The sequence below is a fragment of the Chenopodium album genome, chromosome 24 (genome assembly GCF_948465745.1).
Source record: "Chenopodium album chromosome 24, dcCheAlbu1.1, whole genome shotgun sequence".
Taxonomy (NCBI): domain Eukaryota; kingdom Viridiplantae; phylum Streptophyta; class Magnoliopsida; order Caryophyllales; family Amaranthaceae; genus Chenopodium; species Chenopodium album.
The window spans coordinates 9630546-9702634 of NC_137857.1; the positions used below are offsets into that span (position 1 = coordinate 9630546).

At 32.6% G+C, this 72089-nt stretch overlaps 5 protein-coding genes across 7 annotated transcripts; 1 reads left to right on the top strand and 4 right to left on the bottom strand.

The window, feature by feature from the left end:
* Positions 1 to 7964: 7964 nt before the first annotated feature.
* On the bottom strand, positions 7965 to 15435 carry LOC145611658 (transcription factor bHLH35-like). The gene is made up of 5 exons (XM_081667009.1): positions 15138 to 15435; positions 14786 to 14954; positions 14208 to 14468; positions 13715 to 13885; positions 7965 to 9008 (listed from the first exon to the last, which is right to left on the bottom strand). Exons 1-5 carry the CDS (start codon positions 15218 to 15220, stop codon positions 8940 to 8942), a joined length of 753 nt encoding a protein of 250 aa, XP_081523135.1. The 5' UTR covers positions 15221 to 15435; the 3' UTR covers positions 7965 to 8939.
* A 2668-nt stretch (positions 15436 to 18103) lies between these two features.
* Positions 18104 to 27484, bottom strand: LOC145612171 (phosphoribosylaminoimidazole carboxylase, chloroplastic-like). Of its 2 annotated transcripts, none has more exons than XM_081667550.1 (17): positions 27209 to 27484; positions 26140 to 26347; positions 25417 to 25638; positions 25206 to 25317; positions 24870 to 24932; positions 24621 to 24759; positions 23992 to 24047; positions 22768 to 22841; positions 22476 to 22623; positions 22149 to 22322; positions 21961 to 22048; positions 21757 to 21861; positions 19766 to 19863; positions 19560 to 19677; positions 19383 to 19477; positions 18899 to 19005; positions 18104 to 18749 (listed from the first exon to the last, which is right to left on the bottom strand). In XM_081667550.1, the coding sequence occupies exons 2-17, from the start codon at positions 26322 to 26324 to the stop codon at positions 18656 to 18658; spliced, it is 1878 nt and encodes a 625-aa protein (XP_081523676.1). In that variant the 5' UTR covers positions 26325 to 26347; positions 27209 to 27484; the 3' UTR covers positions 18104 to 18655. The 2 variants fall into 2 exon arrangements, with proteins under 2 accessions (XP_081523676.1, XP_081523675.1); XM_081667549.1 differs by having other exon boundaries at positions 19766 to 19869.
* Positions 27485 to 28419: 935 nt separating this feature from the next.
* Positions 28420 to 30861, bottom strand: LOC145610036 (BTB/POZ domain-containing protein At5g48130-like). The gene is made up of 4 exons (XM_081665279.1): positions 30767 to 30861; positions 30576 to 30645; positions 29277 to 30467; positions 28420 to 29115 (listed from the first exon to the last, which is right to left on the bottom strand). The coding sequence occupies exons 1-4, from the start codon at positions 30859 to 30861 to the stop codon at positions 28420 to 28422; spliced, it is 2052 nt and encodes a 683-aa protein (XP_081521405.1).
* Positions 30862 to 33253: 2392 nt separating this feature from the next.
* Positions 33254 to 51298, bottom strand: LOC145612611 (K(+) efflux antiporter 4-like). 2 transcript variants are annotated; one of them, XM_081667949.1, is made up of 20 exons: positions 50943 to 51298; positions 50649 to 50692; positions 46775 to 46833; positions 46303 to 46381; positions 46103 to 46164; positions 45935 to 46010; positions 43412 to 43486; positions 42918 to 42989; positions 42742 to 42825; positions 41436 to 41504; positions 40915 to 40992; positions 40626 to 40714; positions 38685 to 38781; positions 38543 to 38596; positions 36440 to 36535; positions 35188 to 35376; positions 35016 to 35093; positions 34753 to 34797; positions 33953 to 34042; positions 33254 to 33652 (listed from the first exon to the last, which is right to left on the bottom strand). In XM_081667949.1, the coding sequence occupies exons 1-20, from the start codon at positions 51166 to 51168 to the stop codon at positions 33623 to 33625; spliced, it is 1692 nt and encodes a 563-aa protein (XP_081524075.1). In that variant the 5' UTR covers positions 51169 to 51298; the 3' UTR covers positions 33254 to 33622. The 2 variants fall into 2 exon arrangements, with proteins under 2 accessions (XP_081524075.1, XP_081524073.1); XM_081667947.1 differs by having other exon boundaries at positions 33254 to 33809.
* An 836-nt stretch (positions 51299 to 52134) lies between these two features.
* On the top strand, positions 52135 to 59961 carry LOC145610531 (protein FAR1-RELATED SEQUENCE 5-like). The gene is made up of 5 exons (XM_081665852.1): positions 52135 to 52225; positions 53080 to 54074; positions 55605 to 56400; positions 58002 to 58303; positions 59941 to 59961. The coding sequence occupies exons 1-5, from the start codon at positions 52135 to 52137 to the stop codon at positions 59959 to 59961; spliced, it is 2205 nt and encodes a 734-aa protein (XP_081521978.1).
* Positions 59962 to 72089: the final 12128 nt, after the last annotated feature.

The following is a 72089-nucleotide window of genomic DNA, read 5'->3' on the forward strand; positions in this document are numbered from 1 at the left end:
TGTTCTTCTTAGTGAGATTGGAGTAGTGGCGTTATGGATAAGTTGCACAAAGAGGTTTTTCCAAAGCGATTTTTTATTTATAAATAGTCATTGATTTCAGATGGAAAAACTCACCCTTGCTAAAATAGATTTCATCTTTTACTTTCCTTAATCAAGTAAAGAGTCCAATTCCACATTAATTAAATAGAGTGTTCTTATGTTCTTATACTAGAGTTTATTCTTTCGAGTTGTATTTTGGGGAATTGGGAAGTTTGGGTGAACTTCTGATTAAGAGAAAGAGAAGTGAGAAAGAGAAGAGAGAGAGAAAGAGAAGAGAAGAGTAACAAGTTAGGTGTTGTTCCTTTAGGCTTAGGGTTTGTTGTGAAACTCAAAGTTAGAGTCGTTAGTTTGTAATAGGTCTTTTGCCCTGTTCTAGTGAAGATTCTTTTCCTAAAATCCCAAGTGGTCGTGGTTTTTCTCCTTGTTTAAGGCCAAGGATTTTTCCACGTAAAATCTCTCTTGCACTTTCAGTTCCTTTAGCTTACTTGTTATTATTTCCGCAAAAAGTTTGACAAATCTGTCATACTACAATTCAACCCCCCCTTCTTGTAGTATTTATTGAAACAACAATTGGTATTAGAGCCTAAATTCTAGGAAAATCAGGAAGCTCTGAGGAAGAAAGGTCTTGGAAAGGATGAATACGCATGAAAAGCTCGAGGAAGGATACTCAACTCATAGGCCTCCGATGTTCAACAGTAAGTTTAATACTTACTAGAAAACCCGAATGGAGATCTTTATCAAGGCAAAGAACTACCAAGTCTGGAGGGTCATTGAAGTTGGTAATTTCGAAGTTACCAAAACTAACGCTCAAAATGAGGTAATCCCTAATCCCATGTCTGAATATGAGAAAGAGGATTTTGATAAAATGGAAATCAATGCTATGGATGTGAAATTGCTCCACTGTGGACTTATTGGACCTCACGAACACAATCGTGTTATAGGGTGCAAGAGCGTAAAGTAAATTTGGGATTTGCTGTAGATTGCGCATGAAGGAATCAAGGAATAAATGAGGTTAAGCGCTTAAAAATCGACTTGCTTATGAAAGTATGAGAGATTTGAGATGCAACCTGAGGAAACCATTCAAGAGATGCTAACCCGTTTTACTAACATTATAAATGAGTTGGTTTCCCTTGGTAAACAGATTCCTACTGATGAGCAGGTCGGGAAGGTTCTTCGAAGCCTCCTATAGGATGAGAGATGGAGAGCTAAGGTGACAGCCCTTCAGGGTACAAAGGACTTTACCAAGTTCAATATCGAGCAACTGGCAAGTTCACTCATGACTCATGAGCTGCACCTTGGAGTCAACAATGAACCTGTGAGGAACAAGGGGCTGGCACTTAAAGTTGAAGAAAAAGAAGACTTAGAAGTAGACAAGGATGAGGCTGCCATGATTATGCAAAGATTCAAAAAGATGTTCAAAAAGTGCTGCCCTTCAAGGAACTTTGGGAAAAAGTCTTCAAATCCTAAGCCTGACTACAGCTGCCACAAGTGTGGATCCCATGATCACTTTATCAAAGAATGACCCCTCTAGTAAAATGATAAAGGTAAAGGAAAACCTAAGGAGAAAGGAAAAGACAAACTCAACAAAGCAAACTACTCTAAGTCAGATATGATAGCAGGGGTGATTCAGACAGTGAAGAATAAGAAGATGATCAACTAGATGAGGAGACAACAAATCTTTGTCTGATGGCTAAAACAGATGATGAAAAAGCTTACTTTAAGGAACTCCATAAAAAGGTATCACTTGATCCTAAACAACTTAAAACTCTCTTTAAAGAAGTCCTAATTGATATATGTTTAGAAGAAGAAGAATTCTTTAGAGAAATTTGTGTAAAGCTAAATAAATGTGAGAAGGCTTTTAATCTTTGCAAAGAACATGGCACATGGTTGGAAACAACCTATGCCAAGTTTCAAATAAAATTAAAAGAGCTAGACATTAAGTATAAACACATAACTGAGATAGCTTATAGAATTAAGAATGAAAGTATTATTCTGAATGTTTTATTAACTCAGTATAAGCTCATGAATTCTGATATCAAATCTAGTAGTTACTCAAGTGATCAACTGCTTAAGTTTAATGTTGATTTTGAAAATCTGAAAAATGAACTTTCGACTTTGAAAATTCAAAGAGATCAACTTGAAACGGAACTGAATGTTAGAAAGGATAGAAGTATAGATCCAAAAGTCATACCTAAGTGGATAGCGAAGTTCAAACAAAACAAATTGAAGGACTTGGTTATATGGCCAAGAGAAAGGGTAAGCTAAAGAAATATGTTGAGCTTCCTAGCATGAAGGTTTTTGTGGTAAGACTAGTCATCTCTATGAGCAATGTAGAAATAGAGAAGAAGCAAATAAAAGAAACTATAAGCAACTGTGGGTCAAGAAAACTGATATTACATCCACGCCTAAAGAACCCAAGGAAACCTGGGTTCTTGATCCTAATGCTTAGTTTTCTTACATTTTCTAGTGAGGAGGAACAACTCGTGGTATCTCGACAGTGAGTGTTCCAAGCACATGACAGGTGATAAATCAAAATTTCTATCACTAGAAGACTACCCTGGAGTAACAATAACCTTTGGGGATAGTAATAAAAAAAAAGGCGAGATAGTTGGAAAAGGAAAGATTGGAAAATCAAAGTCTCACTCAATAGATAATGTGTTCCTCGTCGAGGGCTTAATGCACAATCTGCTCACTATATCACAATTTTGTGATAGAGGAAATTCTGTAAGTTTTACTTCTAACTCCTGTCACATCATCAACAACAAGTGAGGAAAGGTTGTTCTAGAAGGAACAAGAAGAGGGAACACATATACTGTCAACCTCAACTTAATCCCAAGGAACAACCTTACATGTTTGAGTGTTGTTGAAGATGATCCCCTGCTATGGCATAAACGTTTTGGACATGCTAGCTTTTCACAACCCGACAAACTGAGGTCAAGGAAGTTGGTTGTAGACTCCATATAATTAAATTCCTACATCATAAAGTTTGTGATGCATGCGTGAAAGGAAAGCATGTTCGTTCATCTTTTAAATTGAAGAAAATGGTGAGCCCTACAAAGCCTCTGGAAGTAATCCATATGGATTTAATTTGTGTAGTCTAATGAGGATTCAAAGTAGGAGTGGCAGGAAATATATATGTATTGGTTATTGTTGGTGATTTTTCCAAATTCACTAGGGTTACTCTTCTTGCTAGCAAAGATGAGACTTTTGACGAGTTTGTTACATTTACTAAGAAAATAAAGAAAATCAGCGGTCACTCTATAATCCATCTCAGATCAGATGACAATATCACATAATTGAATTTGAGATCTTTAAGTTCGATGAGTTTTGCAGGGTAAATGGTATATGTGTTTTTCTTGGTTATTTGGTGTCTCAAAAAGGTTATAGAGCGTTAAATCTAGATTCAAACAGATCATTTGTTTCTAGAGATGTTCAATTTCATGAAAGTCACTTTCACTTTCACCTTTGCAATATATGAAAAAAGAATCAACCCACCTCAAGCTATATAAAATGCCATATTCTTACCTGTTTCTTCTTCAATTTCCTCCACATTTTGACATCCTAGATTTCACTTCTCCACATCAGTATTTTTCTTTTCATGATTCAATTTCTTTTGAATCTCAATCACCACCACCACCACCACCATCATATTCCTCCCCTCCTTCCATTTCTTCTCCTCGCCCTTTTCATGTTTCTCCTATTTTTCCTAAAATTTTCCCTACTCATTCTTCTTATTCTTTAGATTCCTTGGTTGACTTAAGTATTCATGTCACTGGTGAACTAATAAAATCTTCCAAAACTCACAAGTCATCTGCTTACTTGGAAAAATATCACTGCTATTTTGCAGAATCTAAAGATGTTATTATTTAATGATGATCATGTGGGACATTGGTATAATTTTGTTTCATATAATTCTTTTCCTTAAGATTTTAAAGCTTTTTTTTATCTCATTCCTGTGATATAAAAGAGCCCTTAAACTATATAGAAGCTTCTCATGATCCACTTGGGTAGAGGAAATGAACAAGGAGATTTTAGCACTAGAATAGAACATCACTTGGGAGTCAGTGGATTTTTCTTGCAGGATAGAAACCTATAGGTTGTAAATGGGTGTATAAAGTAAACCTAAAAGCTGATAGGAGTCTAGAAAGGTGCAAAGCTAGGCTAGTTGCTAAGGATTTCAATCAAAAAAAATGGAATAGCCTATGAAGAAACCTTTAGTCCAATTGTGAAGATGAGTACAATCAGATGCTTGATTGCAGTATCAGGAGTAGCAGCTAGCAATAGTTGGCCTTTGTTTCACTTGAATGTTAATAATGCATTCTTGCATGGAGACTTGAAATAAGAGGTCTATATGAGAATTCTAGGAGTTTCAAACCCATGGAACAAGGTTTGTAGGTTGATCAAGTCTATCTATGGTTTGAAACAAGCATCAAGACAGTGGCATGAAAAGTTGATGTAGTCACTGGAAAAGCAAGGTTTCATTCAATGCAAATATGATTATAATTTGTTCATATATAGACAAGGTTCTCATATTAACATTGCTACTGTTTATGTTGATGATGTGATACTCACTGGTACTGACATTAGTAATTTAGAGGGTTTAAAACAACATTTACACCAAGAATTCAGCATCAAAGACTAAGGCAAGCTTAATTATTTTCTAAGTATAGAAGTAAGATATATATAAAGTGGAGTTATCTTAACTAAGAAGAAATTTACTAAAGAACTTTTGCAAGACTGTGATTTTGATGTTAGCAAAAGAGTTGTCACACTATTGCCTACGAATTTGAAGTTATCTGCTACAGAAGGAGGAATTTATGCTGAGAAGTACGACACATACAAGACCAAATCTATCTTGTTTAGTGCAGACCTTGAGTCAATTCTTATAGCATCCAAGACATCCACATTTTGATGATCTTGTGCATACTTTGAGATATTTTGCTCACACTATTGGGAAAGGTATCCTACTTAAGGCTACAGATCAACTATATATGCTTACAGGTATTCTCAGATTTAGATTTGGCATCTTGCCTTGATTTTAAACGATCTATTACTACCTTTGTTTTGTTGTTGGGAGGATCTCCTATATCATGAAAGTCAAAGAAGTAGGACACAAAATCAAAATCTTCTATTGAGGCTGAATACTGAGCTATAGCTGCTTCGTAATTGGAGGAATTGGGAGTTAAAAATTTCAAGCATGTCACATTACATTGTGATAATCAATCCGCCCTACATATAACTAAGAACTCAATTTTTCATGAGAGAACAAGGTATACAGAAATTGATTGCCATTTTACTCGAGATAAGGTACTAGAAGGTCCCTTGTAGCTTACATATCTTCCTACACAACATCAGTTAGCAGATGTGTTCACAATGCAGTTGTCCTCCTCGCAATATAATTTCAAGACACTTTTATCCAAGTTGGGACTATCTAATGAACATACAGATCCCACCTTTAGTGGGGATATTGGATAGTTGAGCTGGAGGTTGCTAGCCACGTTAGATTTAGTTAATTGAAGGTGGTTAGAATTTGTTACAGGTTGTTGTAACAAACTTTTGATTATAGCCTTTACTTCTAGAAAATTGTAGAAAGTCCTGACTTATTTGATGTAGTATATATACTCAGAAGGCTAAAACATTATTCATGCAATCGATACAAAATTCTATTAATTAGATTGTTCCCGGCCCTAAATTCTCTCCATCTCAGTTTTTCAGAAATTTTCTTTGATCAGAAAATTATCATATATACTAGCTTGATAGAATGCTCAATACTCTTAATATATTGTGGGGTTATGATAGGTTTGGTACAATACTAGTAATATATGCAGTATAACATCTTGTAGAACTAGCTCTCAAATGTGGGTGGTGCATCTCCAATTTTCTCCTAAAAGTGAGTGCCTATGCAAAGGTGATGTACTCAGTTGAAATTAAAGTAGACTGCTGACACGATAGAGTCAAAGCAAGGGCATGTTCTCTTCAGCTTAATTTCAGTTCAGTTCAGTTCAGCTCCAATCAGTTTAGTTTAGTTCCTAATTTTCTTCTCTTATAACAAATTCATTTCAGCTCAGCTCAGTTCAGTTCTGTTCAGCTCTAATCAGTTCAGTTCAGTTCAATTCAATAAATCAGAAGGCCCCAAGTTCCGTGAATTGTAAATAGTGCACAAAGTCGATCAAACTATGTCATTTAATTTGAAACGAAGGAAGTAATACTTTTACTTGAGAGCTATAGCTTTCTAAATCAAGATTCTGAATGTTAAAATCTGTAGTTATCTATATGTAAACAATTTATAGAAAAAAATGGACACTTTCATTTGTTATAATTGTATTCTAGATTTACATTAAATCAGGTAAAAAAAACATAAATGATACAACTATGGGATAAAATAGGAGATCATTGATGCAACTTTTTTTTTTTTTTTTTTTTTTTTTTTTTTTTTTGACATCAGCATAACAAAAACAAATTACAAACTAAAATTAAAGCTAATTAGACTAGTTCGACTATTGTTGGCTAGGATATGTGCCCGTTGAACCTTGTCTCGGTCCACCTTTAGGATGTTGCAACACTTAAATTTCAGCCCCATCTGTTGTATTTCCCGTATGGTCCAGAAAACGTTTAGGGTGTCAACTTCCTTCTTTCGTAATAGATTGATCATATTCATTGAATCCGAGTAAAGAAGAACCTTGGAGAATCCCATAGTTGTACACCATTTTAAAGCTTCAAGACACGCCTGTGCCTCTGAATGTAAGGCTGAAGTTGTTAATCCGAAACTTGCTCCCGCATCCAAGAAGTCCCATCATTAAGATTCATTGCCCATCCAAAACCACTTCTTCCACTATGTTTTTCAAAGGAGCCATCAATCTGTAGTATACAATTCGGTTGACCCTGACTTGGACAAAAAATATATTTTTCCTGTCCAATATGTACTTGGCAAAAACCCGGGGGTTCATGCATATCCATGTCCGGGATGTGAATAGCGTACCTAAAGTTGTTAGACTTGGTTTGTTGAAATCTTCCAAGTATTGCAAGGCCTGTTCAACTTACCAATAACCTTTCTTTCCAAGAAATTAAGTAGAAGTATAAGTAGTAGCTGTTGATAAATTTATTACCTTATTAATTATTATTAATATATTTGTTATTATTAAGATATTAATTATTATTAATTAATTAATTAATTAATTAATTAGTAATAATAATAATATAATTCAATCCAATTCATTTCTATTTAGTTTGGTTCAGCTTAAGAAAAAAAACCACCAAGGCCTGAGTGTTGGTTCACATTATAACTTGTTTAAGTCCTAAAATGTCCACTAAGCAAGTGGACATTTTTAGTACAAATACAAGATTTACAAGAACTTCCAATGAACTAAATCTTGGACATTTTTATCCACCAAAACAAACAATAAAAATATTAATGTGCAAGAACTCAACCCCTATTTTACATCTATTATTAAAATTCTAAGGTAGATCATTTGCAATGACTTGAAATGATTAATTCAAATAGCTCATTTATGTAAAAATGATACCTACAAATAGTCTGGTTTATGTGCATTTTAGGGTTTTAATTAATTGCATTTTCACTATCTTTCGAGAAGCATCTTTTTAGGTAATTTTTTTACTTGTTGTTTGGGGTTACAAAAAATAGTTGTTTTTATCATGAGATCAATTAGTCTAATCGAAAGCCACTAGTGTCTTAGACAATTGATTGATGTACACATCACGTGCATGTTAATACAAAAAATAGTTGTTTTTATCATGAGATCGTTTAGTCTAATCGAAAGCCACATATATATATATATATATATATATATATATATATATATATATATATATATATATATATATATATATATATATATATATATATATATATATATATATATATTCATGTTGTGCTATAAAAACAAATGAGCAACCAATCTCTAGAGTGGAAGCATCAAAATATTTTTTTTTTCTTTTTTCTTGAGCAAATTTCCAAACTCAAAAGAAAGGAGAAATTTGTTTTGATACAAGCCAAGTATTACAAGAAGAAAAAATAGAGCACTTTCCCTAAATAATGTTGTCTTTTTATCTAATTCCCAAAATACAGTCACTTTTTTATAATTTCCCAATATACTGTCCACGTCATCGGTTTAGTGTGGTTTTTTTTTTTTTACGGTTTTATTGCAAAACCGCTACTTGAAGTAGCGGTTTGTACTTATTTTTTTCTTTTTTTAAAAAAAGCTTTCCTTTCTTCTCTCTCCTAATCTTCATCAACAGAGAACAAAACTTCCAGAGTTTTGAAAACACCTCCCTGCCATTGCTATGAGATGAGTCCGCCGCCGATGAACCTCCACCACCAAAGTATTATGCCTAACCATTTTATCCATTTCAATTCAATTATTAAATTTGTCAAATAATAATAATTTTGGTGATTGTAATTTTAATGGAGAAATTGGAATTGGGAGTAAGTTTTGAGAGATGATATTGGAATTGGGAGTTTTTCAATGATTATTTAGGGTTGAAATGTTGGATTTCAGATTTTGATTGGATTTATTTGGAAGATTTACTTTGGATGAAGAGGATAAATGGAGTTGAAAGGCAAACGGTGAATGTCGATGCACGATGCTCAAGGCGGTCAAGCCTGTGTCTGGGATTTTTTTTATGAATAATTTTTTTTTTTTAAAAAAGATGAAAACCGCCACTTCAAGTAGCGGTTTTCATGTTTTAACAGTGTAGGTGGAAACCGCTACTTGAAGTAGCGGTTTTCATTTGAACCATAAAAAAAAAACCGGTTTTTATACATTTGCTTACGTGGACAGTATTGTGGGAATTTTTAAAAGAATGGCTGTATTTCGGGAATTAGATAAAAAGACAACATTATTTAGGGAAAGGACTCGAAAAAATAGTCACTGTGACGTGCGCTAGACGTGGGTTGACGATATCACTGTCTCAATCTTTCTTCTCAAGTGATCCTTTTCCAGCTCATCTGCCTGAGAGACACAAAATCAATATTAGGTGTAAGTGAACGTAGATATAAGATACTCTTAATCTAACACTCCATTTGTTCGATCGGATCTATTTGTCATTAATCATGTTAGCTAACAGTGTAATTTGAAATAATAATGTGACAAAAATCAATAAAGAGCTAATCATTTGAAGGAACATGTAACTATAATTTGAGTGAGGAACTTTTGATTAAAATGGAGTAAATAAAACAAGACGAATGATGTTACTTCTCATAAAATGCATTGACTATTGATGTACGAGTAGTAGTTTAGTTTGTTAGTTTGTTTTATGCATCAAATGCAGCAAACAACGTATATGTAACGCTCCTAATTTTAAACAGCGCATGTGCAATTGTGCATGTCGCATGCACATCTATTGAAGAAGTTGGTATGTCAATACAGTAATTACTACTCCGTAATTAGAATATTAGATTAGATTCTAGCAAAGTACTAGCTATACAAAAAAATAAAGATAATTCTAAAAAAATAATGGTTCCATTGCTTAGCATAGTTATGTAAATAATTCATATGCCATTGAATACAAGAATTTGCTCAATCAAGGTATAGGGAGTCGAAAGGCCAATAAAATATAGACAAAATTTGATTTCAAAGAAATTGATATGCCTATAATGTAATTTCTATTTACTAATTACGGAGCAGATTAGATGCTAGCAAAGTACTACCTATGCAAAATCATAAAGATTATTTAAATTATTATTTTAAAATAATGGTACCATAGCTCAGAAAAGTCGAGTTAATAATTCATATGCTATTGAATACAGAGTACAAGAATTTGATCAATCAAGGTACAGAAAGTCGAAAGGACAATAAAATATAGGAAAAATTTAATTCCAAGGAATGTAAACCAAAACTTTAACCAATTAAAGTAACATTATAACCAAACAGTTTGCCCGCAACTTCCCAATTTGTCGTGATTGGCAGAATACAAACGCAACCACAAAATATGGAAATTCTTAAAGTCTTAATAATCATTTGCCAATTTCAGGTCTATATAGGGTAGAAGTTTCAATATACTACCTCCGTTACATATTATTTGCAACGATTAGACATTTTCTCTCTCTACTTTATATCAAATCGTTACAAATAATATGTAATGGAGGTAGTAATTTCCCATTCCAAACCAATATGGAATATGTGTTCGTTTTTCTGTCCCTATCAAATGCAACACATTTTTCCTATTCAATCAGTTGTGAACTGGCCTATTTTCTAGAATTTCAGTCTTATAATTGGTTGTGAAATGTGATCTTTTCGTTCATACATACAATGTGAAATTGAGAAACAGTGTATTCAAACTCTTAAAGTATCACCGTCCTCGTATGTGATGTGTACCGTGGAAACTAATTGACTATATAGCCTGTATCGGCTGTATAAATTGCATCTAGGATCTAGATTGGTTATGCCCAGATATTACTCGCGCTTTATAGTTGTTAAATTTAAGACTTTTATCTAAGGACGAGTTATACTAGTATGAGCGAAAAGGAAAATGATAGAGTATAAAAACGGATCTTGAGCTGCTTAACCATAAATTTAAGCTAATAATTGAGTTAGTCATTTAACATGGTATTAAGAACCAGTCTAATAAAAAATGGAAAAAAAAAAGGAAAGAAAAAGATGGAGTGTATTCAATAAAAAGGTTGTTTGTTGGATGGAGACATGGAAAACGGAGTTGATTGGTGTCATGTAACTAATTCTACGGTGTATGATTATCTTAATGTCCCCTTTCTTAATTGCTATGGTGGGGTTCTATTCAAACCATAACAATAATATTTGCTCTTGTGGGGTTTTCTTGTTGAAATCTCAGTCACTGGTGACTGGTGACTGACTGACTGGTGAGGTGGTTAATTTAGTTCTTTCTTTATTCTTTGTGTGTGAGTAGGGGTGCTTATGGAGTGAGTTGATCACGAGCTGAGGGGTGCTCGACTCAACTCGAAACTTTTTACATGTACTCAACTCGTACTCGCTAAAGTTTCGAGCAAATAAAAACATGCTCGACTCGTGCTTGTTAAAGTTTCGAGTCGAATCAAGTAGCTCACAATCTGCTTATTAAAATTTTGTTCCTTCTATTATTATATATTTATATGTCTTTATTTATTTTTTGTTCAATTCATATTGTTTTCCTTAATATATATAGATATTATTCAAAATTTACTCTTTCTTTTTTTATGATATAAATTCAGGCTTAATTAGTGTCAAATTTGTTTAAAGATAGTAACTTTGTTTGCAAATTCTATATTAATAATATATTATCGAGTTACTCATGAGCTTATCGAGTCGAGTTAGATTTTGCTCAACTCGTGCTTGTTAACATCTCGAGTCGAGTCGAATTCGGGTCGAACTAACTCGAGTCGAATTCGAGTTGAGCTAACTCGTGTCGAGTTTTGATCGAGCGAGTACGAGTTGCTCGCGAGCTGCTCAACTCAATTAGCACCCCTATGTGTGAGTGTATGACAATATGGCTTCTGAATTACAAGTGACAAATCAAAATTTGTCTATATCATTTTTTTTTTTATAATTTTGCATAAAAATAAATTTTATAATTTTAATCAATGCAATAAGTTGTGATGAATTACAATAAGTTCATACTCCGAATCACTTAATTCATTGTCAATAAGTTCAATGAGTTAGCTTTGGATAATAGGTTCGTATTAATTATAACTCAAATAAAGGGAACACACAAATACACAATAGAGTTGTTGATGAGGCAATGAGCTTATATTTTACACTTTGATAATGGCTCAAGATTTGTAAGATTACATCATTAGTTTTATCAACAATATTGCTTGTATCACAAACGATTAATTTTAATCGAAGCTCATTACTTGTAACAATTATTTGAAGTATGAGATGTCATTTATCAATGAAATTCAATTTAATACTTTGTATTTATTAATTGTAATAAATTTTGGAGAGGTTGTCAGAACACATTATTGCAATATACAAATAATTCAGAATTTTTAAGTATGCTACACTATCAAATAATTCAAAATTTTTTTTTTTTAATAGTTAAATCAAACACATACTCCGTATAACTGTATGGAGATTAGGACCATTTTAATAAATTTATGTATTTGATTTATTTAATGATCTTCCATTGTCTATTTAGTCACATAAATGATTGAGTATTTGAGCTGGCTTAAACAAATTTCGAAGCTTTAAAACGTCAAAGCCCAGCCGCTTAATCCTGGCCATATGAACGAATTTCAAGGCCTTTTTTTCCACGTTTATTGTTTTACGGGCTCCACCCCATCAACACTTCAACACTGTTTAGCCATCTTAATGTTATTGACTAATTAGCTATTATGATTTCCTAAACCTTTGTAATTTGTTGTCTTATTCATTGATTAGAAGTTTAGAGCAAGTTAACAAGTTGTACTCATAACAAATACAACCATGTGCTTCCAAATAATGCGATAATGATTTAAAGACTAAAGTCGTTATATTCAATTCCATATTATATAATGTACTCTGTATATGAAAATATGTACTCTTTTGTAAAATTATTTGAGTGAGGTAAAACTTGGAAAAGGAGTCGAATTACCAATTTGATTTTGAAGCTTTAACAAATTTAAAGTATCTCAATTACTGGGTATATAAGGCAATTATATATGTATGTTGTATATGTATGATCCTTTTCCTATATATTTAGTAGAATTTAGTAAGTTTAGCTTAGAATAGAAACTCATAAGTAATGTCACTAGAGACAAAAAAAAGATCCACACACATTTATAATTGGTTACTTGTCATATCAATTGATAACATGTTTTGAGTGAACATAGAGGTGTCAATTCAAATAATTAGGTCGTATTCGAGTTTAAATCATTCTAAATCATTGTAGCCATGTAAGTCAGAATTTGAATCGAATAACTTTCATATTAGATAAGGTTTAATCAGGCCGAGATGATTTTTGACTCCTCTAAGTGAAACTACAAGTAATATATTGTAGGTTCTAGAAGAGAATTATGATTACATGGTTTAGAATTTCCTTGTTATTTGTGGTTTAGAATTTCCACGTTAATTCAGCTTATTTGTATTGGGTATTACTTTCGCCACTTTTTTAAATGAAACTTGTAAGCTCTTTACCTACTTTATTTCCTATATATAATATTTTTTATAACAAAAAACCAGTTTTGTAACTCTATATAATTTTTACTTAATAATAAGTTAAATATATTTAATGATTAAAAAAAATGGTTTCAAGTATGAATTTATTATCCAAAACAAAGTTAAACTAAAATTTTCTAAGTAAAGAATTATATGATTCAAAATTGAGTTAGTTTCAATTAAATAAACCTAACAAATACATACACCTATGACCTATCAAACACAAAATTGTCATCTTTATAAGGATCGATTAATCACATATTCGTATAATCAAATAATCATGTTCGTGTATATTTTTTGTTAAAGTGTAGAAAGTTACAAACATCAAAAATATAGATGCAATTTAATTCAGAAAAAAAGTACTCATAGTAATTTAAAAGTATTACGGAGTATAAATCTAGTTGACATCTACAAGATGATGGCCATTTGACACACTCATGAATTCATGATGACACATGAATCTAATAAAGTATCTACCAATGAGAAATCTACGTACTAAATTTAGGTCAAGTGATGGGGGTAAATCAGAACCACAATACAGAAATTAATGATAGCAGAAAGAGACTGACCTCAAGAAAAACTGTCTTCAAAAGTCTCCCAGCAAAAGCAGTAATATGAGCTGTAATTATCTTGAGCTTTAAAGATTCAAACATCTCACACAATTTTACCATTGTGCCCTCTCTTTTACTGCAAGTCAAGCTCACTACTATAGTCCTCTCCCCCACGTATGACACCCTCACCTGTATTTTAATCAAACAACAATTTAATTAACATCTACATTAATATTTTAACAATTTATTAATATTATACAATTTTATCATATCTTCCAGATTTAGTCAGACCATTATTGCACATATTTTTTAAGTGGGTGTATCAATCATTTGACAATAAAGGTACAACTACTTGATAAAAATTAGAATAAAAATCTAAAAATAAAAGTATGTTATTAAAAAACTAATTAAATATAAGTTTTAATTACACAGATTAATACGTGATTTAACTTATGTTTTGTATAGGAAATAAAAATTAAATCAACGAATTTGATTTTGAACATCCACTTACTTCTAAGTCATCGATAACAGATGTTCGACAACAACCATTGGAGTCATAATGTTGTTTCCGATGATCGGTCCTCTTCTTCTTAGACTTAATTAGTAAGCCAGGCAACTCTTGTTCATAATCCATCATTGAACATGTATTGTCAATTCCATTCTTCGATTTCCGGTATTCGAGATCCGATATATCAGATTTGATTCTCCGTTCTTGTTCATGAAGCTCTTTTATATAGTTTATTGCATCCTTGATTATTGATGCTTTGTCCATCTAGTTTTGTACATACATAAATAAATAAAAAGTTCAGTTAATAACTTGTCTAATTTTGTGGGATCAATTACTAGAAATAGTAAATTCAGCACTTAAAAATTTTTTTTTAATTCTAGCTAAATGTTGAAAATAATGAAAAGATTATACTCTAAAATGTCAAAAAGGGCCCAAAAATAGATAAAACTCAAACCATAACTGAAAATTGAAATTCAATAACTACCACCTTCTTAGTTCTTACTGCAGTATGCAGCTATTTCAAAATAATCGAAAAATAAAAAATAATATGCACCCGGGTGTATATAAAAATCGCTCCGTACCTTAGAAATGATGGGAACAACAGCTCGAAGACTGAAAAGACGCTCGTTAAGTTTTTTGCGACGATTTCTTTCCGAAACGATGTTCTTGGAAGCCATCGAAGAAGCACATCCATCCGGCGAGCTCGAATCGTAATCATAGTAAGATGATAATGTTTCATCTAATCCCAAACTACCAACAAATATAAACAAAAATACAACTCAATCAATATCAAATAAGTATAAGATCAAAATCAAAATCAAAATCAAAACCAAACAAAACAAAACATAGAAGAAATTAAACTTAAATTAAGAGATCAATAACAATAAATTAATAATGAAATTAAAAAGTTTGATTTGTAATTGTAAAACAAACCTATCGAAGTCTTGATTATCGAACAACATTCCGATATCAGCTGTTCCCCAATAAAGTGGGTATTCTTCAACAAAACCATCCATTATTTTCAAGTATAAAAAACTCTAGTGTTTTTAGCCAACAAATTCAAGGAAAAAAAAAAAAAAAAAAAATAGCACCTGATTCTTTTCTTTGTAGTAGAGATTGAGAATCAAGATTTTGTTATTATTTTTCTTTTTTTTTTGGGGAAGAAATTTGTATAGTTTTAAAAGAGTAAGGAATTAGTTGGGAAATATATATAGTTGTACACATTAAGTGACATGGAAATGATTTTTGGTTAGTGGTGGAGTGAATGAGAAAGGTTAAAATTGATGGAAGACTTTTGAGTAGACTACCTATTTTTGTATTTTTTGTTATATAATTAATAATTTAAATATTTATTAAGCACGTGTGAAGTTAGCTTAAATTTATGATTAGTTGATGTTTGATATGATCATAACCGTCCATGTGTAGTGTGTAATTTACACGGTCTAATGGACTATGATCCCCGTGTTGAATTGAACAAGTTATTAATGACGTCAATGTTTGCGTTTTGGTTCACTAATAGACAAGTCAATTAGTCAAACCATGAAGCCAATCATGGTCAGATCGATTGATACAATTTGTATAGTCTAAGGTCGTGTTTAGATTGTGCAAATGGAGGTAGAAGTTAAGAGGGTATCCGTCGTAGTTTTGCACTTAAACCCAAGGCTTAGGTTAAGGGTGTCTTTAAATTTTATGTAAGGTCACTGTATATTTGAGTGTTATGTCGTATCGAAGTGTAGGAGGTTCTGAGTTTTGACACCTTAAGTCCTTAAGGGCTTGTTCTCATTAACTGAACTGAACTGAACTGAACTGAACTGAGTTGAGCTGAGTTGAACTGAACTGAACTGAAATGAATATTTTATAATAAGAGAAGGAAATTATGAGCTGAACTGAACTGAACTGAACTTCAACGTATGAGAACAGACCCTTAACGTACAACAGGGTGTCAGAGTAATATAGAAACTAATACTTAAAATTAAATATTTTTTGCACACGTCGGAACTTATTTGAGTTATTTTCTATTCGTATTGAAATGACATTAACAATTATTGTGTAAGCCACATTGATTTTAAAAACCAAATAGTCAAATAAAGTAATAAGGCAATGTTATTATGAGCTACTTTCTACTCCACATTAGCCAACAATTGTAGGCTCATATTAAAGGAATCTAATTGTTGGATATATTACCAAGAACTATTTTCTATTAAGCTTAAAAAAGGCATTAGCAACAAACTAGTGAAACTACATGTTGGCTTAGTAACAAATGAGTATATTCATCAAGCAGTGTATTCATACAGCCTAATCACCCATGATCTGCAGAACTTACCATAGTCGCGAGTCTGTTAATCCATTGATTTTTCCGTAGAGACTCAAACCACTCCAATCGATCCAAATTAATTTTCCTCCAACCTCAATTCGATCTGCTCTGATTAGTCCTGGTAAGCACAATTAAAACTAGTTATAACCAAGTCTCAAGGAAAGACTGCTTAATTAGTTAATTACTGCACATTGCACAACATTAGGCTGCCTTCCAAGTAGAATGACAAAAAGAACGATTGGCTACGAATGTTTCGAAAACAGAACATCATATCACATCCGACGTAACACTTTCTCACTAGCTGTCTGATCTCTCCAGAAATCAGATTCCTCATGTTTGAGTCCCTAAGTGCTAAAATGTCTTTTCTAGCTACAGGTTTAGTGCCTTCAGAAATTCTTTTTCATGCATCTTATCTTCCTTTCCTTGCTCAATTCTCACAGTTCTTTTTATAATTTTGACTAGAAATAGAGAAGATGAAACGAATTCAGTCAAGTAAAAATAAAATGAATACGAAATAATAGCAATTGTTATCTAGACTATCTTGTTAGTGCTAGCTTGTCCTTGCCTCGTTTCTAGGCGCATTGGAAAATATGCTTAGATCATTAGCAAAATCAATCCATATATACTTAGTGCAGATTGTGCACTTATTTTTGTTATGATGAGCATAAAGACTTCTGCTGGGCCATCAGCGAGGGCCGAGGAGCCATCAAAACTCCGCGGTCCTCAAGCACAACACAGTATGTTTAGGACTAATAATGGGAGCAATGATTTTTTTGTTAATGGTCCGCAACTTTATCATTCCATTAGATTTTCATGTTTAGAATCTTCCTGGACCCTGCAGTACAACATATACCAGAAAAGGAAAACTTTTCTAAAATGTAAGTTATCACTTAACTTATAATGCACAGGTTATAGACTGTTTGAGACTTTGAGCAAAACCAAATGAAACCTGTGAAAGTAGGCAACCTTAACCACAAGTATGTAGCATTGTAGACACTTTATTTTTTTACTTGCAATACTTCTCATTTTTTGCTTGCTAATGAATTGTTTCAATCACTTAATAAGTAAAAATCATAAACAAAAAGTAATGTTATTGATTCTTGGGGGAAAAAAAAAACAATACATTGATTCATTTACGTAATAATTTCCTTTTTACTTTTTAAAGAAAATTGAATATCATTCATTGCTAGAGAAAAATGGTAGCATAGTTACTTTTGAAAAAATTGTTTACCAATTGCAAAAAAAAAAAAAAAAAAAAAAAAAAAAAAAAACCCCTCAAATATACTTCATTTCTGAATAATTAACACACTTGACTTATCTTAGCTTTGACAATCTTTTATTGTTATTATGTATAATAAAATGTTAATAAAAATTTGTATTCTAATAATATACATTAAGATTAATCCAATAACAACCTTTTAACTTTTTATTTCAAAAAAAAAAAAGGTCAAAGATAAGAGAAAAAAATCAAGTGTTTTGATTATTTGGGAATGCAGGGAGTAATAAATTACCATTTACTACGTATTTTAATTTAATTCTAGCCAGATCCATTATAGGTTTTTTAGGCATCTTGTGGCTTGTAAGCTTTTTCATTTTTATTACAAAGCACTTTTTCTTTTTTCTACCAACGCACCTTTAGTCAGAAACAAACAATGTTAGGGGCCAACTAATGATTATTACATGCCAAAATTGTACATTTTACGCTTATCCTTGATTTGCAATTTGGAAAATAAGATACACAAAGATAGAATATAGTACAGTATTTAGCTTTTTCATGGGTACCCCTTTGTCCCTACCTTCTTCTATATGAGCTTTGGACCAATGGTACCTATGGATTATTCCAAACTACAGGATGACTTTTTGTATAATGCAATATACCTCTAAAACATCTCTTTAGTGTCCATCCATGATTTAAGGGATTTTGAAGTTTTTCCGACACGCGAGTGATGGCTCAGGCATCATTATACGCAGTTTCATCCGTCAAATTTTGTAGCATGGTATGAGTTGCATGTGGTGGTATCCTAGCCAGCTCCTCGCCACAAAAGAATCGCACATCTTTGTTCACTCCATGTTCTTTGGGGATGTAGTTTGTTGATGTGCAACAATTTTTCCCCCTTTGACAAGAAAAGAACGTTTCTCATTTGCTCAAATAAGCTTCCCACCCATCTTTATGTAGTCTTTCAGCCTTTACCAACACGTCATTTTTAGCATCTTCAAGATACTGGGCCATTCTACAGGAACAAAAGTACAGCATCACCTTTAGTATTATGCAAAATATCTCCTTAAACGTCTTAGTTTCATGATTTGGTGTTAAAAAGAAGTATGCTTTGTCATTTTTTATAATACGAAAAAAAGAAGTGGAAGACCAGTTATGACTGACCTAGAGGTCAAATCCGAATCAGCAACACCCAGCATCCTCACTGCGAGAAGCCCAGCATTTGTAGCATTGTTTATTGCAACTGTTGCAACAGGAACCCCTCTAGGCATCTAAATTGATAAAAGTAAACAAGTCGTATTCTATATATCACCCAAAGACAGATAATGACTATACATATACCTAAGACGGTCAAACACAGATTAGACAAGGAATTGTACAATGTACATGAACTGCATACTACAACAACAACAGCAATTGAAGCCTTCATCCCACAGATCGGATTACCATGTGTAACATAATATTTTTGTTCTACTAATTTAAGAAATGAGGAAATCATGTAAAGAACAAGGGACTCCCACGTCCATGCAACATGCACAGGGAGCGATTGAAATTTTAAGACATAGTTATCTAGAGCTTCCAACCTTTCCACAATCCAAGTACAGGACAACAAGAAAGGGTTACCAATTAATAAATTTGTAAAGAGTACCTGGACAATTGATAAGAGTGAATCCATTCCATCTAGCGAGGAACCACGCACAGGGACACCAATTACTGGAACTGGAGTAAGCGCTGCAACCATTCCTGAATAAAACACACTAAATAAATCAAGATTGTCAACATAATACAGAGATCTGGAGGAATAGGCAAGTGTTAAATGAGTAACCTGGCAAATGAGCTGCACCACCAGCACCAGCAATGATAACTTGGATACCTCGTTCCAAAGCAGATGTAGCATATGAAAACATCATATCTGGAGTCCTGTGTGCAGAAACAATTCTGACCTACAAAAATCAACAAATGCCAGCTGCATTACATGATTCATTGTGTCTGATTGGTATATATAATTCACAGAAGTTAAGAGAAATTCACCTCATGTGCCACTCCAAACATATTTAAGATCCGGGAGGCCTCTTTCATGACAGGAAGGTCTGAATCGGATCCCATAATGATTCCAACTCGAGCTGAGACTGCATCTAAAAAAGAAATAGCATGAATTCCCACTTACAATCTAACAAGGTTGACACATAATAAAGGTCCTCAACTATGATAATGCAGCTCTCTTTGTACAACACTTTGAGACGCCAAGCAGCATGGCTTCAAAATTGTTGATTTTTATTACAATATTGCTTGCCATACCAAATTAACCAATTAACAACAGTCCACAAACTGCTTTTACTACATTGGTGGAACTTTGCATATCCTAACGTTTAACAAGTAAAAATATAAGACGCCAAAAATGAAAAGATAAGCCAGCTAGGTTTCAAATCTTACGATAACTTCCCAGATCCAGCAATGGGGCACATTTTATGAAGAATAACGGAAGGAACAGAGTCCAACAGACATCACTAAGTAGATCTTGTACCATGCAATGTATAAAAAGGCTCAAGGTGCAATGAGATGACGGTCCTGCTGCACCTAGGCACGCCTCACACAATATAAAACAATTAAAGAAATTTGCCTATGTGCGCCTCTTAGAATGCGCCTCGCCTAGAGCAAAAAAGGTGCTTTACCCTAATCCCCTAGCGTCCAGGCGCGCCTTTTTACACATTCGTATCATGCCCTCGATCTATAGGGTAAAGGCTCCCTTTTTTTTTGGAAGTGTTTAATTTTTTCAGTTGTTGCTAACTTTGCTGAGAGAGGAGACCAAAGATAAATTGGATTGAGGGATTCATTATTATATTAAAAGAGATGATTTACAAGAGCACGTAGCACTTAATAAAAGGGAATGATGAGAGATGATTTTGTCCATGACCGACAGAAATAAAGTACTGGTACATGCTAACCCCATCATATTGGGATTAAAGCTTTAGTTGTTGCTATTTGTGGTCATCTATCGGAAAATTTGAATGGACTATTTAGAACACAGTATGTGATATAGCAACTTTTCTATTTGTTTTTGTGAGTTTGTGACAAGGTACCTTATAAAAGTTGTAAACATTTTTATTTAAAAGGAAAGTTAGTCAAAAAAATACTTTGTACAAAAAACCTTTTAAAAATAGCATTTTGCTTAAAAAAACATCCTTTTTTTTTCGCAAACAAAAACTACCAACTAACTTTATTTTGCAAGATGAAACCTTGATGTACTTTTGTCAAATTTTCCGACAATGACTTTTATTTTCTCTCATCCCTCACAGCCATCACATTAACCCTCCAACCATCGCCACCACAATTCTCTCACCTCTCTCGCACCACCACCACAGTTTCTCATCTCCTCCTTTCAATTTGTTTCTCTCCTCTAAACAAAAACCATCCCACCATAGTCGTTCATCCTCTCTCCCCTCCTTACCCTGCTAAAGTTGCTCTCTCCTCCTCCCGCTGCCATTTGTCTCACCCCCTTGTCTTGCCACAATTTTGAAATATTATCCCATATATACAAGGAAAGTCAAAGATTAGCTGTGACTTTCAAATGGAGCTCAACATTTGTCAATTCTTTAGCTTTAGATTATAATGGACAATATAAAAATGGTTCATTATATATGTGGGCTTATTGATTGTAAAATGGCAAGTGATGGTTACAAGATGAGCATAAAGTATAATGGAAGCAATCTCTATTATAGCATAGGTGTGGCAGCAAACAACCAAACCCTACAACCCCACCCCACCCCACCCCCTTCCCAAAAAAAGAAGAAAAAAAACCGGGAGCTTTGCTTTTTTATTTTATTTTATTTATTTATTTTTTTAAATGCATTAGGTAATTTGGATGAATAGAGAAGTCAGACATCAATGCACTGTAAATTTAGTTCTCACTTCGTGCCACTGCATATTTTCAAGAGTTTATAACTCTCTTTTTGTGTCATATCAAGCAGGTATCTGCCAGGAGTAAAGTCAAAAGACCAATGTTCAAGAAGAAGCTAACTAACCATCCAGGTTGTCTTCTTTCAACAAGGATTTCAGATGACCCTCCACAATGCCCATAGAAGAGCCAACAATAGTGATGTGACCCATCTTGCGTTGCCTTTTCATTGCTGCAATGACAAATAAGCAGAGCTATTATTCATGAAACATAATCATGTAGCCTCTGTAGAAAGGATAAAACAAACTCAGAATTGAATTCTCTCACAAACCTGATTTATCATACCAATGAACAGACGCCCCTGGCAAAGCTAGAGCTCTTGTCATGAGTTCATGAGCAATACGGAAACCTGGTTCCCCCTAAAAAAAATAAAGATGAATCATATAGAGATTGGGGAGGTAATCATCATCAGCTAACTCAAAATGAGATTGACTTGCAAGGAAAAAAAAAAAAAAACACCTCATCTTCTCCTAAAATGTTATACATGATTGCAGCTGGTGTCTTCATAGATGGATCACCGAGTGGAAGACCAATAACCGCTCGCAAATGCTGCTCATATTGAGAGGTATAACATGATTCAATAGTATGATGTCCACTATTATGTGGTCTGGGAGCTACTTCATTAAGCAAAATCTGCCACAACCAAATGTAGGCTTAGTGTACAGCAAAAGCAATGGAAAGAATGGTTTGTAGACGTATAAACAAAATACATAAAGTGAATTTAAGGATAAGAAATTAAGAATAAACAAAAAATAACCCTCCAAATGCCTAACATAAAAAACAAACCTCTCCAGCCTCTGTCAAGAACAATTCTACTGCAAAGACTCCTGCACCTTCCAAAGAACTTACAGCTTTATGTGCAACATCAGTGGCTAGTTTTCTTACTTTCCATGGTACAGCAGCTGGAGCCTTTACAATGTGACAAATATTCTCCCTACCAAAACATCCGCAGCCAGTAAGTATACACGTTTTTCAGTTCCTCTTTTTATCGGGGAAAGGATGAAAAAACAAGTTCTGATCCATGCAGGTGTGACAAATTAAGCACTTCAAAATGTCAAACAACTTTCTAAACACTTACTTGTGTATAGTTTCAACGACAGGATAGCACAAGACAGAATTGTCTCTACCTCTTGCAACAATGACTGCCAATTCCTGATCAAGCAGTATATTGTCATTAGAAATTGCTAGATTAAAGGGTTTTTTTTTTTTTTTTTTTTCCCCTCGTAACACTTATTTGCATAATGGTATATCCAAAAGCTTGATCACAAAAGCAGGAATTTAAAACTAAATAGGTTTATCCATATTTTCTCTCCCTATTCTCCACTTAAAATAGCCGCTTCCCTCTCTGTCTCTCTTCTCTAGCTACTTTTCAGCCTTCTTCCTGCAGCAACTCCTAACAGAGATAAAGCAACCCCCATAGTATTCTCTTCCCTTTGGCCTAATGCTTAACATTAAATTCAAAGCAGTCAAGAAATTCTTGGTTAAGATGAAGTCTCAAATATCCAATCCGGATTTCCAGCAATAATATAGCAAAATGTTAGGTACAGAAATTGGGAGTTTGGGGCCAAAGGTTCCATGCGTGTTCAGAAGTAACAGAAACTTCACTTTTCTTACTCTTACGAAAATCCTTTCGAGAGAGATAGAGAGAGAGAAGAGGGGGGGGGGGGGGGGTGGAGGAGAGGTTAAAACTTGCTCAAAAAATGAAACCTATGCCTCACCCTACTCTTAATCAACTTGTTTCATAACTCCTTGGGCATATGAATTAATATTAGAAGATTGTTTTTTACAAAACTATTTATACCACTTGAAAAATTGTACAGAACATTCTCAGATTTTCAAGGATGTTAACCCAACTACCCAAGACCTGACTACAGCCTCTGCTTGCGAAAAGGATCTTACAGCCTAATTTACGTTCAAATTGGATGTTTTTGCACATATTATATCATTATATGTTTCTGTTAAGACAACCAGCCTTACACCGTTTCAAATGTACATAGCGGTAGATCATATTGAACTTGACCCCCAGGTTAAAAAGAGTATCTTAGCCTTCTTCTCTTGCACAAACGGCAAAAATTAGACAGATCATATTGTTTCCTTTTTAATAATTTTGGGCAAGACAGAATGCTACACCATAATTGGTTAAATTCTAATAAGAAAGTATGGAGTAATACAATTCAGACAAATTTAAAATCTTGCCCGTGTTATGCAGATCATTCTGTTGTTAACAAATATAACCATTTATCATATGCACAATAAAGAAACCAAAATAACAACTCATGGCTTCTAATATTATGATGCTAACCTTTATAAATGGAGCCCATTTCTCGACATACAAGCCTCGCTCATATCCCCCAAGAGCTGCAGAATATGAAATGCACATTATAATCGCAGAAAAAGTCAAAAGGTAGAAAAACAGACAGAGAAAGAGAGGGACTATTGTTTATGAGAATGAACAACCTATAAGACTAGGCAGTTCATTTAAAAATATTCACTGGGCCGCTCATTCATAAGTCATAACTATGTCAACAGCAAAGGTAGTAAAAAGAATCCAGCCCGCCATTTACTAAATGCTTAGAATATAATGTCAAGCACTTAAAGACATCTAAAAAGAGCTTAGATATCTCCAATCAGAGTACATTCTTCTCTAGTTCTGATAATCAGTAGCCAGTTAAAATCACATGTTCCCCCTATCTTCAAAGAAATTCCACAGTTTCAATGTAGATAGATTTAAGCAAATGATTCCTAGAGCCACAAATGAGCAATTCTATCATCCTTTAGATTAGAAAAATTACAAGATATTCAAGGAAAGAAGATTGAACATATAAAACAACAAGATAACAGAAGGTTATGAATTTCTATCAATTACTGCCAAAATGTTTCAATGAAAACACTTCATAGTCAATATATAGAGTTCGATAGAGAAGATCATACCACTGACTGCAGAAGTGAGATCTTCTTCACACTTAGCAACAGCATTACCACGTCCATCGTAGGCAAGCCTTTTACTCTTGATCATAAGAGGATAACCAAACAGCTTCCCAGCATTACTTGCACTTTCATCATTATCGATCTGCATGGAACATAATTCAACTGTAAGATCCTTAAAGAAGGAATTACAAGCAACAACATATGCTTCCAAAAAATTGTAGATTGACTAATACCTCATAGGGCACTACCCACCTCCATAAACTCAGGCAAAGGGATCCCATGTCGAGAAAAATGTAGCTTCTGAAGGTATTTATCCTGCATAAAAGTAATATAGACAGACAAACACAAGATTCATTATTTGATAGTTTAAGTCTTCCCTAATTGCACTTTCAAATGTCCCCCACAAACATAGCAAAAAAACCGTAAATCACATACTGTAGATGTAAGCATTAAGTTAAAAGGGGTAAAAAGTAAATATCTTGTACAACAAAAGTATTTGCCAATTTCATGAATAAAAAAAACTAAGATCATCAAATTTTTGTACAATATAAGTAGATAATAAAGATACTGTGAGCATAAATTATATACCTGGATTATCCTAATGGTAGAGGCTTTGGGTTGGCAATCAACTCCTTGTTGTTCAAGCTTATCAAGTGTGGCAACATCAACATGCTCAATCTCCACTGTCAAAACTCCACATCTAGCCACCAAAAGGACACTTGGTCAATATCGTCGAATACATAAATGAACTTCAGAAGAAAGGGATGGAGGGTGAGGAAGGGACTACTGAAATTCCAACCTCTTTGCAAATTCCTCAACTGTGGTACTGTCATCAAAGCTCCCAACCATATGATAATGTGACAAAGAAGAAGCTGGGCAGTTCTCAGAGGGGTCCAAAATAGCTACTTTAACAGCCATTTCTGATGCAGCTTGGCATAACATGCGACCGAGCTGCCCACCTCCCAAAACACCCACAACCTTTTCAGACACACCTTGTACAACCAAAGCCCTACTCTCACTCCTGACCAAACACAACAAAGCAACAAATAACCCCAATCCCCTTGTCAGAAACTAAAATACTGAAATCATCAATTCAATCAACTACTACATACTTCGTATTTTTTAATAATTCAAAAAACCCACATGCATCTTATCAATTACAGTATTAACAAATTTACATATTCAAGAAATAGTGAAGATACCCACATGTTTGTACTATCAATTCATTCATAATTCTAGAAGTTCTGAATACACCCACATTTCTTTTTATCTTTTTAATTCAGCTAGAGCCTTATCCCAGAAAAACCCCCAAATGTGCAGATAATCCCGCTCCCCACAACCCAACCTAAAATGCTCGACCGTGCAAGCTTAAGCATATTAATTAAGCACATAGCATTCAAAGTTACAGGAAAATGCAATAACTTAGCAAAAAGCTAGTTTAACAAGGGTTTTGTGAGCAAAAATATAAAGCTTCAAAATAAAGAATAAAACTGTACAATTAAAAAGAAAAGAAAAAACATACTGGATTGAAGAATTAGGAGCATCAATGGAAGCTTTGCAAGAGACTAAAGGGAGTTTCCTGCTATTATCTGATTTGAAAGTAACAGACGAAGATGCAGAAGAAGCCCAAGCCCGACCCGGACTCAGAGCAGGAGCCGCCTTAGTTCCAGGGAGAAAAACCCCATTTTCACACATTAGTCCCAACATTAAAGAAATTTATCAACAAAATCCTGCAACAAATTAGCAACCAAATTTCACTCAATTTTTATTACTTATAAAAAAAAGCTTGCAAATTTACGTTAAATTCTACTCTTTAAAGGGTATTAAGGGAAATTTTTTAGCAATGGAATTGATATGAGTTGAGTAATTGTAATTAACAGTTGAATAATATACAGTGGCGGATCCAGGATTTTTCAAGTGCTGGGTCACTACCGTATACTAATCAATAATTAACGCAATAATATTAAAAAAGCTAATAATTATTAAAAAAAAAAAAATACATTCCAAAAGTATAAAATATCCATATTACAACCAAATAAAACAATATTACAATTGCTCTCTACGAGTTTTCAAGTTTTTATATCTCCAAAAACATATCTCTCTCTATACAAGTAACCAAGCAATCATTCAACATTCCAGAAAATACTCTTTCCACACTTTCCGTTGCAACGGATAGAGTTAGAACCAACTACAAAAGCAACTAACTTGATAATACAGTATAGCTAAAAGCCTAATACACTAATAGTGAGCTAAACATATACAAATTCAAGGCAATTATTCAAAATCACTATATCCAATTGACCAATTCTAATATTATTTTCAAATTTACTAGCCCATTGTCAATTTATAACATCAATTTAAAAAAAAAAAAAAAAAAAACGGAACTTCAATATTATCAATTCCAAAAAAAATCAGAACCCTAACTCCCTAATTTGACAAATTTAATAACAAATCAACAATTTCAAAGAACATACACATAAACTGACTAGATTTAAATAACACAAAAAACTCAATTAAGCACAAAATCAACCCAACAAGTCAACAATTAGTGTATAATACGAAATTAAAAACTTGAAAATCATCAAAGTTACCTAAAAGGCTGTAGGAGTGGAGGCAGTCCTGGAGTGCGGCTGTAAGGTGCGGCGCAGCGGCTGGAATGTGCGGCGGCAGGCGGCAGCGGTGTGGCGATTTCCGTGACTTTCAATTTGTCGAAGAGAGAGAGAAGAGTAATAATACTGTTGTTCTATTTTTTGTTACCTCAGAAGATGCTTCAATGGAGGAGAGTAAGCTCAGAAGAAGCTTTAATGGAGGAGAGAGAGTGGGAGTGGTGCAGTGAGGCAGCGTAAAACCTGAAAAAGCTCGAGGGAATAATTATCTTGTAATTTTAAAACTCAAATAGTTTTGAATTATTACCCGTTTCAAAAAATAAATAAATTAATTAAAATACTGCGTAAACATTAAATATACCAATTGATGCGTAATTTATCATGTATTTTCAAATTAATACCACTTAATTTAATATTGAGGATCATGCTCACAAACGCATAAATTGGTGTTGATTTACACTTATTTTAATAGTTCATGAGCATGATCCTCAATGTATTAAAAATAAGTGTAAATTGTGTTTAAAAGACATATACGGAGTATAAAGTACATTATATGAAATAAACCTCAAGTACAATACTAATTAAAATTGTCACTCGCAATTAATATATTGAAAATAAGTGTGAATTGTGTTTAAAAGACATATACATAGGGCATGTTCTCATTGACTGAACTCAGCTGAATTGAATTGAACTGAACTGAGCTGAAATGAATATTTTATAAGAGAAAAAAATAAGGAGTTGAGCTGAACTGAACTGAAAATAAACGTATGAGAACAGGCCCATAGTACTTCATTTGAAACATGAAGCATTAAGTGAAAGACTTTCATTTTTTTCCCTCAAAAAAAAGCATTAATATGTAATTTCATTTGGCCTAACATGTAAGCATTAAAAGCAAAGGGAAATTGCCACACTGAGCTACCATTATCATTATAGAAATACTCTGCATACCAAGATCTCCTCGACCTTCAAAATTTCAAGTAAAATTATACATGTAAGACAAAAAATTATCACAAATAGATGTTCTATACAAAGTATATAACTAATTCTAAACCACAAGATTGCATTTTTATGCCTCTTAAACATTTTTAGCAAAAAAATGATCTCCTTCCAAATTATCTATTTGCAAGCACTTTTCTTTAATCATCATTCAACTTACAATTACATTAATACCAATTTATTCATACTTGCAAGTTTCTTTATGAACCTGAAACACTAGGGTTTCTCTTTAGTTTTGCTCTTCCAAACAATGTCACTCTTCTAAAAATCTTCAATAATCTGCCAGCATATTTCCTCTGAGAAGAAAAATTCACTGAACCAATGCAACTAGTAACTTGTCCAAGTGAATTATTCCTCCTTTTACTACTATATGATCTTCCTTCTAACCCAAAGTTACTCATTTTAGGAGGGTCTTCTTCTGTTTCTTTCGCGCTCTTCTTCAGCCTAAGACTCTTCTTAAGAGATACAAGCTCTTGTTCAAGATTCTGAATTCTGAAACTCGTGGACTCGTACTCCTTTTTTGCTGCTGCAAGTATCTCAGACTTTTTTTGCATCACTAATTGATCACTCTCTAGTAGGCAACTTAATGGTTTGTTCATGATCATTATTTCACCCTCTTGATCACTTTCTCCTAGATTTTGGCTCTTCGAATTTTGATATCTTGAACTTGAAAGACTTCCTGAGAGTTCCCTTGAATATGCAAACCTGAATGACTCTGAACATTCCTTAAAGGCATGCTGTGTGTTGAGTTGCTGAATAAAGAGTGCTTGAACTATTAATCGAAGTGGCATGAACTCGTTCTGTACTGCCTCAACACATAATTCTTGGGACAATTTTTGACAGTTCAAGTACTTGCAGACCGTGTTTTTTTCTTCTTGTGACAGATGTGGATGTGCCTGAAAACAATTTACAGATCACACTGTTAAACATATTCTCACATGTATACATAAGTTTCATACAAGGTTCTGTTTTTAGACTATTTTTTTTTTCATTACTAATATGCTTCACCAATCAGACTGCAGTACTGAATAGTTTTCGAGTATAGATATATGCTTACCTGAATGTATGTGTTCATTGCTGCATAAAGATGATCATGGTTATTTCTGTAGGATATAGGCACTATCTCAACAAGATTCATGAACTTCTTTGGTGTCATATTCAGATCATGAGCAATCAAGGAGAGGTAAGAGTCCCATAATTCTGCCACAATTGTGTTTCCCATAGGAGGGCTTTGCTTCATTTCAATATTAGACAAAACATATGAGGAAAATATACTCTCCATCACACCCACTTCCATACTTGATGTTAAGGACTCTGTCAATTGCTTTGGAAGAAGAAAATCTTCGACGTGTGCCAGAGGTAAAAGATACACAATTTGCTGTTGTAGCCTTTCCTTTCCTTCAACCATGCTTGATCCACCAAGCTCAAGAGATCTAGCTAACAAGGCGAAATAGAACCCAACCGGAATTATTTTACTAACTTTCGATCCTACATGCAACAAGTCTAGGATTCCTTTTAATGTTTCCAATACCTTATCACTTGTATCATCATCATGAGTGTTACTATTGTTGTTGTCATCATCATTGTCACATAAACACTCCCAAAATTGTCGCGTTTTCTTAGAGATCACCCATTTGTTGGCATAAAAAACAATTATGGGACTTACATATTTCTCCTTCATGCCTTGCCTTCTTAATGACCCTATAACCCTTTTGAAAAACCCAAATGGAAGAGCAACTAAATCTTTTACCCAAAGATGATCTTGATCACTTACAATCTCCTTTACGAGTTTGCTGTTCCATGGTTCAGATGCAAGAGCTTCTAATGACACAATTCCCTTCTTCCTTTTCCTCTCAGGATCAAGAATCTCCATACAAGCCATAAAGGCCAACGATTCTATACAACGGCTCACAATTAGAAGCTCCTCTGCACAAGGGAGCAATGCTTGACATTTTTGGAGCACAATGAGGGTATCATCCCAACTTTGTAGTATCACCTGAGTTAAGTACAGGTCAGTTCTTTCACATAAGTTGCCAGGGCCACCCAATGCTTCTGTCATCTCTAGAAACTCGGCTGCACAACGAAGGGATGCAACATTGAAAGGATCAATAAATGTGGAAGAACCATAGATGAATAGCGCGATCATCTCAAATGTTTCTGAACCTCCAGGAAAATTTGATGGCAGATCAACTTCTTGCCATTCATCTAGCTGCCTCTTGAAATATCCACTCTTAGATATCAATGGAGACTAAAAAAATCATTTTAAACAAGACAAAACATTAGTCTTGAGAAAAACTTCCAACTTTTGAATTTCATACATGACTAAATTTAGTATTGTTTGCTAGCTTATTATTACCTTGTGCAAGTTGAAGGATCTATTAGCAACACGAACACGAACAGTTACAGGCAATCCAGTCTCTTGACTCCTGAAGTACAAATATAAAATCATTATTGTAACACAAATAAATTCATGTCCTAAACTTTGTTACAAAATTCAATATAAAATGAACTATTATTAGAGGAACTAAAAAAGGGTGAAGTACTTACCATGATATGACTTTAATCTTCAGTAAGGCACTAAGATTTGGTGATGAGTAAGGACTTGATAGAATCGACGAATCTTTTGGCCTAAATGCTTCCATTACTGCTAACAAATCTTCAATCAGAGTCATTAAAGAGAAACATTCTGTATTAGTTAAGCATTATCTTTTGAGTTTAATAACCGAACTAGCACATTAACATAATTTAAAAAGCTCTAAACAAAATTAGTCTATGTAAATGCTTGAATCTATGAACGTTGACAAATCAGAAAAGTGAGAAATGAGTAAACTAAAGTAGGCAATTAGGCAAATAATGTAATCTCTTAATTTCTCATGCTTTGTTTTTCAAAAAGTGGTTTAAGTTGAAAATTTTCCATAATTTTGTCCCTTGTTTATGAAATAATATTTGTACTCCTAATACAATAATAACTCTTAGGCCTTATGTGTGATATCCTGTACATTTACTAAATCGATACGGGTTACTAGGTTAAAAGGCCACATATATTATACGAAGTACTCTATACAACCTTTTCGAATAAATTATTATTTATTAATGATGACAAGCTATTTATTCTGACCATATTGTGTAAAAAACAAAAATTGATCGATATTAAAGTCCATTTTTTTTTAAATATGAGGGGTCGAATGTTTTTATTTACTCTACAAGAACATTCTGTTTTTAGTATTTTCTAAACTAATCGTAAGAGAACTTATTAAGACTACCCATTTATTGCAAATGGGCTAATACTCCGTAGTTATTGCTGTAAACAAATGCTTAACAAAAAGAACAAAATGAACAAACCCATTCACAATACCACATATCACAATAAGTCTTCCAAACAACAAGTAAAGGAATCACATAAAATCTAAATATCGACTTGTTCTAAAACAGTAATGATTTATGATTCAAGCTTAACCTGTAAAACAAAGCATAAAATACTAACCAATTCCCGGTTGTCGAATCCTATGAAGATGAAGGACAGCTTAACTAGATGATAAACTCAGCACCATCAATTTTCTCTCCTCTGCTTCTTGCACAACTACTTTTACTTGTGCTCAATTATTGACTATTACCATAAAATTTACCCATTTGAAACAACACACTAGTAATAATGTTAACTAAGACAAAACAACCTGAACATTAAGTTTAAAAGTTTTGAATTTGGTAAAAAAGAGGAGTAATTTCTGAGGAAAAAAGTTAGTAAGTCATGAATTACGGAAGAAGTCATATAAATTTGTATGAATTTGTGTTACGCCCAAGACGGCACGGCTACTGAATACTAATACTCCGTAATAATCTAGCATGTTATGTTATAATACTATGTAGTAGTATTAAATTTGTTTTATTTACATTAATTTCATCAATTATTTTTTCAATCCCAAAAAATTGAATCATGGTTGTTATTTGTGTGTTATATAGTATGATTATTAATTTGCATTTTCTTAGATTATTTGTGGAAAAATGTGAAAGTCCTGCCTTTGGATTCGATGTTCAAAGCATGGATATTTGTTATGTGCGTAATTTAATGCATGTAATTTGGGTGAAGGAGGTGGGAAATATTATAGGTTTAGCTGATTAAGAGGTTGATTTGCTTGTAACTCAAGCAACACATTCTTTTATAAGGTCAGAAATTGTGTGCCAAGAATTGGTTCAAGTATTATATACTACATATAGGGATATTTGGTACGGTTGTACACGTTTGGATTTGTAGACATAAGAAGGTAAGAGTTCGATAAATGCAAATAAAATACTTCTATTAGTCGACAACTTTCATATAAATGAGTGTATGTACCATATGCGCGAGACTAAATGTTTGCCATTTGCTCCTTTGGAAGAGCTTCCAATGAGCAAAAACAGTGTAGATGTATTGTGCACATGATGCACTCAATAAATGCAAAATAGTGTCTAAGATTTATAGTCGTAGAAGGTTTTTTGAAATAAGTTGTCACCGTTCTTACCATAGAACTATAGAAGCTTATTCGATTTCCCAGGAGAAAGAAAGTAAAAAAAAATGACATTTAAATTTAGAGTTACAACAATATAACATAACAATGTTATGAGGGAATTCATAAGTTTACCCTTGATTTTGAATATGGATGATAAAGTTGAGAATTAGTAGTTGATAAGTCTGATAACCATCCCTTGTTTACTTTCAAAATTGACAAAAATTGGAGGTAACATAGTTGATAGTTACATAGTATACCTGCTAAATATGAATAAAATGCTTAATAAATGTGGCATATAACTAAATGGCATTTCAATCTCCTTTCAATTTACAAAAACGAAGAAGGAATTCAAAATAAAGGAGTTTGAATTGTCAATAAAAGCAATATTATGAGTTTGCTACACGTAAAATTTAATCAGGAAAACCTTTTCAGAGATAAAAATTGATCAACATAATTCTAAAATCAGCCTCCAGGGTAAAGTACAATGTAAGACGAGCAGATGAACACCGAAAAATTTGCATCTACTATGAATTGAGGTTTTTCAAGATACAAAGAACGAGAAATTACTTTTGCATTCACTTCTATTTAGTGTTGTATGGATAGCTCAGGAAAAATAAGCTCTGATTTCTGATTATACAATTAACATTCCTATAGCTGCATCAGAAGTTCTACTAAACTAAGGAAAGGGTTAGGAAACAGGAAAAATTAATTGAATTACATTACAAAAATGAACACTAATATACAAAAAATTATGCACGCAATGGGGAAACACTTCCAGCCGCCGGAAACTTTGGCAAGTTGAATTGTATTTTTGTACATTTTCCATTCTTCACTTGCCATATACCTCAGTTCTCAATCTGTCAGAGAGTTTGTATACAATAGACGCCAATCGGTGCAGTGTGGCACAAGTTGATTGTCAGTCAACCTCCTTTGCAGTCTTAGGCACCTGTCCCCCAGAGTAAGAAGCCCATCAGGTAATACCCGAAATTTGCTTTTCTGGTTCATGTTTTTATTTAATATCATGAATCATGAGACCCCCCTTGAACGATCAAAGCTATACGCTTAACACTGTCTGAGCGAAGGCTATCGCCTTTAAATCCAATCTGGGAGGATAAGCAATATACAAGTAACCTCAAAACACTAAATTTTACGAGCAGGGAGAAAATGGCATCTGAATTAAACAGTTAAAACCCAATGCACATATAGAGCTGTTACAACTATTAAGTTCACAGAGGAAGATGATTACCTCACTAGAAACGTCAGGAGAAAACCACCGCAGCAACACTCCAAGGTGAACAACTGCAGGTATTAACTTAAACAGCAATGGTGTCGTCACCTGAAATATTTAATTATTAGTCCATAGGGAGAAGTCTAAAAGGCACATCAAAGAGTGATTCACATTGCTAGGACAAAACCACCAAGAAAGGAGGAAAGAGAGAACAGGAAGATAGTGGGTAATGGCAGTGAAGATTTAACCACCAGGGTTACTGCAGGAGTGCAGGTTGTCTATGCAAACTTCACCGTCCTGCTTGAGTTCATTATGTCCAACTAAGTTGTTATCATTTTAATGTAATTTTTCAGTTACTGAACAGCCACTTAATAGCTATAGTTTTTTAATCAGTATCTGGTCTAGCAATCCTCACGCTATCTCTCTTTCTGTACTCCTTTATTTTATTTTTTTTTTTTAAACACTCATTTAAGACATAAAGTTATCCGAATATAAAAAGTGGAAAAGGGGTCAGATCATAGCCTAATATCATTCAATCACTGAAGTAAACAATGTTCCCACTTCCCATACATCACAAAAGCTAAAGTATTTCCTTAGTGACTGGCATCAGCATACAGCAGAGCATAGCCCTAAACCCACTACATATGTTGATAATTAATATTCGATAGTCCATCAGTATAACAGTGCTAAATGAAGAAAAGAATAAAAAGAAATATACAATCCACAAAAACAGAAATCATTAAATGTAATTATTCCTAAATGTAAAGTGATCTGAAACCCATGAAACTTGAGTTTCAGACATATCAGTAGTCACTTACCAAACTGAGAGCGGTTGTGCCAAGCAAGAGTAAGTAAACTTTTCCCTGCAAGAAAGAATTACACTCATTATGTCATGCAAGAGAAGGGTCGTGAGTGGAATTCTTTAGGGGGCTAAGCCCAGCATCAGCCACTCCTGACACAGGAGTTACAAAAAGTATAAAACCAGTTCAAATCCTTTTTTTGTAGCAAAATAATTCAAGAAATCCTCCAAGAAAGATAAGATCAGAAGATAGTAAGAAAAAGGGGGGAAAAAAACACTAACCCCAACCAAATGCAAATTGGAAGCACGGCTAAGAAGAACAAAAGCAAATTCCCCAATTTGTGCCAATGACATCCCGACCTGTTAATACAAATCAATATAAGTTTGGCCATAACAACTATAGTCTTAAAGACTTGCTAATTGGAAAAGCTGTAATTACAAAATTAAATCTTACAAGAAGTGAGGTCTTGTTGTTGTAACCAAATGCTTTGACTACTACAGCAATCACAAGTGTTTTTATGATTATGACTAATATGACAGCTGCCAGTAAAATGTCAACATGACTCCAGAGGAAATGAACATGAATTAGCATTCCGATGCTCGCAAGAAAAAGAGCAGCAAAGAAGTTCCGTATTGGCTCAATCTACAAAAGCAGGCATAATGTATAAGGAAAAAAAAATACTGAAACAGCATTCTCAAATTATCAAAACGGAGACAGGATTAACAACATCATAACTAAACGTTCAGAAATTAAATGAAAAGACTATCTACCCTATGTTTGGAATAATGATAAATAAAAGTAACACAATGCTCCTCTGAGAGAAGAAAAACACAAGAGCACGCATACTTGATTATTATGGTCAAATTTTCACTACTTCCACTACCTTCCATTAATTTGTAAAATGTAATAAGTTTTACTAACCTCCATTTTTTTTTTCCCTACGTAGTTTAAGAAATTTGAAAAAGATGAGTGGGTGTAAGGAAAAGTAAAAGAGAGGCTGGAAAAAGGTGGTAAGTGTACGATAAAGAAAGAGTGTGTAACAGGGGGGGGGGGGGGGGGGTATGATAAAGTAAGTGAGACTGAGTGAAAACAGGGTGGGTGTAAGAAAATGGTAAATAAAGTAAAAGACATAGTGAGTGAAAAGGTGTAAATATTGTGGAGTCAAAAGGGGTGAGGTAGGAGAAGGATTTGCCAAAAATAAAATAAAGTGATGCATTCAATCGTTAAAAAAGGTGTTAAAAGCTTATAGAAACAAAAATAGTTTTATAGGAAAATGAATAGTGCAGAGAAATGTGGAACTTGTTGCAAAATTACAGGAAGAATAATACGAAGTGCATTTAAGTTAAAAAATTGTAAAATCAATTTTTTTTCCTTTTAAAGAAAAAAGCAAGTCTAGAGAATGAGTTATGTTATCATAAATAAAATAGTATTTGAGAGTAGGAACCGTATAAGGAAATGTGGAACTCATTGCAGAAGTACAGGATGAAAAATGAATGTTCCAGCTACAACTTTAGAGCTATGTCAATTACAAAATACTCAGAAAGTAAAGAGCAAAGTTCTACTGGGGAGATGAGGCTCTTGTTCTACAGTTATAATCCGTAGAAAAAAAAAAAAATTAAAATCAGAGTTGAGTATAGTTGCAAATCTTGCAATAGCTTTTGCGATGACAGGAATAATTAATAATTGAAGACACGTGAAGGCTTGCCTGTTCAAGTGTATGTTGAGCAAGATCAGTAGTTGAAATCATAACTCCAGCCGCAAAAGATCCCAGTTCAAGGCTCAGACCCAGCTTATCACTAGACTGATAAGATAAACTCATGTCAAATTATAGACAATAACGAAACCTGTGGCATCTTTATACGGCTCTCAAAATAAATAGAATAAAATCAAGAATTAAGGGACTGTAACACATGATATTCATGAACATAAAAGTGAAAGAAGAGATAAAGTAACAAAAGAGTAGAAATTCAATTCATGAAGCTAAAGATGAGAGCTTTTACAGCTCGTCAATTTCAAAGAGGTCATCTCATTTTCTAGCTCATCAGCTAATTTAACTACCCCAGGCTACTGGCTTTCTTTTAACCTCAGTTGTCCATTCAAGTCATCCCATAGCAATCTGCGCCAGAGATCCAACTTCCATGCCTAACAATTATCCAATGGTCCTTTGAGCATGGAGAGTCAAATTCACAAGAGCTTTTACTGATAATGTCCGCAGTACTACCCCCCCCCCCCCAACCGTTCATCAACATCAAGTGAAAAATCTATTGACTTTCTTTAATAGTTCCCGGTAGCTACAACAAAATCCTGCTAGCACATCTCTTCTGTAGGTACCACCATACAGGAAATGAAATGGGAAAGGTTTACGACAACATTAAACCAACAATAATCCCTTTTCTTCAATATCAATCAATTTAACCAGTAACCACAATGCCAGGAAACCAGGCATGCTGAGCTGTAAAAGCAAAAGACCAGCGTAAAGGGGCACAAATTGGTTATTTGTAAACTAACTAGATCCTAAATTGAGTTTTATGATTTGTAGACAGATTCTCTTATTTTTAAAACTCACAATGTTCCCTTATCTCAAAATGCTTTCACACCTGAATCAGCTCCCTTACAAGTCTTCTCCCTAAATTCCCTACCCCTCTTTAATCAGCATCAAATGATTAAAAAGAGGGAAATAATCAACATAACTTGGAACATCAATTGTTTCCCCAAAATAACCCCAACTTATTATCAATCACCCAAATTTCCTAAAATGCAAATATGAGTCCCAAAGTAATCTTATTTGAATTTAAATAAGGTTCTGGTAAACAAGCTTTGCTGAAGAAAAACATTGATGGAAAATCACAACAGTGACAAACTATAATCCATTAACGAATATATAATTCCATTATATATATAAGGTTTACCTTGAATGAGAATTTCAACACTACAAGGTTACTTTGGTAATTCACTAATTCTGAACAAGTTAGAGTTATTTTGAAAAGCACCTTAAATCAAGGGATAACCTTGTATATTAAAGTTGAAAATGATCCACATTCTTTTTTTTCTAATCCAACATAAAGGTCAACAAATTATGCATCTCAATTAGTTTTACCTCAAATACCCAATTAAAAACCCCAACACTACAACATACTATGGAGTCTGACAGTAGTCTAAATAACCTGTCCTCTACTTATTCGTTGTTGTCATAATCACATTCTCGTAATCCCACAAATCTCATTCTTTATCAACTATACATACCAACATTACTAAAGTATAAGAGAATCATAGCAAATAATTTCGTTCATAAAACTCTGATCAAGTTAAGCAACAAAGCTGATCTTAATTTGAGTTCTCGCCTAGATGAAAATGACGTAGGACCACTTCTATTTTGCAAAATTAAGTGCTTGTTTGGTTGCACAAAGAAAATGATGGAAGTGGAAAATCATGGGAATTTGAAAATGGATAAGTTGTTTGGTTGCACAAAAAAAATGATGGAAGTGGAAAATCATGGGAATTTGAAAATGGATGAGTTGTTTGGTTGACAAAAAAAGTGTAAATGTTGCAAATTCATGAGAATTGTGACTTCCCACAAAAAATGGAAAGTTAATCACCCAACCCCCCCTAGGTAAGTCAAAATCCCCATGATTTGCAACTTTCTTCATGCCTACCAAACAACTTTAGGAAATTTCTAGGAATTTGATGTAGGTATTTAATTTCCAAGAAATACTAATTCCTATAGGAATTTTCCTAAGGGAAGTAAATTCCCATATCAAAGTGGATAACATAGAAGAAAATAAAAAAATGAAGGAAGACTGAGGCTAACCCAAGCAACAAGCAGGCAGAAAGCCACTGACGCCAATTGATAAAGTTCATTTGTCTGCACATACAAAAATGCAGTTAAGATAAAAAGTTATAGAACAATCACAAAAGAGAGCTCCGTTTCAAAATAAAAGTTAATTATTTACCTGTGAAGAAAGACTAATCATCAGCTTAAGAAACCGAGGAACAAGAGTTCGAGTCAAAATTGACAAGATAGCCAAAAAGGAGATTAAAGTGAGGAACCTGGATGGCACAAATAATTTCAAATAATGAATGAGAATATTGCCACAGTATCCTAACAAACAAAGAAAGTGAATTTTAGAATCCCAAAGACAATCCCAGAAGCATATACTGAAACAATGCAGGAAAATCATCTAAACCATTTCGAACAATTTTTTTGGACCTATATCCAAACATACTAAGTAAACATTACAATTAATTAGCAACTCCTTTGTCACAATAATATTATATGGACCATCAGTAGTTCAGGAAAAGAATTTAAATCATAAATTTATGTTCTTTGGCTCATTGCCTTCCTGCATACCATAACTTTAGACCTTTCACTAGAGGCGTAGAGCAAGGGATTTCTAAACCATGTGCATATTGCCCACCAACAGATTCAGACAGGAAAATTTCATGGAGCTTTATAAACAGGGATACGAACTCCCCCCCCCCCCCCCCCCCCCCACCATTGAAAGCTATTATGACTGTCATCTCATAAGTGCACTGTACTGCAAGCATCTATTTGGCCTTATCTATTCAATATATCTCACACTCCATATTCTACCAAACATGTATCACAATCATTTGAACACAATTCTCAATCTCTCATATTCAAAAAGCAAGAGATGCTACAGAACAATGTAACATGGAAAATGAAACCAGAACAGGGATTAGTAATGCTAACGACTGAAACTAAATCAGCTGTAAGTTAAATCACAAAGCAATGGAGTAACGGCGAAAAAATAAGGGACAAGAATCAGTAAATATACCCATTAACCATTTTATCTGGTATTTCACTGCTTCCTTTTACACCTTAAGTCACATAAGTAGAATACTCAACCCCTATTTTATCTGGTGCTGCCTCACCAACTTACTTAAGTTGGACCTGTCTCCCCCTCTAACACCCTCCAAAAGTCACTACAGAAAACAGAGGACATGCTTCAAATACATCATTAATTCATTATAGTCAGGGAAGCAGTAGGATGGAAGGCCAATTAAGTTGAGTGCAGTAAATTTGGCTAATGTGGAAAAACGGGGCATCATTGGGCTTAAGTCATTAAGGCTATTTAAAAGCAAAGAGCGAGGGGTCTTAAGGTAGCACATTATGGGGCAAGAACAAGGGAATTCTTTGGTTGCAGAATAAGGAGAGGGAAGCAAAGGGAAATTATAGTTGGCACAGCTTGTCTGCAAGTAGGCATAGGAAAAGGCAGTTTCCTTGCAGTCAGTTACCCAGACATGGAGTCTGGATCTTTTGAGAGTGTATTAGTGATCCATAGTTTTATGCCCTAAATTTTATAAGTTACTACTCTAGCTCTACAAGAGGCTAATATATGGACCAGTGCAATGTCAAATTACTTTATAGATAGAAGATACAAATTAATAAAGCATTAGAAGTTTAAATAAGTATTGCGGAGTTATGTGTCGGAGTAACTAAGGTGAACTGAAATTAGAAGAGGGCACATGGAGTTTAAGACATCTATTCTGATTTGTTAATGACAAACACTAAGGTGTGAAGATTGCATCTCATGGTTGCCCATGTTACACTATGTTAGGATTGAAGGAAATGGAGGTAAAGTAAGGGAAGGGAAATGGAGGGATGGATTATCTTTCATTTGGATTACAAATGAGGAAGGAAGGGAGAGAAATGGAGGGATAAATTTGTAAGAAATTAATCTCTCCAACAATGGAGAGATTTGGAAGGAAAAAAACATCATTCTTCCTTCCCCTCCCCCTCCCTTCCCATCCCTTCCTCTCCCTCCCCTTCTTTTCCTTCCCTTTTTTATATCCAAACACACTGTTAAAGTTATCACTGATGCATAAACTGATATAGAATCTCATCAATCAATAAGCTAGAAATTACTTACGATTTACTCATGGATATAACTCCTTGAAGAATGCCGGAGGTACCACCAAGAACTGGTAAGAAAGCAAATAGCAAACCTACAGTGCAGTCCTAGCAACATTACAGGATTAAGAGTTAGAAGCATAAGACTGCATGATCAAATACAAAACAGGATGAGCTGACTGCATGCATAAATACCTCACTTTCCAGAGACTCCAGACCATTAATCCCCCAACAAATTACATGTACATTATACAAGAACAATCCCCCATCTGAATTAAGTTAAATGACAGTATAAAGAAGATACAAACCTGCAAAATCAGGGTTCCAACAGTGACTTGACCATGAAGAGCATTAACACTATTTTTTTCCATCAAAAACTTCAAGACCTAAGGCGGTTACAAAGAAAAATCAAAATCATGATAAACAATTTAACAAAATTACAAGATAAAACAAGTTATAGTAAGTAAAACACAAATAGAAAAAAGAAGAGTACTGAGAAAAAACGTAGAATAATGGATCAAAGATGATGCATATTCTTTCGACACCTTTTCTTACAAACACAATCACTTAGAATTAGTTTAGACAAATAATGCTCATCAGCATTTACTAAATATTCTCAGTAAAAATTAGCGCATTAAATATCCAACAATAGTATTCTGGCCCAAAGAATTTATTCTGGCCAACATTTCAACACAAACTACAAAACTTATGCTTTGAGAAAATCACCAAAACAAGAGCCAGCTCCACACCAAAAGAGCACCAAATACATTTTAAAAAATGGTATAACAAATCCATACAACAATGCCCAAGTAAAAGATCAGAGACATACCACTGCAGTCGAAGACATTGACAGGAATAAGCCAACAAAGACACCTTCGGATGTTTTAGCACCACATAGCTGTAAAATCAAAACGCAGACGCTGGCCATCATTTATCACAATTAATGCATTTCACAAACTCTGCATTACATTTTCTAAACAAGAAACAAATTCATTAATGAAAACCACATTAAATCTACAGAACCAGATGTCCTCTACAGCAAAAACAACACTACAAGAAAACATGTTCATCACAATTATCACCCACACTATCATCAAGAAAGGTGAAAACATAATGTAAAAATTTCCTTTTAACAATTGCATAATAGCCAGTTACCCACAATCTGGACCTGAATAACAAATAAAGTCCCTTAGTTGATTTTTGTTGCAATGTAACCAAGTTATTTAATTACTCACCCCAATATATACTTTGAGTTATACTTCCTCCACTCATTTTACTTACAACATTAGAATTTTGGCACTATTCATACTCTCTCTTATTATGTCATACTGTGAATTATACGGATGAAAAAATATATTCATATGAGATCTTGTTTGATTTGTCTCAACTAGTACGTCATTAAAATCTAATTTTACTAAAGTTCTACCACAGATACAAACAGTTTAAGTTGTGCAATGACAAGTGTAAACTCTTAGGGTTGCAAAAAAAAAAATGGAGTTGAGGAAGAACTTAAGTAGCTTGAAAGTATTCAGCGGCCAAAGTAAGATATTAAGTGAAATTCTGCTCAAAACAGCCAATCCAACCAGCCAGTATTCAGAACTCTTGTGATGTAGCAAAAGCTTGACAGCTTATATCCCTAAATAAATAATTTTAATTATATTTAGCTTGAAAGATTTAAGCACCCAAAGTAAGAGTTTAGCCAACACTCAAAGAGATCAACTACTCAAATCAATCACTCCAATCATCCATAATTCATTTGAAGCAACAAAAACTTGACAGCTTAAAACCCCAAACAGATACTTCTGATCATATTTAAGTAGTTTGATAGTTTTAAGTACCCAATAAGAACATTGCACATACTCAAAGATACTACTCAAAATAATCAATCCTATCATCCACAATTCAATAAAACCTCTTGTGATGCAGTAAAAGCTTGACACTTAAAACCTTAAATAGATACTTCAATTATATTTTAGTAGCTTTAGCACCTGAATTAAGAATTTGGCATATACCCAAAATCATACAAGTATAAACTACTTAAAACAATCAATCCAATCACTCATACTTCAATAAGATCTCTCATTATGCAACAAAAGCTTGATAACTTAAAAATGACATGATTAGAATAGACATACTGAAGCTGTTACTCCGCAGAGGAACATGAACAGGAAAATTTGGGATACACCCCCAAGAATAGCTACATTACGAACCACGCGAAGCTGTGCAGTAATTTTAAACAAAAAATTGTCAGAAAATTATTGGCAAAACTTCCAAGCTCAAATGAAAGCGCCAACATTAACAATAATCAAACCTTAGATGCAGAGAACTCCAAGCCCAATGCAAATAAGAGAAATATTACTCCAAATTGAGCCACTGTCTCAACCTGCATAGCAGAACAGTAACACACAATTAGACATGAGAAATGTTCAGCACAGGGACTTCAATAATCCATTTATCTTACAATAATTTCCCAGCTCATAATGTGCACATAACAGAGATTGGAAAACATTGTGGTACACATGAAAAGGGAGCACAGGATCCCTGATCACAAAGACAGACCCCAAGGTTTAACGGTGCCTCACCCTTGAAATTCTTCCCATAAGCAAAAAACCAATATCATCTACTCTTACAGCAAAACATTTATTAACACATCGTGAAAGAAGGCAATATTTCTGATAAGTGACTGCCAAGAGACATTTATAAAATAAAATCATTTAATATAATTAAAATTTATATTTATGGCAGCGCATATGAAAACATAACCATCTTTTAATTTTGTGCAAAATGGATCTTTATAATGCATACCTGTACCATCTCAGTCACAAAACTGAAGCCCCCGGGTCCTATAATAGATCCTGCCAGCAGATAACCAGTGATAACCTGCAAAGTTGTCCTTTTTAAAATTAAGAGAGACAATACTATTGTTCTCAGTACATGAGAGCAACAGTTGCATTACATAAGAAAATCGAAAATGTTATACTCTTGGTCTCACTTTTCGTTTTGAAGTGTTTTGTAAAGTTTGACTCAATTTCCATAATGGGGAGCTTAAAAAAATCAACTCACTTTCAGTCTAGGTTGTTTTAGAAAGTTCGACCACTTCTACTTCCTTTATTCCTTTTTAGTTGATTGTCTTAATGTGTATTTCAAAACTATCTTAGAATTTTTACGTATTGATAACTACATATATTAACGATCAAATTTTTGCATTGCAAACGTAATAAATTTTTTTTACTTATTCCCCTTTTTCTTACACCCACTCGCTTTTCCAAACTTTCTGAGAAACGAGAGTCATTTCCCATCTCATAGAAAACCTTTTTCGCTTTGCTTACTCCTACCCCCCACTAGAGATGATCTTATTTGGTCAAATACCTAACAAGAACTCCTACGTTCCTTTTATTTCAGTATTTCTGAATAAATTTCTGGATAATCTGCCTAAAGGTTCCTTTACTGACACCATTGACAATATTGATCATTACCTTGACATGGAGTTGGAGCTGCTAACTATGATGAATGCGCTAGCTATGGATTACATTAATTATAAAGCCTTGAGGCTCCTCTTAAGGACTACTCCCTCAATCTAAAAACTATAATTATATCAATAATTGTGAAATTTTACAAGATAAGAAGAAAAGAACAGGAAAAAAAACACTAAACTACTAAAGTGATAGTAGATCATGATTGGATTTCACATAATACCTTTAATGTAATTAATTTAGTAATGATAAAAGACAATGATGACTCCATATATGGCAGTGGACAAGTAATCCTCCATCAAAGTAAAACAAACAAACCAACATCGTCAACCACGATAAGGAGCAAATCTACGTAAATCTCTGCAAATGTCCAAACACAAACTAAGAAGGCTAACAAATCCCAAATGAGATTCAATGTGACGTCCAATCAAATGTCATAACATTCCTTGCAACCAACATGATGAAAAAATTCATACAGGCACTATGTCTATGGATATCATCTCCTTATACCAGCCAAAACCAATGCATAAAACTTGTAACTGTGTCAAGACACAAGCTTGACAAATTCACTACACACACAACCTCAAAAGCATATGTCAAAACAGCAATGTAAAAATATAAAATCATATAGCTTTCATTCTCCCCAGATTCTACCTCAAAAGCACAAAAGATACATCCAAAATATGGCTTTGTTAGGGTACCAAAGTTGCAACTAATCATCAGTATTAAACCCATCCAAAACTGCTGTTCAGACAGAGTCCATCACGGCTCACCTATTCACCTTCAACTTCAAAATGTTCGTTAAGGGAAGTAACTGAGTTCTAGCTCCCATTCTCCCCAGACCCCACCTCAAAAGCACAAAAGATACATCCGAAATATAGCTTTGTTCGGGTACCAAAGTTGCAAACTTGCAACTTATCATCAGTATTAAGCCCATACAAAACTGCTGTTCAGACAGAGTCTATCAGGGTTCACCTATTCACCTTCAACTTCAAAATGTTCGTTGAGGGAAGTAACTGAGTTCTAGGGCCTGAGAGGAATTTTGCAAGTGATTCTACAACAATTTACAAAAAAAAACCCATCATAACTATTCCCCAATCTGGCTCAATTCATTAAAAGCAACATTCATGAGCATTCAACAAATATCTGACCTGCTCCACACAATCAAAGGGACCTCCTGTATTGAAAGTTCGAAGTAACTAAGAATCCAACAAAAGAAAGAAATAAGAAAAATTCATAACGACAAAGCGAGTCTCTACTAGTACTACTACAAGGAAACAATGCATTTATGGTACTCACATTTGTCCAACTATCACACTGTTCCTTTTGTGAATATTTTGCATGATTTTGACCCTATTTGGCCTTACCATATCAAAGTTGATGACTACCAAATGCCACACTTGAGCAATGAAGACACTTGGTAGAAAAGATGCATATGCTTTGACCTCCCCAAATCCATGAATCCATGAATCCATGTAGCTGTGCATACAGCCATATATGAATCCCACTGACAATTCTCTTAACCGATTAAGATCCAAAAGGAATGTCTGCAAAACTGTAATCTAAATTTTATTGAAATCGATTGACCATTTCTAACTTTACAGGTCAATGGAGATAGTGTTAGCACATAATATATCTAACCACAATCCTACAAACAGCAGAATGTAACACGTGTAAATGCAATGCCACCACAGAAGGCTGAGATTATGGCAACAATCAGCACTCATGCAAATGCAATGCCGCCACAAGTTGCATATGCAAATGAAATGCAACCACAAGGACAATCCTTCAGCAAAAATTACTTCTCCAGAGAAAGCGACAAGTTCAACAAAGGTAGTGGCATCAAGAGTCATACCGGTTGTCCGGCACATGCAAATGCAATGCCACCACAAGTTGCAGAGACAATGGCAACAACCAGCTCTGATATCAATCTGCAGAAAATCCAGAAATAGTACCCTCAGATATGAAATAAGTGTTACCACCTAATAAATCAACCAATTGACAAGAGAAAGTGGAAAATAACCTAAGGTCTAGCTGCAGCATTGGATACTTGGATTTTGGATTGGATATAATGAAGACATTATCCTGTAAGAAAACATTGGGAAGCTCAGCCATAAGTATTCATGTGTAATTGAAATTTTGGAGAAAAATAGTGAAGGGAAAGATGATGACACTACTGTAGCTGCCAGATTGCCCAGATAACACTCAAGTTATAGGATGTACCTTTCTATCTATCAAGGTAGGTGTTTCTTCAGGTCCATTCTCATTGTCAAGATTGAAAACTTGATGAGAAAAAAAAGATCTGAAACAGGAACACAACACATGTAAGAGTCTCAATTCTCAAATATACATGGATAACCTACTCCTATGAAAGTATTTATTATCATTAGCAAATTTTAAGAACATGTAATTGAAATATCTCAAAATCAATACCAGCAATTCAAAAATACCCTCCCATATTATAAAACAAAAAAGTTCTCTAAAAAAAAAAACACACAAAAAAAAGGGCAAAGTTTGCAACGATGTCAAGCTACGCATATCAAACCAGGAATTAGAAAGAACCATTGTTTCAAAAACACCTCAAATAATAAGCTATCAAGCACCAGTAATTCCTCTTTATTCATGATGCAATATCAGAAAGCAATTAATCATGCTACAAGCCAGCTTGTTTATTAACAAAAAAAGTTATCCATACTTCTCCTCCTTTGTTTCATTTTTCTTCGACTTCACTCTAGCAACCGTCTCCAAAACAGCCTGTATGAGACAAACAAAGTTATTTTCTGAGTACTTATGACAGGAGTTCTAATAAGAAAAAGAAAAGGCACAGCCACATATAATAAATTAAAAGCTACATGTGATTATTTGATTCAAGCAGGATTCATAAACATATAAAACCCTTGTAAATTGCCAATTTTCCAATTACCTACCTCCTTCATACCTTAATCCTACTGTCAAAAGGAGAATCTAAAATGAGGCTCGAAAGTAATGGCTTAATACTTTATTAAAAAGCCAAACAAAAAGGTATCAGAAAACCTTGATGCTTCTATTATAGCAATAAAATGTAGGCATTCTCTTCAAATGCAAATATATTTACAACACTAAGCAAGGTCACTTTCAAGAAAAAAGTGCCAAAACCTTACAAAAAAACAGCAATCCTAAAAATTTCAGGAAACGTGTAAAAATTTATAAAACAATTTTTTCTCAAAAATAATAGTAATATATGTTTTAAATCAAGAATACAATTTCCCTACAAAAGAACTTATTTTTAAAGTAATAAAAAATCAGCAATGACACGGCCAATGATACAAAGGACATAGAAATGCCAAACATCCCCCCTTTTCAATTGACCACCTTTAAACCTTCGTATTCTTTAATCATTTATCACTCCTTCCCTATTCAAGGAAGCTACACCCTCCTCCTGCCGTTTCCACTGAGAGAAGAAAGCTCTGTGTGCAATATTTAATTATTGGAGAAAGTAGAGGGCAGAGACAAATCAGAAGCAAAGTTCTAGGTAGATGGGACGTCAGCCTTCATTGATGTCGTCCAGTAAAGGTCAAAGCTCCAGCAATCTACTGCAAGATAGGCTACTTGTTGTCAATAATGAGCATGTCCATAGCAATTCAAACAAAATTTCTTGCCTTGTTAACATTCCTTGGTAAGAAATGGGCATGGAAGGTACATGTCCTTTCAAAATGCATCAAAGATCCTTGATTGTGACGTTACAATTGAGCGAAGCATAATCATCACCCGCCTAGCATTTCAGAGGTAATTTATACCCAATTTAGGCCTTTTGCCATGTGATGTGGATTTAAGTAGCTCTGGTCAACACTTAATGTCTAACACCATCTTTAGCTATCTATAGGTCGTTTTGGGTTGGTTATATTGATTATACAATTATACAGCTATTTTGATACAAGGACATATGAAGTGCAAGGAAGCTACTAGGCTTAATCCTAGCCTAGTTAGGATAAGTCGTATCTTTTTAATGTTATATTAGGAGTCATGCAAAGTTTTACTAGTCCCTTAAACTCCGGGTTTTACGTGTAGAAAAAGATGTTTTATTATTAAGAGTCCTAGTCTAATTAGGTGTTTTATTTTGCCTATAGGAACGATTAATTTTAGAGCCGATTAAATTGAGTTTGTGAGTTTTCATGAAAACTTATGTGAGCTTGTGAAACGCATGTTCATGAGAGTAAGTGAGATTCTAATGCAACCCAAATGGGTAGTCTAAGCAATTTGGTTCCTAGTTTTAGTTGATTCCAAGATAAGAGAGGCTAATTAATATCAACACGTGAAAGCACAATGGAACTCTGAGGAGATAACATAATCATGCTTCTTAGATGTAAGATATTCAAACACCACTAATTTGTACAAAAACAAATATGCATATGCTACTAAAAACTTCAATTGTTGAAGCAAAGAACTTTGCCCCACATAAAATAGAAGGTTTCTTTCTTCCTTAGCAGGTATACCTCATTAATGCCAAAGGAACCACTGAACTAGCTAAATACACAAACCATCTAAATTTCACTTCATCTTTCTTTTGCAATCCACATCCTTGACCCTTCCAAGTGGAACTCAAAATATAAATAAAGACTAGGACCAAAACTAAAAAAAAAACGAAAATACCAATGTACCCTTCAAACAATATAAGTTTCCTACATACAATAAATTTCCTCTTTACATACAATCTTGATAGGAAGTAAGAACTAAGAACCTTTAATTTGAACCCTGCCCAAACAAATAAAATTTATAACCTTAAAGGTCAATCACCAAATCACCTAGGAGGAGACTCACAATTAGATTCACTTCCAAAATGTTACAAAAGCTTTTAATAAATTAATGTATCACAACAACACTATAGCAAATGATCACCTTCAATCCATAAAATCTGTTGGCATCCAACCCAATCACTCAAATAACAGAATCCTCTCATCAAACACCAGGGGCTCTAAGGAAAGTAACATATATGCCTTTGATTTTCATCCTAACACTGTTAGATGGACTGAAGCATTACAACAAGAGGTGAACCTACAAATTAGTGAGAATTGATTCTTCTTCAAAAAACAATATGATAAGAGCACTCTGGCTCCATTCTCTAGAATGCCAATCATATCCTTTGTTTTACTTCCTTTCCCCAATTTGTGAGATTCATCATCACTACTATTTGCACAGTCCTATACTAAGATTAAAGATACAAGTCAAAATGCAAAAAACCCAGATATGGTGAAGTAGAAACATTAAATGTAATCACCATCCATATCCAATAACAGTTAATACTCATAAATCAAGAGCTTAACAACTAAGAGCTCCTGACATACAGTCAAGGTGGATTCTGATTTCTGTAGAATCTATACTTAATCATATCATGTCTTACAGCTTAGCTTATCTCATAACTTTCTAAGCTAATATCCTAGTAAGATCTTACAAAAATTTAGGGGATGCAAGCTTGGATGTCATGCCATGCAACTTATGAATTTTGGAGCACTGGCAACCAATTCTGCAAATTAAAGTGTCTTATTTCATAAGTTTGTTCCAAAAGACTAATAAAAGCATTGAAAGAAACGCCCAAGCTAATAGAAGATCATAAAAGGATTGACAGGGTATATAAACAATAATACAAGGTTTCAGCAATACCTAAAAAAATTGAAGATAACTAGAGTGATGATTTCAAGGTTTCAATTTATTAAAGCCTCACATTCTTTGCTAACACTTTAACCAAAAAGTTCTTTTTTAAGATCAATAATGATAAATAATGTGCAAGTTGAAATAAAATTACTTGCAGTCTTCATTCTTACAAAGTATCCAGTCCAACTCTTCCCAGATATGATACAAAACTTGTACATATCGAAATTTCCCAAAGATAGCCAGCTCAAAAGAGCCTAACCTCTCATTTCATCCCTCCAAAGAGTTAGGCCCTATCCCTATTCTCTTCACCTTATTTATTACTTTTACTGATATATTCTTTTTCACAAATTCACTGCATGATTTGTTCTTTGAAATTATAGATAACAATTGTATCTAAAATAAAACTCAGTATATCAATTTTAGCGATACAAACCTATTTTCACTAAATATTATTTAAATAAGATAAAATGAGCAGGAACCAAAAAAGACCTTGCTCGACATATGTATCAAAGAAATTTCAACCTCCCTGTTAAACTAATGTTCTGGATATTCATTCCAGACGATAAAATAAGACCCAGGAGGCCACGTCATAGAAAGATCAACTTAATCTATTCTTTCAATTTTGCAAAGATATCGAAGAGCTGTCACACTGCAAAGCACCATAATCAACACTTTGCATGTGCTTCAATACAATTAAATCCAATGTCAGTTCTATAAAAACACAATTGAATGTAAACCTAAACTCCGCATTGTCATCAACACAAACAAGCTACTTTCTTGAAAAGGAAACACTTTGCATGTGATTTCACTAAACAATATCTCAGATTTTGGAGTGCCAATCTCACAAGAACTCGAATACGAAAGATCCGCAAACAAGCAAATTCAACTAATCTCACACATCAATGTTACCAAATTTAGCTTAAAGAAACAGCATTACTAACCTGCTGCTCTGCAACACTGTTGTTGAAACTTCCAGAATCAGCAACTGCACAAAATAATCAACTATTTTATTAAAAAAAGATCCACATTATTCAATACAAATCACACCGACAATTTTGAACACTGATCTACCAACCCTAAGCTAAAGCAAATTCACAAATCGAAAATCCGAAAAACCCTAACTCATGCATTTGGCAACAACTTCAAACAAAAATTAGGGGAAAAAATTCAGCATAAAACGCAATATCAGATCTAATCCAAAAACCTGGAAAATGAAAAATAAATTGATTAACAACCTTCATTTTGATCATTTTCGGGGAATTCCTTCTCCAAAGCACGATCGAACATGTCGGCAAAGCTATTAGTAGAATTGGTAGTATTGGTTTCAGTGAGATTAACATCGCCATTGATAAAGCTCGTCGAATCATTGGAGAAGTTTAGGCAAAGAACGAAAGGTGAAAAGCAGAGAAGAAGATCGAGAAGAATGAGTAAGGAGAGAGAAAATGGAGTGAGTTTCGCCATTGTTCTTAGGTTGGTTGCAACAGAAATGAGGAGAGAGAAAAATGTGGTGCACAGAAGAACAGAGCGATGTGTGTGTGAGAAAGAGTTGTAAGGGCGCGCCGCGCGCGTTTTCGACGGCTTCGGAGGTGGTGGTGCTACTACGACTCTACGAGTGTGTGCGTGTGCGTGTGCGCGTGTGCGTTTACGAGTTCGATTATATGCCCAAAAAATAAATCAGAACGTTTTGCGTGAGACCGGACTCACGTGAGTCCGGGCTCATTAATTAAAAAGGCGCGGGCCTACCAACCCGACCAAAGCCCGCGCGCCATTTTATAAATTGTCTTAATTTTGTCGTTTTCATCATTTTAATCATTTTCATAAAATTTCGAGCGTCGTCATTCACTGAAATTCAACCACTTCATTTTCCCAAAATTTCATTAAATTCAAATCTGCAAAATTCATATAATTCAAATCTGCAAATTCCAGAAAAACATGGAGAAATCAAACAATAGGATGATGATTGAAGGAGATTCTGATTCACCTATAAAATCAATTTGCAGCTCAATTACTGCTGAAAAAGGTACAATCTAATTCATAATTTTCACTGCATGTAATTTCAAATTTCATATAATATTGATTTCGATTTATAATTCGCATGATTTCAGATTGTATTATACCGATTTTGAAATATGAATTTCGACTTATAATTCGCATGCAAGCCAAATTGAATTTCAGATCGTATTAAATTTCAATTTAATATCACATCGTATTTAAATTGGAGTTAATTTCTACTTATTATTAGCAATTAATGCCAATCGAATTTCAGATCGTAGTTAATTTCAACTTATAATTTGAAATCAGGCCTAATTTATTTTCAGATACTCAGTTTACTATAGTATTCGATCGAATTCAATTTCAACTTATGATTTGCATGCAAAACTATTTTTGATAATTTCAGATTGAAATTCAAATATACTAACACTAATGATGAATGCAGCAGATAATGGTATTCTAGAAGAAAATATAAATGAAGAAAGAGATGATGCAGAAAGAGATGAAGATACTGCAAGTATAATAGGTATACAGATAATTAAATGTTCTGTAAAAGTATACTCTGTAATTTAGCAATCTCCTTGTTTGAGGGATCTAAACTTGAGGCTAGCTTCAAATCCCAAAATGCCAAATCTCTTCTATGAAGCTCAATTTCTGCCATTGTTCTTCTAAACAAGGCTTTAACATTAGATGGGTTAAAGTCTAATATAATTATCTATTTTCCTGACTAATATAACTTTATTCCTGAATATTATAATCTAATTTCTGATTCGAACATTATTTTGATATTTTGACTATTTTTTGTTACTGAAATTAAATTAATATTATTCCTGATTGAAACAAGTTTATTCCTGAAGCATACAATTTAATTTCTGATATATTCAAATTAATTCCTGAATAAAATTTAAAATACCTGACGTACATATTTTATTTCCTGACCAAAGAAATCTTAAAGCTGACAAACGTAATCTTATTTCTGATTGAAACAATTTTATTCCTGAAATATATAATCTAATTCCTGATATCATAATATTTTAATACCTGACATACAAAATTTAATTCCTGACAAAACAAAACTAATAAGTGACATAAACAATCTAATTCCTGAAAAAATAATCAACAACATATTATAATCAGATACAAATATTATTATTTCTGACTTATATTATCTATTTCCTGATTAAATGTAAACATAATCCTGACTGAGATCTTTTATTTCCTGACTAGTATTTAGTAATTCCTGATTTAAATAATGTAATTCCTGACGACATGATAATACTTAAGTATCATAAATTTAAAGAACATTTATTTACTGTGTATAATATTTTATTTCCTGACAAAAATAAATTATGATATGTTTCATATATACTTTTCTTGCAGATTATTACAAATATGAGAAGGATGAAAACATAAGTAAATGTCTAGCAGGTTATACTGTATCAGACTACAATGAGGGATTTGTTTTATACAAAGCTCATTCAAGGACTGTTGGTTTCAGTGTCAGAAAATCAACAAAGAGAAGAGATAATAATGATCAATTGTATGAGTTTTATTTTAGGTGTTCTAAAGAAGGGCATACAAAGGGTAAAATGAAGATGGCAGCTGAACAAAATTCAGCGGAAATACCCATATTGGGTAAAACTGATGAAAAAAAGAGAAAAGATAGGGAGGTAAATGAGACAAGAACTGGTTGCAAAGCTCATATTCGTTTCAAGAAAACCAAAGAAGGAAATTTCGAAGCTGTTACACATGAGTTGGAACATAATCATGAATTGGTTATAGCAGTTCAACGTAATCATCTAAGATCAGAAAGGCAAATATCAGCACCAATGGGTGAACTAATTGAAAGCATGGTTGAAAGTGGTATCAAACTAATGGATGCTTACAATTATATCATCAATGAAGCTGGAGGAGAAGAATGTGTAGGTCATACTAAGAGAGATCACCTAAACTATGTATCAAGGGTGAAAATGAGTATGGTTGAAGGTGGAGACATGCAGAATGTATTGGATACCCTTCAAGAGAGAGCAGATAATGATCCTTCATTCTTTTATAAACTAAAATTTGGAGAAGAAAACAATGTGGTGAGCTATTTTTGGCGTGATTCTCAAATGCTTGAAGATTTCAAAGCCTATGGTGATGTTTTAATCTTTGATATAACATACAGAACAAACAAATATGGGTTGATATGTGCACCATTTGTTGGTATAAACTGTCACTGGAGAACAACAATGTTTGGATGTGCATTCATAAGTGACGAAAAGACCGACACATTTGTTTGGCTTCTTAAAATTTTCAAAAAGTCGATGTGTGGAATCGAACCAAAATCAATCTTCACTGATCAGGATCTTGCAATGAGTAACGCCATACCAGAGGTAAGAATTTTATTCTTCATAATATATTGTTCCTGGATTAGAATAACTTAATAACTGATAAAAACAGATCAATACCTGACAGAAATTATATAATTCCTGATAAATATTTGTGTTAATTCTTGACTAATAATATATATTTCATGTTCATAATTTAATGTAATATAATTCCTGATTAAAAATATATTAATTCTGATAAAATAAAGGCAATACCTGACTAAGATATATTAATAAGTTAAAATTATTTAATATTGATTGACAGAATCTTATTCATGATAGTAAGATTCTTAATCCTGATATAAGTTTTCTAATACATGATTGAAATTAAGTCATTACTAATTCAAATTTATTTAAATTATTACCTGATTGAAAATGTTGTAATTACCTGATATAAGTCTGTTTATTTATTTATTACCTGATTGAAAATGTTATAATTACTAAGTAAAATATTCTTATTCCTGATTGTGATAATTTATTTTATTTCTGAAATAAATATGGAATATATAACAAATTAATAAAATTCTTGACTAAAATAATATAATTTCTGACGAAAAATTATTAATACTAAAAAAAAAAAATCAATATATGAATAAAAACCAACAAAACCACATCATTTTAAACCATTACTAAATAAATCTTTTGATAATAAAAACAGGAAATACAGAAACATAAACAAAATAGCATATCATATTTTCCATATATTTTAATGATATTGATTGTGACTAGAAATTAACAAAAAAAAAATAAAGAAAAAAACCCTAAAATCATAATCTTCTTTATGTTCTTCCTCAGATATTAACCTTGTTTTTTCTTTTGATCTTCTTTTTGTTCTTTCTCTTCCTTCTTGTGTTGATCTTCTTCTTTCTGCTTTTTGTTCTGGGTTTCCTGCCATATCTCTTGTGCTCTCTTTCTCTTGCTTAGTTCTTTGATTTCATTATTTTCAACCTTTTCATAGAGCTTCATCAATCCATTCTTCATTCTATCTCTTCTATCCAACAGTTCATTTAACTTTTTTTCAAAGTTATCAATTGCATTTTCTTCTAGATCGTTTGTTGAGGTAGAAGACTGAGAATTGTTTTGCATATTTGACAAATATTGAGGATAGTTTGATGAAGTAGAAGACTGAGAATTGTTTTCCATTTTTGAGGAATATTGCAAAAAAAGTTTGTTGTAGGAGAGAGAATATACCAAAGTACAAAAACATGCAAAATGTATGAGTAAATAATACTTTTATAGACAAATAAAAAATATTAAAAAAAAAAGATAATTTTTAAATATATTCCTTTTTATTATTATTACATTGTTTTACCTATGTTATCTAATTCCTGAGGAAAAATATGTAATTCCTGACAAAATAGTTTTAATTCCTGATTATACAAATAATCAAATTGCTAATTTCTAACTCTTATATTGTTATGCCTGAGAAAAATATACTAATATCTTACATAATTTATGTAATTTCTGACTAAATGTTTCTAATTTCTGATTATAATAGTCATATTACTGACTACAGTAATTTTAATTTTGTTGCAGGTTTATCCAAACTCAAGACATAGGCTATGTCTATGGCATTTGCAAAAGAATTTTGTCTCACACTTTGGTACTCTAAAAACAAATCCTGAATTCAAAAATATGTTTCACAAATGCTTAAGTGGATGTGATTCTGAATCTGACTTTGAAGATTGTTGGCACAAGATGGTTCAAAAACATGGGCTAGAGAAAAAAGAATGGTTTGATAGGATATATGGTCTACGAGATAAATGGTGCACAACATTGAGCAAGGATATTTTCTCAGCTGGAATTCTTTCATCTCAAAGGGTAGAAGTAACAAACAGAGCAATTTCATTTAAGGCCAACAAAACCACAAAGCTTTTGGAGTTCTTTCATATTTTTGAGGCTACTGTGAAAAGATGGAGAAGCACTGAAAAGAGTGACAACTTCAGATGTACTACGGAGAGACCAAGAACAACAACAAAGATATTAAAACATGCAGCTGAAGTTTATACTCTAAACTTATACAAGGATTTTAGGCTGGAATTTGAAACAAGTCTTGGAGCATATGCAAGAGAAAAAGCCACTTCAATGCAATATGTCAAATTCTTTGATGTTTCTCTTGATGAAGATTATATGCACACCTATCAAGTCATATATTACACTCAAAACAATGAGTTTATGTGTTCTTGTATGTGCTTCACAGAGACTGGATTGCTGTGCTTTCACATTATCAAGATAATGCAAATGTACAGCATACATGCTATACCAGAGAGATACATTCTGAAACGTTGGACCAAGCTTGCTAAATCAAACATTTGGGATGGCAGTGAATTAGGTACGTACATACTTTGTTATTTTAAAATTTATTTCATGTTTATTTAGTATAAAAAAAATATCTTTATTCCTGAGATAAACATTTTAACTACTGTCATAAATAATTTGCTGACATAGATTTTCTTAATGTATAATACATGAAAAAGATAATAATATTCCTGATTGAAACAAGTTTATTCCTGAAACATACAATTTAATTCCTGATATATTCAGATTAATTCCTGAATAAAATTTAAAATACCTGACATACATATTTTAATTCCTGACCAAAGAAATCTTAAAACTGACAAACTATACCTTATTCCTGATCCTTTCTAATTTATAATAACTAATTTCTGATTGAAATTTTTTTATTCCTGAAACAATCTAATTCCTATGTAATCAAAAAATTTTAATACCTGACAAACATAATTTAATTCCTGACAAAACAACTCTAATAAATGAAAAAAATAATCTAATTCCTGAACATAATGAACACTGAACAACATATTATAATATTATTATTCATGAACAAAATATTATAATATCTGATACATTTATTATTATTTCTGATATAAAATCAGATTTATTTTACACATAAAATGATATAAATATTTAAAAACTTATACATTGGTACCACTTCCTCCTTCATTAGGAAGCCTTTCAGTACCATCAACATTAAAAATTCTAATATAAATGTTATAATGATCATGATAAACATCAAGTCTGTCTCCAACAACTATGTTGTTTGCAGCTACAAAGTTTTCTCATTCACGATCAATCAACATACCACCACAACCTGTATTTTCTGGTATGCTTAAGACTCTTACTTCCCAATGTCTATCTTCTCTGCCATTCTTCCCAGCAAAGACTCTAACAAAGTTCTTGAATTTCAGAAGAAAAAATTTCCAATCATCAGGAAGACCCTGAAAGAAAAAAAAATCAATTTTGATATCATTTAATCTTTACTAAAACACAAAACAAATTTATAAATTTAAAAGTTAATGTAATATATTTACCATACTAATGCGATCAATTGGTTTAACAATAATTGTACACTTCTCCTTATTTGCGTAGAAATCAGCCATTATTTTGATGATAGATTAGATGAAGAAAAATATAAGTTATTTTTACAAGAATGCACCTTTTATAGAACACAATAGAGATTGTTATAATATAACTCTTTTAATAGAAAAAACTTAATTTAGAACAGCCTTTAAACAGAAAAGAGTTATGTATGAACAGTAATAATTAATCTGTAATTTAACAGAAAAATTTATTAACTTAGTCAAATTAGAATGACTTTTTAATGATGCAATAAATGACTTTTTCTACATTATAATGAATTTTCAATGAGGCAATAAATTACTTTATTCTGTTTTGTAAGACTTTTTGCAATAATTTGACATTTCTACTGACAATTAAAATTTATCAGGAATAATATCAATTTTGTCAGAAAATTTATGGCTGAAACAGAAAATAAAAATATTATCACATAGCTCGTTGCTGACTTTTATTTTCATAATATAAATAATTATATTTCTGATATTATAATATTATTATTCTTATTACTAACAAAAATGTAGTAATCTTTTTTTTTTTTTTTTTTTTTTTTTGGATTAGGAAATTCAACCACAGATTATTCATTAATAAACACTCCTTGGAGGCAATCAATAACAAAGAATTTTTACAACCTTGTGACAGTATGCCAAGGGAATGAAGAAGCATCAAAAATATGTGATGATGCTTTGGAACAAATGTACAAATCTGTAAGGAAAGTGTTCCAAACAAATGAAGAAAAAATTCGTGAACTTGATGAAGAAGAAGAAAGAAGAAATACAGTTAAAGATCCAAAACGACCAAAAACAAAGGGAAGGCCAAAGAAGAACAAAAGAATTAGAGGACATTTTGAAAGAAGAAGAACAGCAACAAGAGATCCAAATGAGTTTGGAACAATAACTCCTAATCCACAACTCATTTAATTCATCCCTATTGCTGCCTTCTCCTATCATAAAGTCAATCTTCAAATTTTTTATTTTATTATTCAAGATAATTGTAAACAATACTATATTTTGCCATTTTGGGGTTTGATTACTCCTGATTAAACTAATTTTAATCCTGATTTACACAATTTCATGCCTGATTTAATTTTTGATAACTCAATTTTATTACTGACTATTACATTTTAATTTCTGATAACCGAGTTTTAATTCCTGAGTTAATTCTTGACTTCTAGAATCTTATTCTTAAATAAACTAATTGTATCACTGACTAACACATTTTAATTCCTGATTATAAAAATCTTATTCCTGACTAACTCAAGTTTATTCCTGACTGACTCGACTCTATTCCTGACTGACTCAACTCTATTCCTGATTAAAAAAATCTTAATCCTGATTAACTCAAGTTTATTCTTGACTAATTCAAGTTTATTCTTGTCTAAACAATACTATATTTTGCCATTTTGAGGTTTGATTACTTCTGAAAAAAATTATTTTATTTTCTGATTAGATAAATGTTATGCCTGACTAACCTTACTTTATTACTGACTTTAAAAATCTTATTGCTGAGTAACTGAAGTTTATCCCTGACTTTAAAAATCTAATTTTATTCCTGACTAAACTAATTTTAATCCTGATTTACACAATTTCATGCCTGATTTAATTTGTGATAACTCAATTTTATTACCGACTATTACATTTTAATTTCTGATAATCGAATTTTAATTCCTGACTTAATTCTTGACTTCTAGAATATTATTCTTAAGTAAACTAATTGTATTACTGGCTAACACAATATCATTCCTGACTTTAAAAATCTTATGCCTGACTAACCCAAGTTTATTTCTGACAGACTCAACTCTATTCCTGATTTAAAAAATCTATTTCCTGATTAACTCAAAATTATTCCTGACAGACTCAACTCTATTCCTGATTTAAAAAAACTAAATTCTGATTAACTCAAGTTTATTCCTGAGTAACTCAACTTAATTCCTGTCTAAATGAAGTTTATTGCTGACTGACTCAAATTTATTCCTAACCAACAAAATTTTATTCTTAACCAAAAGAAATTTATTGCTAAAATAAATAAAGTAATTTCTGAGAAGAGTAATTTAATTTATGACAAACATTTTATTCATTTTAAGTTTGATATTTAAAATTTTTAAAATTAAAATTTGATATTAATTTCTGACACAAGTATTTTAATATATGACTAATATATAGATGTATGATTAACAGAAAACGGATTTAATAGAAAATATATACATATATAAAACAAATTTATAAGTATCTATACAAAAGAAAAATAATGCCTAACTACAAAAAAAAAAAAAAAAAAAAAATATATGTACATGTATGATTAATTGTTTAAAAAAAAAAAATCTAATCTTCCTCTTCCTCTTCCTCTTCATTTTTCTGAAGTTGTTGATCAATTTCCAATTGCTGCTTCTCTTTTTCATCTTTTTCTTTTTGTTTTTGCATCAACTTCCACTGCCTCTCTTTTTCCCTTTCAATGGCTTCCTTTTCTTTCTGATATTTGGCCTCTAGCTTCTTTCTTGCAGGTTGAGCTTTCCAAATTTTAAGCTTGTTAATTGAAAACTCAATGCAATCATTCCACAATTTCTTCCGCAAAATATTCTCTTCTCTAGTAGCCATCTGATAAGCAAGTTGGCATCTATATATCTTCCGATTTTGCTTCTATAAATTTATATAAAAAACAATATAAGAACACTAAAAAACAATAGTTATAAATCCAAAAACAAAGGAGAAAAAATACTTACATATTTCAAGTCGACAAGACCTCCAGATATACCATTGTACTTTTTCATACACATTAATGTAAAAAGGCCACAATCCTCATTTTCATGGCTAGTTTGCCATGTAAACTTAGGTTCATGCCATTCCAATTCTTCCAAGTTTGTGTCACCATGTCGATGTTCATGCTTTTTCAGAAAGATACCAACAGCTCTAATCTGTAATTATAAATATATAAATTATAAAATTTAAAAGCATCTAAAAATATAATTTTCACAAATTTAATTTAAAATTAGCTTACCAGCACTCTGTCTATTCCATTTAATCTATCTCGATCAATATCAGTCCTGTTATTTATCCAATCTATTCTTGGACCAATACCATCAATGAAATTGAAAACCAGCAGAGTATGATGATTATCGAACGCAATGGGAAAGAATAGCTGCAAAATAAATAAAACATAATTTTCACAATAAGTAATACATTTATTAACTGAATAAAAGAACCAAATAACAGATTAAAAGATCATATTATCTGAGTAAAACATTTATATTCCTGACTTACAAAATTTTATAACTAACTAACACAATTTTTTTCCTGACTAAAACAATTTTATTCCTGGCTAAAACAATATTATTCCTGACTAAAACAATTTAATTCCTAACTATATAATATTTTTTCCTTACTAACACAGTTTAATTACTAACATAAATAAATTATTTCCTGATTATAGTAATATAATTCCTGACTTAAAATAATATAAAATCTGACTAATAAAAGCTTGAATCATACTAGGTTTAGCTTATTCCTGAATATACAATATATAAAGAAGAAATAAAGTTAAAAATTTACCAAATCGGCTTCGGCTATGTTGAATGAAGGAAAACGCCTAACCCACTTGCTAATGCAGTCATAAATGTCCTCACCTCTATGCATATTCAATTTACAATCCATCTCCATTTTTAACAATTCCTCTTTAAACTTATTATACTCCATTGGGTTTTTCAAAGTTTTCAAAATTGCCTCCTTTTCCTTTATGTTAGCAACTTCTTTTCTGTAAACTGCCCTTTTTTCTAAGTACCTCCAGGTAACATTCTACAAAACAAAAAAATATATTAAATACAGAATATTATAAATAAAATTGGTTTCTGAATGAAGTAAAGAAAGGAAAAAAAAAACTTACAGCAACTTCAGTTTGAAAAACAAATCTTTTATACTGAAAAACTCCTCTGTCAGTTATTTTACACTCTTCAATGTTGAGCACAGTAGCCCAAAGTATCATGAATAGCAGAATTAACCCACTCAGACGGACGAAGGGAACAGAACTCCTCCTTTACCAAAATAAGATCACTCTGTTCAGGATCTTCAGTGGGAAACTGACAGATAACAGTACCTATATCCTTTACGTAAAGACTGTTGTTACGCCTCTTAACTCCCTCATTCTCACCAGTAGGATCTAACTCAAGCTGCTCAAATAGTGCATAAAAAACAAGTAATCACACATGTATAATTCATGTTCAGTCAATCTTTTTAGATACAATGGCTTGTTTTCTTGCAAATTCCTACACACAATCTTGTCTTTCATCTGAATTGGAATCTTGTGAATAGGTGGTAGAACCCAATCTAAACCACCAGCTGCTGCTACCAATCTCTCCTCCTGCCTTTGCTTTAATTCATGAATTCTATCAACATCAATTAAGTCAATGTGTGTATCATCAATACTAGGAGGAGCAGGAGTTTTATCTATCTGAATAATGTCACCAGTAGCAACAGTAGGAGAGTCCAAAGGAATAGAAACAATGGGAATAGGAATAGATTCAACAGCAACAGTTTTATTCCTCAGCAATTCTAAAACAGCACATGCATCCCTAGGCTGAGGTTGTTCTTCCTACAAGAAAAAAATATATATATATCAAACAAAAGTCTTCTAAACCATGACAATAATAATCTATACTACATAATATAAATCATAATAAAAGTAATTTAATTTCCTGACTATGACAAGTTTATTCCTGACTAACAAAAACTATTTCCTGACAATGACAAGTTAATTCCTGACCAAGGTTAGTTTATTCCTGAATAATACAATCTAATTCCTGACTTCCACAAGTTTATTCCTGACTAACACAATTTAATTCCTGACTACCACAATAATAGTGACTAGTTTATTCCTGATGAACTCAATTTAATTTCTGATTAACTCAACATAATTCCTGAATACAACAAGTTTATTCCTGACTAACTCAATCAAATTCCTAACATAAACAATGTAATTCCTGATATAAGTAATTTAATTCCTGAAAAAGACAATTTTATTCCTGACTTACTCAATCTTATTCTAATTCAATCAGTATTCCTTAAAAAAATATATAATTTTTGACATAAACCATTACCTGATGACCTTGATAAATAGCTAAAGCAAGTTCCTCTGTAGCTTTAGACTGAATAACATCATCAGATTTAGAAAAAACCTGAAAGCATATGAATAATACAAATAAAAATAAATACAATAATATAGAATAATAAACACATTTATTTATATAAAATATGTTAGTTAAATACAATAACTATTAAAATAAATTATTGAGTTAAAATACAAATATTACACCTTAGATGTGCTGTCATCTTCTTTGTTTTTATCATTTTCTTTTTCAGAAGTTTCTTGAACTTCTTCTTTTTCAGTAACTTGTGCATTTTCTTCTTGGGATACTGGTGTATCTTGAGAAGTAGGAGGAGTAGGAGTAATTAAATTAAATCTAGGGAAAGAAGTATCTCCCTTGATAAAACTCCTCCCTTCTTGCACAAGCCTAGTCTGATTCTCATTCATAGCAGATGTATAAAATTCATTGAGTCCTTTGGCTTTCTTTGGTGTTCTTGGAGGTGATGTGGAACTAAATAGACCTTCATTACTAACTGAATGCACCTCTTTTTCTGATGGTGTTGTGCCTTCAGCTAATTCGGGTTCTGCGGTTGTGATTTCAACATCACTTCCTTGAACATTATTCAAACCAAGATCTTCTGCTTCTTTTTCTGGTTCCATAATTCCTTGGTTTGCATCCTCTAAATTCTGCTCTGCATCTTCAATTAGATCTTCTTGCAAACCAAGATCAGAAATAACATCATTCACCTATACAAAATAAAGAATAATATCAGATATATATCTAATATGATTTTAATAAGTATAAAAAAATGATAATAAATATAATCAAACTTAAAATTGCATCAGATTTAAGTTTTGTTTTATCAAACTGATCCAAATCAGTAGCTAAAGTTTTAGTCTGCATTGCAGCTTCAACTATTGCATCAATTTTTGCTAAAAATTCAAGATTTGAATAGTAATCATCCTCTCCTTGAGATTGAGATTCTTGTGAATATGATTTTGCTTCATCCTTCAAATCAATAGCAAAATCTATTTGATTCTCTGATACAATCTTCAAATCTCGACCGAATTTTATCATTTTCTTCTTCATAGGCTAATCAACAAATAAATAAAAAATAAATAAGTAAAATGTATAAAAGGAACATAATTGTTATTCCTGACTAATAGTTTATTATTAGTAAAATGTAAAAAAAATAACATAATTCTTATTGCTGATAATAGTAATCTAATTTCTGAGAGGGTTTATGTTATTCCTGACTATAGTTTTTTATTTTTGACAAACAACTTAATTTCTGATGAAAGGAATTTAAATCCTGACAAACAGATACTAATCAAAATAAATCAATAAATTTAAGTATAATATTAGATAATGCTAATTTCTGATAGAAAGTATATAATTCCTGATAGTATGGTAGAAAATCCTGGCAATAATAATGTATTGCCAAATTACAACAAAGTAAATAAATCAACAATAAACTTAATATATTAATTTCATTTCCTGACCAAATTTACAATATTCCTGACTGATAGTTTCTTATTACTGACTAATAGTTTCTTATTGCTGACAAATACAACTTAATTTCTGATGAAAAGAATTTAAATCCTAACAAACATATACTATAATCAAAATAAAATATCAGAAAATGCTAATTTCTGATACAAAGTACATAATTCCTGATAATATAATGTTAAATCCTGACAATAATTATACATTATCAAATCAACAACTTTAATATATTAATTTAATTTCCTGACAAAAGTTACCATATTCTTGACTAACAATTTATTATTCCTGATAAAAGTATTCTACTTTCTAACTGAAATTATTAATGTTGAATAGTCTGATAACAGTTTATTATTCATGATAAAAGTATTCTAATTTCTAATTAAAGAGAGCAAATAATAAAAAATCTAAAAATGTAATAAAAGATGGCAGTTTAAACTTACATCGATATCCATATTATCAATTTCAGCATCAGTAGGAAACTCTTTGGGAATCTTGTACATTACATATCTAGCTTTGTCATCTATATCCTTCAATTCAAAGCTAGTTGATTGTACAACCTGATCTTCCTTCTTTTTTTCCTTATTTTGATCCAAATATTCATCTTCATCACTGTCTTCAATCTTAAACTCAATACTGTCAAGCCTTAAAGTTTTAAGAAGAGCCTGTTCAGATTTGTCAGCATATTGTTTTGGTGAAGCAGCAGGGTACAGTCTCACAGTACCATAATCCATATTTTCAGCAACAGACTTAATCCTCTGGTTCAAACTTTCACAGGTCCAGTTCGAAATAAACGGCTTGCGATGTAAAGTTGTCCCAAACTCAAACTTTTGTAAAAATGCAATTACAAAAGCAACTAGACAGCCATTTACTTGTTTAGATTTTGTCTTCAACTCCTTCCCTTCCTTTTTTTTCAAAACAAAGGCTTGAAAATATGTTATTGACGCACATAAGAAGTCCATAACATAACCAGCCCAGTTGAAAGCCTTAATGAAACGCACATCTTCTAAAGACTTGATGATATTAAAATTAGGAGACTTATCAGCAATTGGAGCAAAAAATTTAGACACAGCAAACATAACAAATAGCTTTTTAAAATCAGCACCACCATCTCTATATCTCTCAAACATCATCTTATAAGTAATAATATTGACATATGTCTTCTTCTTCTTCCTACCCTGAACAGCTTTTTCTTCTGTTTTCCTCTTCTTTTGATTCTGTGCTTCAGATTCATTTCCCTGTTCAGAGTCATCCTCTAAATCCAAACCCAAGAACCTCCTCCACTCTATCTTCAAATATTCATCAGGATTGATTGATTTCTTCATTTTAGAAATCTCTTTCACAGGTATATCAGTAAAAGGAATACCCAACACATCAGTAATATCAGAACTATCAATATGAATTGCATGTTCCTTTTTACCAACAATAAGATTTCTAGCATGAGGATTAAAATGAGTTACTATATAGTTGTACAACTGATGACTGATATTGTCCTGCAAATTCATTTGAAGCAATCCACCAAAACCAATGTCTATAACATCCTTCTTTTGCTCATCACTAAAATCTTCCATAATTGTACAAAGATAACCAGGACCAGATTTAGCACCAATTTCAAGGTCTGAAATATCATCTTCAGTAAGAGCACTGAAAAATAAAAAACATGAATAAGACACACATATTCCTGAAAAAAATTATGTTATTTTCTTAGCATAATTATCTTTTAAAACATTTAATTCCTGACTATTATAAAATTTAAAATATATAATTACTGTATGTAATACTGATATTAAAATTCCTGACTCTAATTATCTATTTCCTGACTAATATTATCTTAAACCTGACTGAGTATTATTATGTGAATATTATTATCTTAAAACTGACTATCCATATCTATTATCTGACAATAACTATCTAATTCCTGACTAATATATGTTAATTCCTGAGTGTTATAAATTTTAAAACATCTAATTACTCTATATAAATACTGATATTACAATTCCTGAGCATAATTATCTATTTTCTGACTAATATTATCTTAAACCTGATTGAGTTATAATAGATGTGAATATTATTATTTGTAAACTGACTATCCATATCTATTTGCTGACAAGAACTATCTAATTCCTGACTAATGTTATAAATATTAAAACATTTAATTACTCTATTTAAATATTGATATTATTATTCCTGACTATTATTATCTATATTCTGACTAGTATTATCTTAAAACTAACTAAGTTATAATACATATGAATATTTTTATCCTAAAACTTACAATCCATATCTATTTTCTGTTAATAATTATCTAATTCCTGACTAATATATGCTAATTACTGAATAATGTTATAAATCGTAAAAATTTAATTACTCTATTTAAATATTGAAATTATTATTCCTGAATATTATTATCTATTTTCTGACAAATATTATCTAAAACCTGACGAGTTATAATGTATCTAAATATTATTATTTTTAAACTGACTATCCATATCTATTTTCTGACAAAAACTATCTAATTCCTGACTAACATAATGTAATTCCTGGGTATAATAAATTGTCAAATATTTAATTACTGCAAATTTTATTGGTATAACAACTCCTGACTATTATAATCTATTTCCGGACTAATTTTATATTAAACCTGGCTGTGTTAATTTTATTTCTGAATAATATATCATAATACCTGATCTATAAAATCTAATTCCTGATATGCTAATTCCTGAGTAAGATAAATTTGAATACAGACAACAACAACTTAATTTCTGATGAAAAACATCTAAATACTGAAAAACATATACTATTAGCAAAATAAAATAATACAATTAAAGATAATATAATAAAATGCTTATTTCTGATATAAATAATATAATTCCTGACTATATAATAGTCAATCCTCAAAATAATCAAAATTACAACTAATGTAATTACATCAAAAATAACAAAATCCTACACAAGAATATTCAAAGTAAAAACAACAATTTACATTTCATCGAACACCTGGCGTGCATCTGAATATACAAAACAATACTTTTCCGAATTTAAAAGAATTTATTTCGAATATCACACCTCACAGATTGACTTCTTTTAGAACCTTGTTTAGGACCACGCTTCTTAGAATGCTGTGAATCATCCCTACAAAACAAGAACAAGAATAAAAAAAAAATTACTGACAATTGTTTTCATAAAAAACGAATAAGCAAATAATAACTAAAAAATTTATTAACCTTTCTGGCATTTCAACTATCTTCGGAGGCTGTTTTGATGATCGTTTAGTTCGTTTCATATAAACTTTTAAAGGAGAATCATCAGTAGGAGGAAGGCCAGCCATTAATGTAGGTGAGGACGACGGAAATTAGGGTTTATGTAAAAAAAAATAAAAATTAAGTACATGCAAATATAAGCTAGAAAATGAAGAAGTGATGCGAAATTTTAGGGAAAATGTAGTTAAGTTGAGAGTAATGGAGTGTAACTGCAGAAAACACGGGGAAGAAGAAGGAGGAGAAAGGCGGAACGTTGGAAGACGTTTTTTTTTTAAAAAAAAAAATCAAAAAATGATTGATAATTAATAGTCGGGCCGCGCGCGGGCCGAACTATTAAAAGACGGGCCGCGCGCGGGCCTGTAAGTAGAACGGACTCACATGAGTCCGTTCTACACAATATTTTTCGAAAAAAAATAAGGGGACATTGTATCAATTTTGAGTATGAATCAAAAAAGATTAAAGAAGGGTGGATTTTGTTGAGGAGTATACTACTTCATTGACACAAAGCATATATTCCTTACCTAGCATTAAGTTCGGGGAGTTTTGATTACTATTTTTAATTGGAGTGAGTGAGAGGAGATGTGCCAATTTAGGTTGAATACTTGAATCTAACATTGACTATGATTGATTGATTGTGAAATAGATTTCTTTTAGTTATAGATTGTTGTTTCTTTAAGTTTTCGTTGCTAGTTTGATTAATTATTTAATTATCAATCACTTTTTGTTGGTGTAAATTATGTTAATTATTTGAGACTTAAATACTGACGAGTATACTTGAAATTATGTTTATGTAGATTATTTTTATAATATAGAATATCTTCCGAAATATGTATGCATGATGCTTATATAGATTATTTATATTATATAGTATATGTTCCAAAATATAAATGCATGTTAAGTACTTACATGGTATATTTGCTTTATTTTTTAATATCATTCGTTAGTTTATCCTTAAAATTCGAAATGCGATAATCAGGTTTAATTATTAGGCGGCGGCTCGGTGGGGGGGGGGGGAAGGATGGAGTGGTTGGCTAGTGGTGGGGGTGGTGGTTTTTGGGCTTTTTTTCAATTTTATAAATTAAGTTAATTAACAAATGTTTAAGTGAGAGTTAGAGGATAATTAGAAGAAATTACAGCTTAACTAGTTATTGGCCCAGGCGATGCCCCGGATTACTATAAATTTGTATGTTTGATAAAAAAAAATTAAAAAAAAATTAAAAGGTTTAGTGTTCAACAATATTTATAAGTGAATAAAATATAATAGTAAATTATAAAAATAAAAAAATAATAACTTATGTAAATATTACGGAGTATTTTATATAATTGCTTGACTAGTATTGAATCTAGAAAATTAGCATCCATGGAATCAACAACCATTAGTCTGTGATTAATATCATAATGTGCAATTATTGTGGAATTACATTCTATGGGAGAATTAAGTACAAAGGTTCTACATATGAAGAGTTTTATGGTAATAGACTATGACACATAAGGTGACACATAGTGCTCAAGTGGCACCAAGTGATAGGAAGGAGTAGTGACACATGGCGATAGCATGACTTAGGGGTGCTTATGAGACGAGACAACTCGTGGGCTACTCGAGCTCGGCTTGGTCAAAACTCGACTCGAGTCAGCCTCGAGATTGACTCGAAATGTTAATGAGTCGAGTCGAGTAGTTCAATGCTCGACTCGAAAACTCGAATTCTTTTATACATTATTATAATTAATAAAAATAAAAATATATAACATTTACGCACTCATATCATCACATGTATATTTCTTATAATACAAATTTTAATAGAAGGAACAAATGTTACACAATATAAGGGGCTCTAGTAAGGCAACGTTCACTTTACCTTATTTTTGCTGAATTTTTTTTTTTTTTTTTTTTTTTTGAGAAATTATTTTTGCTGAACTTAAATTATTTTTACTGAACTAAAATTATATTTGCTGAACTTAAATTATTTTTACTAAATTGAAATTAATTTTACTAAACTTAAATTAATTTTGCTAAACTGAATTATTTTTACTGATTTTTTTTGTTATATTTTCTTCTTAAAGGTACTAATTTTTACTAAACTGAAATTACTTTTACTGAACTGAAATTATTTTTACTGAACTAAAATTATTTTGCTGAACTGAAATTATTTTTAGTGAATATTATATTTTTGAGGTGAAGTGAACAGGGTTTAAGACCAAATCAATTAACAAGCTACTCAAGGTTGACTCGGTCAAAGCTCAATTCGGTCAAAGCTTGGGCAAAACTCTACTCGATATATATGTTAACCAGTCGAGTATAGATACCCTAAACTCAAACTCGAGTCGACTCGCATCATAAGCACCCCTATGTTATCCTATGAAGTTTTAATAATATTACAGATTAAGTGATTTAGAGGCATTCGGTTGTTTTCAACAAAAAAAATTTCACAATTGGGTTTCCTTTGCTAAAATATAAAATTTGGGTTTTCTTTAGCCAAAAAGCTTTTAAAAGGTTTTTTTTTCACAATATATTGTATTTTTTTGTAACAAATTTGCCAATTTTAAAATACTTTTAAGCGAATATTAGTTAAATTCACCTAGTTAAACGATTGTGGATGTTTTATGTTATCGCTAAATGAAAGCTCTTGCCTCTCGTCAGTCGGAAAAAAGAAAAAGAAAAAAGAAAAAAAAAAAGGGCTCTTGCCACAAATAATTGCTTATCTATGAACTTCAAGCTCTAGATTAATAAGGATGTACACCAATTCAAAACTAGTTCAACATAGGTTGAAAGAGACCAACTTGGTTGAACAGAAGATCTAAGTTTTGAGATTCATGACCCGAATTAATTATGCTGGGATCTCAACTAAGCTCATTATGAACCACTTTTTTTTTTTTTTTTTTTTTTTTTTTTTTTTTTTTTTTTTGACAACGGTTGAAATAGATATAAAAGTATTACACACTACGAGCCATGCTAGCTCTTCTATTACAAAGAGAAATTATCAAAATAAAGTACTTCCATGTTTGCTCTTGCCCATTTGAATAATTTGTCACTTGCCTTTGAGCACGCGACGAGGAACACGCCATTTCATTTATGTATTCCACTTTCCATTGAACCTGGAGAATGCATTGAAGGACAACGACGAACAGACAAATTTTGGCGTACAAATTAACGAGCAGAAAAAGACACCAAGTGCCTAATACATTAAGTAAATGGGGCAGAAAAACAAAGCGGTTAGAGCTTAACAACATAACTTGAATCACCAATTCAAGTGATTCGATACCCCTAACTGTGGGTACCATTGATCTCTTCTCAAAGGAAGAGACCATTGACATACTATAAACCTCCAAAATTATCTTCCGGAGGCCCCCAAACATTTCATTTTGAGGAGCAGTGTTAAGATAGGTATTTTTCAAAGTAATAGATTGAAAATCCACTACTAAGCTCAAACAAAGGACATCAAGGGACATCCTTTTGAAACTCCTTCGACCGAAAAAATCGAAAGAGGAAACTACAAACAAACAACCAGCCATGACCAACCCTATCAATCGAACCATACCACAACAAGAAAAATCCCCACAAAACCAAAACTCGCATATCCAAAATTATCATTAAAGGGAGCATAACACACCCCTCTAAATCCATAACAACCGGTACACCATAGGTTGGCCCAACCCAGTCCTCTCGTACTAGGGTTGGCTCCTCGCAGTTCTCCCTTTAACACCAACGGTAGATAGGAACCGAACTGTCTCACGACGTGGTTTCTTTAAATTCAAGGTTTTGTTAAACAGTTTCTTTGAATTCCTTGAATTTAAAGCTTCAAAAACAGTGAATGTACGAGCGTAGTATTCTTTATCTGGATCCTCCGGGGGCGAGGGCCAAACTCCACTTCCAAGACCATCAAAGAGGGAAGTACGCTTCGTTTCTATGGTCTCTTAGTTAATTTACAAAATCCTAATCTTACTTGATTTTCTAAATCAACTTAATGATTCCTTGTAAACATCCCCCCGAGGGGGTTTTGGGGGGAAACGTTCCTTTCCTGCCTCCTTCGATAAGGAAGGTTTCTTTAAATTCCCAGATTTCCATGCCACTCAGGCTCACCTCCAGGCATCGGAAAATCATGCATTACATAAGGAGCAAGAAAACGGCTTTGCCACAGACACAAGGATCCTTAATTACTAGCGATTCCCAAGAACAAAAGCAAAAACAAGGTTCACAAAAGTTCATGGTTCAACACAACGTTTCACAAGTAACAAAATGCAAACAGTTCACAAGTTTCACATCTAAAAAAATACCCGCTCCGATAACAAACCCCAATTAGAACACAAAGAACCACATCCAAGACCATCAAAATTAGAGCAAAGAACCATAAAAGCAATGAAAGCTAAAACCAAACCGTAAAAAACAAGTAAGGCCATGAACAAGCAAGAAAACAACCAACTTACACCGGCTTCAATTGTAGCCGCGCCTTTACCATGAAGGCCAAAACTCAACTACTTCACCGGCGGCGACGACAACCAAGACAAACGAACCCGGACCGACTTAAACGAAACAGGATACAGAGGAAAGGCACGAGAATAAAGGCCAACGCAAGAACCTAACAAACCCTAACCCTAACTTTACCTTTACCGACTCGATCTTTCCGATCACCCGTAGTCGGCGGCGTTAGAGCTAGCCGTGGAGTCTTGTTTCGTCACCGGAACCTTAAACCCAAATTGAAAACCAACCTTCTCACCCTCCAGTACCCAAACCACAACGCTACTAAAATGTAATACTTTGGAAAAAAAATTAGAATAACAACTCCGTCAGACCCTTCCGGCGAGAAGAGGTTAGCA

Excerpts from the sequence above, each read along its gene's own strand:
- LOC145612611 (XM_081667947.1), bottom strand. The coding sequence starts at position 51,168 with ATGGCGAAACTCACTCCATTTTCTCTCTCCTTACTCATTCTTCTCGAT. Across the intron at positions 35,094-35,187 it reads ACAACAAGACCTCACTTCTT|GTCGGGATGTCATTGGCACA; the intron begins GTAAGATTTAAT and ends TTGTATTAACAG. Across the intron at positions 34,043-34,752 it reads GCACAACCGCTCTCAGTTTG|GTGACGACACCATTGCTGTT; the intron begins GTAAGTGACTAC and ends TAAATATTTCAG.
- LOC145611658 (XM_081667009.1), bottom strand. The coding sequence starts at position 15,220 with ATGGATGGTTTTGTTGAAGAATACCCACTTTATTGGGGAACAGCTGAT. Across the intron at positions 14,955-15,137 it reads GATAATCAAGACTTCGATAG|TTTGGGATTAGATGAAACAT; the intron begins GTTTGTTTTACA and ends ATTTGTTGGTAG. Across the intron at positions 14,469-14,785 it reads TTGTTCCCATCATTTCTAAG|ATGGACAAAGCATCAATAAT; the intron begins GTACGGAGCGAT and ends GTACAAAACTAG.
- LOC145610531 (XM_081665852.1), top strand. The coding sequence starts at position 52,135 with ATGAATGCAGCAGATAATGGTATTCTAGAAGAAAATATAAATGAAGAA. Across the intron at positions 52,226-53,079 it reads AGATACTGCAAGTATAATAG|ATTATTACAAATATGAGAAG; the intron begins GTATACAGATAA and ends CTTTTCTTGCAG. Across the intron at positions 54,075-55,604 it reads TGAGTAACGCCATACCAGAG|GTTTATCCAAACTCAAGACA; the intron begins GTAAGAATTTTA and ends ATTTTGTTGCAG.
- LOC145610036 (XM_081665279.1), bottom strand. The coding sequence starts at position 30,861 with ATGGAAGCATTTAGGCCAAAAGATTCGTCGATTCTATCAAGTCCTTAC. Across the intron at positions 30,646-30,766 it reads AAGATTAAAGTCATATCATG|GAGTCAAGAGACTGGATTGC; the intron begins GTAAGTACTTCA and ends TTTGTACTTCAG. Across the intron at positions 29,116-29,276 it reads CAATGAACACATACATTCAG|GCACATCCACATCTGTCACA; the intron begins GTAAGCATATAT and ends AATTGTTTTCAG.
- LOC145612171 (XM_081667549.1), bottom strand. The coding sequence starts at position 26,324 with ATGTTGGGACTAATGTGTGAAAATGGGGTTTTTCTCCCTGGAACTAAG. Across the intron at positions 22,842-23,991 it reads AATGGGCTCCATTTATAAAG|GAATTGGCAGTCATTGTTGC; the intron begins GTTAGCATCATA and ends CTGCTTGATCAG. Across the intron at positions 18,750-18,898 it reads GATTCGGATTTGACCTCTAG|AATGGCCCAGTATCTTGAAG; the intron begins GTCAGTCATAAC and ends TTGTTCCTGTAG.